The 69,338-nt window shown below is 49.0% G+C and overlaps 4 protein-coding genes across 6 annotated transcripts; 2 read left to right on the forward strand and 2 right to left on the reverse strand.

Annotated features, from left to right (window-relative positions):
* Nucleotides 1–8,887: 8,887 nt before the first annotated feature.
* LOC112675585 (cytochrome P450 1A1) lies at nucleotides 8,888–15,178 on the reverse strand. The gene is made up of 7 exons (XM_025472168.3): nucleotides 15,030–15,178; nucleotides 11,644–12,505; nucleotides 10,975–11,101; nucleotides 10,797–10,886; nucleotides 10,581–10,704; nucleotides 10,350–10,436; nucleotides 8,888–10,194 (listed from the first exon to the last, which is right to left on the reverse strand). The coding sequence occupies exons 2-7, from the start codon at nucleotides 12,478–12,480 to the stop codon at nucleotides 9,885–9,887; spliced, it is 1,575 nt and encodes a 524-aa protein (XP_025327953.1). The 5' UTR covers nucleotides 12,481–12,505; nucleotides 15,030–15,178; the 3' UTR covers nucleotides 8,888–9,884.
* Nucleotides 15,179–32,279: 17,101 nt separating this feature from the next.
* LOC112675511 (T-cell acute lymphocytic leukemia protein 1 homolog) lies at nucleotides 32,280–34,210 on the reverse strand. The gene is made up of 2 exons (XM_049104295.1): nucleotides 33,906–34,210; nucleotides 32,280–32,949 (listed from the first exon to the last, which is right to left on the reverse strand). The coding sequence occupies exons 1-2, from the start codon at nucleotides 34,208–34,210 to the stop codon at nucleotides 32,532–32,534; spliced, it is 723 nt and encodes a 240-aa protein (XP_048960252.1). The 3' UTR covers nucleotides 32,280–32,531.
* Nucleotides 34,211–34,263: 53 nt separating this feature from the next.
* On the forward strand, nucleotides 34,264–40,066 carry LOC112675584 (cytochrome P450 1A2). Of its 2 annotated transcripts, none has more exons than XM_025472167.2 (7): nucleotides 34,264–34,353; nucleotides 35,209–36,036; nucleotides 36,562–36,682; nucleotides 37,116–37,205; nucleotides 37,463–37,586; nucleotides 38,483–38,569; nucleotides 39,655–40,066. In XM_025472167.2, the coding sequence occupies exons 2-7, from the start codon at nucleotides 35,218–35,220 to the stop codon at nucleotides 39,950–39,952; spliced, it is 1,539 nt and encodes a 512-aa protein (XP_025327952.1). In that variant the 5' UTR covers nucleotides 34,264–34,353; nucleotides 35,209–35,217; the 3' UTR covers nucleotides 39,953–40,066. The 2 variants fall into 2 exon arrangements, with proteins under 2 accessions (XP_025327952.1, XP_035564880.1); XM_035708987.2 differs by having other exon boundaries at nucleotides 34,309–34,353; nucleotides 35,206–36,036.
* Nucleotides 34,310–60,210, forward strand: LOC112675583 (cytochrome P450 1A2-like). Of its 2 annotated transcripts, none has more exons than XM_049104320.1 (7): nucleotides 34,310–34,353; nucleotides 55,352–56,179; nucleotides 56,704–56,824; nucleotides 57,258–57,347; nucleotides 57,605–57,728; nucleotides 58,625–58,711; nucleotides 59,809–60,210. In XM_049104320.1, the coding sequence occupies exons 2-7, from the start codon at nucleotides 55,361–55,363 to the stop codon at nucleotides 60,104–60,106; spliced, it is 1,539 nt and encodes a 512-aa protein (XP_048960277.1). In that variant the 5' UTR covers nucleotides 34,310–34,353; nucleotides 55,352–55,360; the 3' UTR covers nucleotides 60,107–60,210. The 2 variants fall into 2 exon arrangements, with proteins under 2 accessions (XP_048960277.1, XP_025327950.1); XM_025472165.3 differs by lacking the exon at nucleotides 34,310–34,353 and adding an exon at nucleotides 54,464–54,508.
* Nucleotides 60,211–69,338: the final 9,128 nt, after the last annotated feature.

Genomic DNA, 69,338 nt, shown 5'->3' on the forward strand with positions numbered 1-69,338 from the left:
AGTGGTTGAATGGTTAAAAAAAATAAGACCTAGCTATACACTGCCTACAAACTACTCACTTCAAATTTCAGGACACACAAAGGCTAAAAAGTGAAGGGATGGAAAAAAGATATTCCATGCAAGTGGAAACCAAAAAACAGCATAGGTAGTTACACTTAGACAAAATAAGGCTTCAAGGAGGATCCCTGGGTGGCGCAGCGGTTTGGCGCCTGCCTTTGGCCCAGGGCGCGATCCTGGAGACCCGGGATTGAGTCCCACGTCGGGCTCCCGGTGCATGGAGCCTGCTTCTCCCTCTGCCTATGTCTCTACCTCTCTCTCTCTCTCTCTGTGACTATCATAAATAAATAAAAATTAAAAAAAAAAAAATAAGGCTTCAAGCCAAAAATGCTACCAAGAGATAAAGAAGGTCATTATATAATGTTAAAGAGGCCAATTCATCAACAACATATAATAATCATAAATATATATATGTGTGTGCGTTGCACCCAACGTCAGAGTACCTAATATATGTTTTTGTTTTTTTTATTTTTATTTTTGTTTTTAAAGATTTTATTTATTTATTCATGAGAGACAGAGAGAGAGGCAGAGACACAGGCAGAGGGAGAAGCTGGCTCCATGCAGGAAGCCCAATGTGGGACTCGATACCAGGTCTCCAGGATCAGGCCCTGGGCCGAAGGCAGGTGATAAACCGCTGAGCCACCCAGGGATCCCCAAGCACCTAATATATGTTAAGCAAATACTAACAGATCTGAAGGGAAAGGTAGACAGCCATACAATAATAATAGAGGATTTCAATATCCCACTGTCAACAATACCTAGATCATCTAGAGAGAAAATCAACAAAGAAACATTGGATTTGAACTATACTTTATACCAAATAGACCTGACACACATCTACAGAACATTCTGTCCAATAGCAGCAGAATACATATTTTAAGTACGAGGAACATTCTCCAGGATGGCTCATATGATAGGTCACAAAAGTCATGGCAATTTTTTTAAAAGATTTTATTTATTTATTCATGGGAAACACAGAGAGAGGCAGAGACACAGACCGAGGGAGAAGCAGGCTCCATGCAGGGAGCCTGACGTGGGACTTGATCCCAGGATCACGCCCTAAGCTGAAGGCAGATGCTCAACTGCTGAGCCACTAGGTGTCTGGAGTCATGGCAAATTTAAGTATATTGAAATAATACCGGGATCCTTGGGTGGCTCAGCGGTTTGGTCTCTCATGAATAAATAAATAAAATCTTAAGAAAAAAAGGAAATAGGGATCCCTGGGTGGCGCAGCGGTTTGGCGCCTGCCTTTGGCCCAGGGCGCGATCCTGGAGACCCGGGATCGAGTCCCACATCGGGCTCCCGGTGCATGGAGCCTGCTTCTCCCTCTGCCTGTGTCTCTGCCTCTCTCTCTCTCTCTCTCACTGTGTGCCTATCATTAATAAGTAAAATAAAATAAAAAAAAAAAGAAAAAGAAAAAAAGGAAATAATACCAATTATCTTTTTCAAACGTATTGGTATAAAACTAGAAATAATTGAAAGGAGGGAAAATGAAAAATGAACAAATACATAGAAATGAAGCAACACACTCCTGAGAAACCAATGGGTCAAGGAAGACATCCATAGAGAAACCAAAAAATACCTTGAAACAAATAAAAATGGAAACACAGGCATGCCTGGATGGCTCAGTGGTTGAGCATCTGCCTTCGGCTCAGGGTGTGATCCTGGAGTTCTGGGATCGATTCCCACATCAGGCTCCCTGCATGGAGCCTGCTTCTTCCTCTGCCTGTGTCTCTGCCTCTCTCTTTCTGTGTCTCTCACGAATAAATAAATACAATCTTTTTAAAAAAAATAAGAAACACAACACACCAAAACCCATGTGATGCTGCAAAAACAGTTCAAAGAAGGAAGCTCACACAAAATATGCTTATGTTAAGAAAAAAAGAAAGATCTCAAATAAACAACCTAATTTCATAACCCAAGGAACTAGAAAAAGAAGAAACTAAGGCCAAAGTTAGTAGAATTAAATAACAGAGATCAGACCAGAAATAAATGAAGCAAAGACCAGAAAAATAATAGAAAGATTAACCAAGTTAGCTTTTAGTTTGTTTTTTTTTTAAGATTTTATTTATTTATTCATGAGACACACACACACACACACACACAGAGACAGAGACAGAGACAGAGACAGAGACAGGCAGAGGGAGAAGCAGGCTCCATGCAGGGAGGCCGATGCGGGACTCGATCCCGGGACCCCAGGATCACGCCCTGGGCCGAAGGCAAAAGTTCAACCACTGAGCCACCCCAGCATCCAGCTTCAACGGTCTATAAGCCTGATATGATATATTCTGGTCTCCTAGCCCCTGATGTGATTTTTAAAAAATTGAAATAGAATACATATATCAAATATTCACTGTTCTAAAGTGTGTGATTTAATCATTTTTACTGTATTTACAAAATTGTGCAATGGTTACCACTAATTGCAGAGTATTTTCCTTACCCCCCCAAAACAAATCCTGTACCACTAGCGTCACTTCCCATTCCTGTCCTACTACAATTCAGCCCCTGGCAACCACGAATCTGCTGTCTCCATGGATTTGCCTATTTTGAACATATCACATAAGTTAAATCATATAATGTGACCTGCGTATAAAAAGTGGTCTGGCTTCTTTGACTTCACATAATGTTTTCAAGTCCCATCCATGTTACAGCATGTGTAAGTGTTTCCGACATGATTTTTTTACTGCAGAATAGTTTTCCATTATATGGATATACTGCATTTTATTTATCCATTCACCAGGTGATGCATATTTGAATTATTTCCACTTTTTTGGCTATTATAAATAACACTGCTGTGAACATCCATGCGCAAGTTTTTGTGTGGATATATATTTCAATTCTCTGGGGTATATACCTAACAATGGAATTACTGGATTATAGGGTTACTCTGGGTTCAATCTTTTAAGGAACTATTTTCCAAAGTGGTAAGATCATTTTGCATTTCACAGCAATGTATGAGTATTTCTTTTTTTTCTTTTTTCTTTTTTTTTCTTTTTTTTCTTTTGAAGTATAATTAACGTATAATATTCTATTAGTTTCATGTTTATAACACAGAGATCCAACATTTGTATATTTTACAAACTGGTCACATGATAAATCTAGTTAACTTCCACCATCATACAAAGTCACCACAATACTTTTGACTGTACCCCCTCTGCTGTACTTTACATCCCATGACTTATTTATTTTATAACTGGAAGTATGTACTTCTTGATCTTCTTCACCATTTTGCAACTCTGATCAGTCCTTTCCCACCTGTCGAACACAGCGATGTTCTCTCTATAAATTAGTCCGAATTTTATTTTGTTTGCTTTGATTTTTAGATCCTGCTTATAAGTGAAATCATGCGGTACTACTCTCTTTTACTAACTTATTTCACTGAGCATAATGCCCTCAAGGTCCATCCATGTCATCACAAATGATAAGATTTCATTCATTTTATGCATAAGTAGCATTCCATTGTGTACACACACGTGCACACACATCTTCTTTAAACTATTCATCTATCAATGGACACTAAGGTTGATTTTATAACTTGGCTATTTTTTAAAAAGAATTTATTTATTTATTCATGAGAGACACAGAGAGAGAGGCAGAGACACAGGCAGAGGGAGAAGCAGGCTCCATGCAGCGTGACTGATGTGAGACTCGATCCTGGGATTCCAGGACCACATCCTAAGCCAAAGGCTCAACTACTAAGCCACTCAGGTGTCCCCACTTCGCTATTTTTTTAAAAAAATATTTTATCTATTTATTTGAAAGAGAGAGTGCACGAGCATGAGTCGGGGGAGGAGCAGAGGGAGAGAGAGAAACAGACTCCCCACTGAACAGGAAGCTGGTCTTGGGGTTCCATCCCAGGACCCCAAGATCGTGACCTAAGGGAAAAGCAGATGCCTAACTAACTGAGCGACCCAGACGACTCCATATCTTGGCTACTGTGAAGTAATGCTGGGATGCCTGGGTGGCTCAGTGGCTGAGAGTCTGCCTTAGGCCCAAGGCGTGATCCTGGGGTCCCGGGATCGAGTCCCACGTCGGGTTCCCTGCATGGAGCCTGCTTCTCCCTCTGCCTGTGTCTCTGCCTCTCTCTGTGTCTCTCACGAATACATAGATAAAATCTAATAAATAAACAAATAAACAAACAAATAAATGCTGCTGTAACAAACACGGGAATGCATATATTGAGTTAGTGTTTTTGTTTTCTTCAAATAAATACCCTGCAGTGGATTTACTACATCCTGTGGTATCTTCTATTTTCAATTTTTTTTTTAATTTATTTTTTATTTTTTATTTTTTTTATTTATGATAGTCACACAGAGAGAGAGAGAGAGAGAGGCAGAGACACAGGCAGAGGGAGAAGCAGGCTCCATGCACTGGGAGCCTGATGTGGGATTCGATCCCGGGTCTCCAGGATCGCGCCCTGGGCCAAAGGCAGGCGCCAAACCGCTGCGCCACCCAGGGATCCCTATTTTCAATTTTTTGAGGAAACTTCATACTGTTTTCCATAGTAGTTGCATAGGTCATATTCCCACCAGCAGTCCATGAGAGTTCCTTTTTTCTTTTTTAAGATTTTATTTATTTATTAATGAGATACATACAGAGAGAGAGGCAGAGACACAGGCAGAGGGAGAAGCAGGCTCCATGCAGGGACCCCGACGTGGGACTCGATCCCGGTTCTCCAGGATCGGGTCCTGGGTTGAAGGTGGCGGCGAACCGCTGAGCCACCCGGGCCGCCCGAGGGTTCCTTTTTTCCCCAACATCCTTGCCAACACTTGTTATTTTTTGCCTTTTTGTAATAGCCATTGTGACAGGTGTGAGGCGATATCTCATTGTGGTTTTGAGTGGCATTTCCCTGATGAGTAATGTTGAGCATCTTTTCATGTGCTTATATTTTTATAGACACTAAAGTATATCATGCTTCCCTGAAAAGACTCAGAAGCCCCCAAATGAGACAAGCACAGATTATTCAGGGGACCTTTCATAACTGATTCCCTCTTCATGTGTGCTCTACCAGCTGCGATTCCCACGGTGGGACTAGTAAAAGTAGGAAAAGTTCAAAGTTTATCACTGACCTATCATAAGTCGTATACGACCACACTTTGCTCTAAACAAGCTAGTCTAAATTTATTAACTAGAGTTGTCAGAGATAATTGTATGGCCCATGATTTCCTCTTAGTCAATTAAGGGGAAATTTGGGTTATAGCAAACACTATTTGCTACATCTCTGTAAATGGTGTAAGACAAAAAGAAAATGCCACTTGACTCTAAAATAAGCCAATTTGGGGCACCTGGGTGGTTCAGTGGTTGAGTGTCTGTCTTTGGCTTGGGTCATGATCCTGGGGTCCTGGGATTGAGTCCTGTGAGAAGCCTGCTTCTCCCTTTGCCTACATCTCTGCCCTTCTCTGCGTCTCTCATGAATAAATAAATAAAATCTTTTAAAAATAAATGACTAAAATAAAATAAAATAGGCCAACTTGATTTGGGAACAATTTTTTTTAAAGATTTATTTGTTTATTTATGAGAGACACAGAGAGAGAGGCAGAGACACAGCAGAGGGAGAAGCAGGCTCCATGCAGGAGCCAGATATGGGACTCGATCCTGGAACTCCATCCCGGAACTCCAGGATCATACCCCGAGCCGAAGGCAAGATGTCCAACCACTGAGCCACACAGTCATCCCAATTTGGAACAATTTTTGATTGCCTGGATTTAATAATCTAGGTTTTTGGTTTCCAGACTATTAAAAGACTTAGTCATTTTGATTCTGATAATTGCCTATGTTACAATTGGCCTGTGTAGTCTGACTAGAATCTTAAGTACTACTAGGACATTATCGGTAGGACAGCCATTGTCACATCAGATGGACCAAGAACTCATGCTACAACAGAAGAGGGAAAGATGAATTCTAGGTCAATTATAGATGACATTCAGTGGATGTTCTTAATCAGCAAATTTATTTTAATCAGCAAAATCGTGGCAATGATGAAAATCTGGATATAATGGATGATATCCTAAGACCTGACTTTGTCTGCCCTCGATGAAAAAGGAGGACTGAGAAAGAAAGCCCCTGATAGCTGGAAATAATCTGATGCTCACAGCCAGACCTCACTTTTATCACAAGCCGCTCTAATGCTCGCAGGCTCCTTTGTTACCCTCTTTGGCTCTCTTCTCACGGAACACCAACCTCATAAAAAGTTATTCTGAGAATGTGATAAAATGAAACAAATAAGGTCACTTTTTGTAGAGGCAGAAGTAGAATTAAGTTAGGGACAAACAGGGCTGGGCAGGACTAGATAGGGGCCATAGAAGCAGGCTTACAAAAATCCCAAGAATGCTGAGGTGTAAGGAAACCAGATTTAAAGGAACAAGCCAGACCACCCTCCCGTATCAGAATGACCACAGGGAGGAGAAAATAGGGAGTTTTGGGGACACCTGGGTGGTTCAGTGGTTGAGCGTTTGCCTTGGGCTCAGGTAATGATCCTGGGGTCCTGGGCTCGAGTCCTCCATTGGACTCTGCAGGGAGCCTGCTTCTCCCTCTATGTCTCAGACACAGAGAGAGAGGCAGTGACATAAGCAGAGGGAGAAGCAGGCTCCCTGCGAGGAGCCCGATGTGGGACTCGATCCCAGGACCCCGGGATCATGACCTGAGCCAAAGACAGATACTCAACCACTGAGCCACCGAGGTGCCCTCAGGGGTAGAATTTAGTGACTTACCAGTTGCACATAACACCCAGTGCTCATTACATCAAGTGCCCTCCTTGTGTAATTCAGTGGACATTAGTATATTCACAAAGTTATACAATCATTTCTACTACCCACTTCCAGAATATTTCCATCACCCCTAAAAGAAACCCCTGCACCTTCCATTCTCCCCTCCCTCCATCCCTGGCAACCACTAATCTACTTTTTTCTCTATAGATTTACATTGTTCTAGACATTTCATACAAATGGAATCATATAATATGTGGCCTTTCGTGTCTGGCATACAAGTTCTTTTTTAAGCAAAAAATAAATCAATACAAGAATGAGCACCAAATTCCTCATTTCCCTATATAAACACGTTGCTCCAACTAACTTTAGCTCATTCCTGGCAGTAGCCTGAAACTCTTGTTGAGGGGGCTCTATCTCCCCTTGCCAGAAAACAGAGAGTATGAATGGATGTGTGATGGCCATTGCACGATGCTTGAGTTAGAAAGCTAGGCTGGGGCGCCTGGGTGGCTCAGTCAATTAAGCATCTCCTTTTGGCTCAGGTCATGATCAAAGGGTCCTAGGATTGAGCCCCACATAGGGCTCCTTGCTCCACGGGAAGTCTACTTCTCCCTTTCCCCTGCTTGTGTGCTCTCTCTGTCTCTCTCTCTCTCTCTGTCAAAATCTTAAAAAGCAAGCAAGCAAGCAAGCTAGGCTGGAGGTCACATCTCAAGATGTGTCGTCTCCCCGTTTCTCCACCAGAACCGCTCCTGGCTTCATGGGTCCAGCCTCTGTCCTTACTGGGCACCACTACTCTGACACCCTAGATGGACAGGGATTTTCAGTGTTGAAATCTGGGCCACAGTCTGCTTGTGGTGCCCAATGACCAGAGTCCTCCTTTCCCAACTGTGACCAGCCTTGGGTTCTAGAAAGGCAGCAGGGCCTGAAACGGGCATGAACAGTGAGGAGTAGACCACAGCTTCTGAGCTGAGAACCTCCCTCCTTCCCCCACACCGTGACCAGAGTCTAGCCTATTGGACTTGAGAATCTAACACTGTGAGACCCAAGTAAGACTGGCCTTTATTCTCTTTCTTTCTCTCCTCTTTTCTTTTCTTTTCTTTCTTTTCTTTTCTTTTCTTTTCTTTTCTTTTCTTTTCTCTTTTCTCTTTTCTTTTCTTTTTTTCTTTTCTTTTCTTTTCTTTTCTTTTCTTTTCTTTTCTTTTCTTTTCTTTTCTTTTCTTTTTTCTTTTTTCTTTCCTTCCTTCCTTCCTTCCTTCCTTCCTTCCTTCCTTCCTTCCTTCCTTCCTTCCTTCCTTCCTTCTTTCCTTCCTTCTCTTTTTTTAAGATTTTGTTTATTGACTCCAAGCTAAGCTCAGAGCCTGACTCAGGCTCCATCCAATGACCCTGAGATTATGACTTGAGCCAAAGTCAAGAGTCAGAGGCTCAACAGACTGAGCCACCCAGGGGCCCCCTCCCTCTCATTGTTTGAAGAGCGATCTGCCTAAATGTCCTTAAGTTCTTCAGGATCCCCACCCCCACCCCCACCCCCACCAAGCAGCCAGCCCCAGCTCTGGGCCTCACCCTCCTGTAATATATCTCTCTGGTAGAGCCCTACTCAGAATGAATTGGATGATGTGTTTATAAACTGGCTCCTCCAACCTGTTGGGGAGGCTTTTGAAGGCAGAGACCGTGTTTTATTTGGTTTATATCCCTCCATGCCTCGTCTAGAGGATGTGCTTCGTCAACGTGTGATCAATTTGGGAGGAAGGCAGTAAGAGCTAGTCTTTTGCCCCAACTGGATTGTGAGCTTCCCGAGAGTCACAGCTTCACCTCTTCACTGCCTCCTCCTCTTCTTCCTCCGACAGTAAAAACCAATATGAGACTGGGCTCAGACTGGGCATGTAGGGGAGTGATGGATTCATTCAAGATTCAACAAATTGGGATCCCTGGGTGGCGCAGCGGTTTAGCGCCTGCCTTTGGCCCAGGGCGTGATCCTGGAGACCCGGGATCGAGTCCCACGTCGGGCTCCTGGTGCATGGAGCCTGCTTCTCCCTCTGCCTATGTCTCTGCCTCTCTCTCTGTGTGACTATCATAAATAAATAAAAATTAAAAAAAAAAAAAGATTCAACAAATTTCCACAATAGGACTTCTGAATAATACTTTTATTTAGTTAGCTTAAGTAGATGTTTCTTACACATTTCTGGATACATGGATTAGAATTTTCTCTATTGCACTCAATAAATTGTTCTTAAGCTCTTATATACGATAAATGCAGACATACCAGTACAACGCAGGCTGGATAAAAGCTTCTTGTGTACAAACATTTTTTTATTTTATTTTATTTTATTTTATTTTATTTTATTTTATTTTATTTTATTTATTTATTTATTTATTTATTTATTTATTTATTTGTACAAACATTTTATTTTATTTTATTTTTTTGGTACAAACATTTTAAAAGGCATTTTTTACATAGAGCATAGAGACTTGGTCTCTGGTGCCTGAATCTGGGTACTGCCTCCACTCTCTACTCCTCTTGGATTCAAGTCCCCAACCCCTCCTGGACAGGAACAGGGGCCTTCCAAGGCTAGGAGGCAGCCCTGTTCCTGCCTGCAGGGAGAGCAGAAAAAGGTATCACTGTGTCCCAGAAAGATGTGGTCAGATTGCTCAGCCTTGTTCAAACTGGGAGACCACCTCTGCGCCTCTTCCCTTCACTCTTGCCAGCTCCCAATAGTCAAAGCGATTGGACAGGCTCTGGTGTAGCCTGCTCTGAATGTTTCTCAAACCAGTCAGTCACCACAGAAAGCCAGCCAGTCATTGGGCTCAGGGGCTTCTAGAGCATTCCCTCGAGGTTTCCAGGGGCTTGAGGACCTCCTAATCCTACCAAGCCTCCTGGCTCAAGCACAGCTCCAGAAGGTCCCATCTGCTCCTTCGTGGCCCTGCTGTGTCCACTGTCTGTGGTCAGTATGCAGAGGAGCAAGTCCAGAGTGGTGGGCAGGCATGAGCCTTCAGGCTTCCCGCAGCCCAGAAAGCAAAAACCAGCCAGACCAGTATCTGTGGGTTTCAGGCCATAGCTTAGAACACCCCCCTGACCCCGGGCCAGCCCCCTGGCCCGGCCACCCAGACAGGCCAGGTAGACAGAGTCTAGGCTGCAGGGCTCTCAGCCCCCTCAGTGCGCACCCTCACTTGGAAGTGTTCACAGCGGGCGTGCTTCATGGTCAGCCCATAAATGGGGGTCATATCTACCTTTGTGCCCTCTGGCACACTAAATTCCACCTGCTGCAGCAGGATGGCCAGAAAGAGAAAGACCTCCAAGCGAGCGATGGTCTCACCGATGCACTTCCGCTTGCCCAAACCAAAGAGAATCACCTTCTCACTCAGTGCCTTGTTGATGGTGCCATCGAGAGTGAGGAATCGTTCTGGTTGGAACTCAGACGGGTTACCCCATAGCTTCCTGTAATCAGAGAGAGGAGCTGAAGTGGTCAGAAGTGAAGCATCAAGTGGGTTGAACCCCAGCCCAAAAGAGTTGGGGTTGGGCAAGTGGCCCAGAGTCAGCGAGGTCTGAGGCTTGGCAGAGGGCAAAGTTTCCCTTGCCTCCTCTCGACTTACTGGTCATGGTTGATCTGCCACTGGTTCACAAAGACGCAACGTCCCTTGGGGATGTAAAAGCCACTCAGACTCGTGTCTCTTGTGGTGCTGGGGAGGAAGGAAGCCCAGTCAGGCTCAGGACCGCAGGACATCCCCTTGCCTCCCATACATGTCCCTCCCACCAGCCCTGATGGGGTAAATGGACCTGAGGAAGGCCCAGTATCAGACAGCAGGGGATCCATGGGGCTTTACCTATGAGGGATGGTGAAGGGGACGAAGGAAGCATGTCGGAAGGTCTCCAGGATGAATGCCTCCATGTAGGGCAGCTGGGGCCTGTCAGAGAGCCGGGGTTGCCGTGCCCTGCCAATCACTGTGTCTGCAGAACAGAAAGAACCATGTGGATGAAGGTGCTGCCCGGAACTTGGCCAGGCCCTCTGCCTTGAGCACTTAAAGGAAGCTACCACCTACCCAGCTCCTTCTGGATCTTTTTCTGTACATTGGGGTTTGTCACCAAGTACAGGAGGCTCCAGGAGATGGCAGTTGTGACTGTGTCAAATCCTGACCAGGGAAGAACAAAGGGACAAATCAGGCAGTTGGCAGGTTGGGGCAGTTGGGCCCAGGAAAGGCACAATGGGGTAGCTCTTACCAGCTCCAAAGAGGTCCAAGACAACATTAACAATCTTCTCATCAGACAGCTGGATATTGGCATTCTCATCCAGCCTCTTATCCTGACAGTGCTCGATCAGGCTGTCTGTGACATCCCGAATTTGGCCCTGGGCGGGGAAGGCCCACAGGTGAACAAGATGCCAAACCCAGACCTACCTTTCCATCCAGGCCTGGTTCTTCACCATCCATAGCACCTTGATTCAAGAGATGACCCTCTACCCGAAGGCTGCCATCCCAGCTTCTCATGCCTCTTTAAGGTGATCTCCTGCCTCAGAATACTGGCAGCCCCAGCTCAAGGGACACCCGAGACAGAGGTGTCACCCAGGCAGGCTCTTTACCCTTCTCTCTCCCATGAAGCCGGGAGACCAGCTTTGTAATCCTTTCTGTTCCCCCACATCAGCTGGCCTAGGGTCCCGCACAGACTGGGTGTTCAGTAAATACTGCTGTCTGATGGAAGGAGAGAAAGGCTAATCAAGGAAAAGTTCTATTTCCTTGCCAAGGATGGAGTCTACTCTACCGCCGGCCTCAAAATCCCAGGGTGAAGGCCCCTGAGAGCCCGCCAGACCCCTGAGCCCCCTACTTCTTCGATTATCTCTGACCTGCTGGCCTACACCCCACCACCCACCTATAATCTCCCCCCAGCCTGTACCTTCTCAAACGTTTTATAGTGTTCCTTGACCATCTTTTGCATGAAGCTGTAGAATCTCTTATTCAGGTCCTTGAAGAAATCCAGGGCAGGGTTGGGTAGGTATCGAAGGATGGGAAAGAAGTCCAAGGGGTTCGCAGAGGCAACCCCCTCTCCAAACTCATTACTCAGGTTGACTAAGCTAAGCAGCTCCTGGTCGTCATGGTCATAGCGCTTGCTAAAGCACATGGCACAGATGACGTTGGCCACCGACACCACTATGTATCTATAGGGATCAAAGCGCCCAACCTCTGCCATCTGCTCCTGCAGCCTGCTGAGAAGGACCTCGGCCTCCTTGCTCACATGCTCTTCCAGGTAGCAAGAGCACGAGGAAGCCGGGTCGGAGGCAATGGAGAAACTCTTCAGCGCGTTCTGGGCCAGGCGCCTGCGCGCAGCCCACACTGGTCCGGAGTCTGGGCTGAAGGTCAGGCTTTGGCCGTCGGTAACCAGAGAGAAGCTGTAGAGGTCGGGCCGGCCCTTGAAATCATCCCCCTGGCGCACCAGGGCCTGCCGGATGGTGTCCAGGCCACTGAGCACCAGCACGGGGGTGGAGCCGATGCGGATCTGCAGCACGTCCCCATAACGCTGGCTCAGCCTGGACAGCGCCAGGTGGGGGCTCTTGCCCAAGGTCAGCACGTTCCCGAGCAGGGGCAAGCCCCAGGGCCCCGGTGGACTCTTCAGGCCTTTGGGAAGCCGAGGCTGCCAGGCCTTGACCACCCAGAGTACCAAGCAGAAGACGGTGGAGGCCAGGAGAAGCTCTGAGGCCGAGATGGGGATGGAGAGTCTGAACATGGACATCATCACCAGCGTAGAGACCTCAGGACAGCTGCGGAGACATGGGGTGGGAAGAAAAGGTCAAGAGATCAGATGGGGAGAGATGAGGAACCAGTGTCCTCAAGGGTCAGCATGCTGGTCAAGGAAAGGAGAAAGCTTCCTATCCAGAACAGCTAACACACACGCAGGGGAGGAGGGGACGGGAGAAGCTGCTCGTCGATCTCCAGCTACGTGCCAAGAACTTCACAGCCGTTCATTCCGTCTTGGCCACAGCCTAAAAGGTAGACTACAGTGAGGTTCAGAGAAGGTAAGTGACTTGCACACGATCACACAGTCAGGAAGTGTTGGATCCACGCTCCCAACTCAAAGTGTCCAATTCCAGACCACAGCTGCACCAGTCTAAAACAGGGTTTTCCTTAGGGCGCATGGGTGGCTCAGTTGGTTAAGCATCTGACTCCTGATCTCAGCTCAGGTCTTGAGCTCAGGGTCTTAAGCTCAGGGTCGTGAGTTCAAGCCCAGCATGGAGCCCACTTAAAATGAATAAATAAAATAAAACAGGGTTTCCACACATCAGTCTGTGATTTCCCTATAGCACCTGCACTGTTATTTATTTTATGCTTTTCTAAAATCAACCTTAAATCTACCCACTTAGCATCATCCCAAACAAAAACACCTGCGTCAAAGTACAGGTTTGATTTCTTTCCTCCTAACGTATATTAAACACATAGTCGACATGTGTCACCTCCAATTGGCTTGAGCGCTACCCACCACACTTGGGGAATTACTGCCATCGGGGGAACTAGGGATCATGCTCTCCTTTTGCCTTATTTCATGCTTAGGGAAATTGACCTCCAGAGGGGCCACTGACTTGACCAGAGTCACTCAGCCAGGACTCAGACCTCATAGGGAAAGTTCCCTGGGAAGTTCTCAGCTCCTGTCACAGGTACCTCCCTTTGAAGAGTGGTCAGATCAATGAAAGGGAACTCTCCCAGAACTCTCAGTTTTGCACTGCTCCATCCCAGAGTCTAAGGAATCCTGCCAGACCAGACCCTAGGACACGGCAGGGAAGGGACAGGTGACTGGAAGGCCACAGCCTGAGCCACACTACTCAGCCTCAGCTCTCTGAGTTCAGCCACAGGGCTGAAAAGCAGCCAGAGACAAGCTACACTGAGGCTCCTGGTTGTAGAAATCCAGGCCAGGGTTTTTGTTGGGCTCGGTTCTCAATGAATGAACAGTAGTCAGCTTTTGCCAGTCACCAAAGAACAGAGATAAATGGAAGATTCCCACCAGAACAGGGTTGCAAGAAAATGCTAGACTGGAATAAGGGAAATGAGGAATCAATCCGAATTTAACAGAGGGGAGACAATATTTTCCTCTAGCTTGTTCTAGACAGGGTGTGCAAATTCATGGAGTAGTCTCCTCAAGACATTGGCCTCTAACTGGGGCATCGGCCAGGTGCCAGGGACTGGAGACAGGAGATCTGGCGTTCCATGGCATGGCCTTGGACTTGCATTTCGCCTTTCTGGCTCCAGTTATATCGCTTGAGGGAGTGGAGGGGGGGTATGATCTCTGATTCAAGGGGCTCAGCTAGATCTCAGAAAAGAGAAAACCTAGATCTGACCTGGGGAACCTCCCAGTGTGACCTGTGAGGTTCCCCCACAGGAGAACCATCCGAGATGGGGAGATTATCTAGTTCCTGCCTTGAGTCTATAGCCATCTGTCTAGGGAGGCTGCCTGGAGGAGCTGGATCCCAAAGCACACTCAAGCTCAGGCTCCCTGAGTGAACTAGGGACAAGCAAGCCTTGGGGTGCCATGGTGTTCCCTTCTGCACACAGGGCACCCCAGGGACCTCCAGCCTTAGCGAGATGGTAGGAGGCCAAGAGAGATGTGACTGGCGAATGTTCAGGGGCGGATAGGCCAGCTCTCGGCAGCCGGCAGTCTCGCACACAGCTTGCCCCCCAGTACAGGTCAGAGGAGGCGGTCGGTGAGGCAGCGAAGGGCCCTGGGCAGTGCCCAGGCCTCCCGTTCAGATCAGCAGCTCCTGTCCTGGCCAGCACATCGTGGCCCTGACAACCCAGGTCTGCGGAGGGGCGAGACAGCTGCGGTAGCTTTTATATAAGGCAAAGTGCAGCTGGTCAGAGCCCAACCTGCCCCCCTCCATCCATCCTGACCACCCAGGGAGAAGCCCCCCTCCTCACACAGCCTGAACAAGGGGCTGCACATCACCCTGGCTTCCCACAGCCCCGTCCTTACCCCAGTCTCCCAGGTGACCCTGATGGGGAGGCCCCAGGGCATTCAGAGAGTCGCTGGGAAGGAAACTGGAGCCTGATGGCTGGAGTCCTTGAAGCTCTAAAATCTAGAATTCTGGCACCAGCTGTGGGGCCTTGGGTAATTCCTTCCTGCCCTTCCCCTGGCCTCAGTCGTCCCACTACGGAGCTGGAGCGCCTGGCCACTAAGGACACTCTTAGTGACCTTTTTGAGTTGCTAGACCAGTGGCCACCTAGGAAAGCTCGGAGGCATCCCGACTTTCTTCCTGTTGGGAGGGAAGGGCCGAGCCAGAAGCCCCCCACACTCACCTGTGGCCGTGAGAAGGTACTGAGCCGGCACGAGCGGTCTCGTAAGCCAGGGACCCCAAGGAAGGAAGGCTCCTAGGAGCTGTCCCCTTCGGGATGAGGGTGAAAGCACTTGTACCTTTATAAGCGGCTCGCGCGCTGGGCCACGCCCCCTGGAGCTGGGACGGGAGGGGCGGCCCCTAGGCGGGAGGTGGGGTGCTGTAGGATGTAGGGGGAAGGAGGGAGGGAATAGGGGGTGAAGGGGTGGGAAGTGGGGGGGAGGACAGGGTGGGGGACCTCAGAGAGACAGGTAAGAGCCCACTAGGGGATTCCTCATCCAAGTGCCAGCGCGCCAAGGGGTGAGGGCAGGGGACACCTGGACCCCCAGGAGGGCGCAGACCCCAGCTAGGTGGGGATCTGAAGGAGGCGTCCCGGGACAGCCCCAAGACGGGCTCCAGGAAGCCCTGCATCCCCCGCTGCGAGGGCCGGTCGCCCTCTCCCTCCCGGTGCGTCCGCGGGGCGCGGGGCTCGCAGGGGCCTCGGCTCGGGGCTGCGGGCGGGAGGGGCGGGGCGGGGCGGGGCGGGCGGGCGGCGGCCTCTTCCCCCCGGGGGACCGGGCCCAGGCTCGCGTGAGAAGTGCGGCGACCCCAGCCCGAGGTCACCGGGCCGGAAGGCCAGCGGCGCCGAAGGGCTGGCTCGCTTCCCCGGGGCCCCCGCGGCCGGTCACCGGGCGAGGCCGGGGTCCCCGAGGCGCAGCCGCGCGGGGCGGGGACGCGCAGTCCGCTGAGCGCCCGCCGCCTCTGGGGAGCCCGGGAGCGCTGGGGGGCTGCGAACCAGGGGCGCCCCGGCCCGGCCCCCAGGCCTGAGGTTCCCTCCTGGCTGCTGGGGTGTGAGCGAGTCTGCGGGCCGGAGAAGTGGGGCGACGAGTGGGGCTGTGCGGCGGCGGGCGGCGGGCGGCGGAGGAGGGGGACCCCCGGGCTGGGGGGCGGGGGGGCGCCCCGGGGCGAGGCCTCCCCGCCGGTGCGCAGCCCGGGGCAGAGGTCACGCGGCCCATCCCCGCCGCACCTGGCCGGGGGCGCGGTGCCCGGGAGTTGCGTGAGAAGGGCCCGGGGCGGGCGCAGCCACCCGGACTCCCCACCTCGGTCCCGGCGCTGTCACGCGAAGTTGGGGGGGGCGGGGGCGGGGCTCCCATAGGGCCGGGCTCGGGGCGTGGGAGGAACCGCCCGGCTCCGCGGGGCGCAGCTGGAAGGGGGGGCGGTGCAAAGGGCCCAGCTTTGCGTGCGGAGCCAGGCTTTGGCCCGCCAGCGGGATCCCGCGCGTGTCGTGTGTGAGTCCCACGCGTGCGGCAGGACACGCAGCCCCAGGCCTGCCCGGCCCTCCCGGGAACGCGCCGCTTGCTCCAGCTGCGCCCCAGCCACCCGCACCACCGGGGCTCCCCGCCTGCTCCCCCGCTCGGCGAGGACACCCCAGGACACTTGCACCCGACCAAAAGCCGGGGCTCCGAATATCTTCCAATCGCCTGCTCCGCGCCGGGCGCTGTTCTGGATGCGGGCGATTGATCGAAAAGTGAACGAATCTGACGCGCGTCCTGCTCCCGTGGAGCTCCCGCTGGGGACGCGAGGGGGCGGCGGTGAGCGGATAAGGCGCGGGGAATGTCGGAGCCGGAGAGGCGCTTTGGAGAGAAATAAAGGAGAGAAAGGGTAGGAATCACCGTGGGGAAAATTGCAGCTCAACGCAGGGTGCTCAGGGGCGCCTGGCTGGCTCAGGTGGAGCAAGTGACTCTTGATTTCCAGGTCATGAGTTCAAGCCCCACCTTGGGTGTGGAACCTACTTTGAAAAACTTAGGGTAGTCAGAGAAGGCCTCGCTGAGGAAATGAGCGGACGCAGGAGTGTGGAACCAAGACTCAAGGCGAACAAACACCTGGAAGCGGAGGAAGCAGCAAGTTTAAAGCCCCCTAAAGGTGGTCCTTGGGTCGGACAAGGAAGGGAGAAGCACCCGGGGCCCTGGAAATGCGCAGTCTTCTTGTGACTGGGGGTTTCTCCTAGAATTGAGGGTCCCCTTCGCAGGGTGCAGAGAGCACCCCGCAGAGAAACATCTTCTCTGTGTGAGATCGCATTGTGGGGTCTGGGGCAAGGAAGATGACTCTGGCTCTAGTGCTGAGAGTACACCTTGCGGAGGAAGCCTTTCTCCACCCTGACATCTGTCCAGCCCTGCCGCCACATCCTCCGTTCAGGATCCCATCATTGCTCCCTAGGGTCAAAACAGCCTCCAAACCTGGTTCCCACTTGCCTGTCACTCCCTCCAACTCCTTCTCAAGCCTGTGGTATCCACAGTGGTCCTTTCCAAAATGGAAAATGTCACACACACACACACACACACACAAAGGAAAACGTCATTCTATCGCAACCATGCCCCTTCAATAGTTTGCATCTGAACAAAGCCCAGAATCTTCGACAGAATCTACCAGGCCTGATCACCTCTACCTATTACTGCTACTACTACTACTACTACTACTACTACTACTATTACTTCTTCTTCTTCTTTTTCTTCTTCTTCTTCTTCTTCTTCTTCTTCTTCTTCTTCTTCTTATCATACTTTTTATTTCTATTTTATTTTATTTATTTATTTGAGAAACAGAGCACACAAGCAGGGGAACGGACAGAGGGAGAGGAAAAAAACAGACTCCTCACTGAATAGGGAGCCTGGGATCCCGACCTGAGCTTAAGGCAGCCACTTAGCTTAACCAACTGAGCCACCCAAGAGTCCCACCACTTCTACTTCTTTTTTTTTTTTTTAATTTTTTATTTATTTATGATAGGCACACAGTGAGAGAGAGAGGGGCAGAAACACAGGCAGAGGGAGAAGCAGGCTCCATGCACCAGGAGTCCGACGTGGGATTCGATCCCAGGTCTCCAGGATCGCGCCCTGGGCCAAAGGTAGGCACTAAACCGCTGCGCCACCCAGGGATCCCACCACTTCTACTTCTAATCTCCCCTATTTTATTTTATTTTTTTAAAAGATTTATTTATTTATTTATGATAGAGAGAGGCAGAGACACAGGAGGAGGGAGAAGCAGGCTTCATGCCGGGAGCCTGACGTGGGACTCGATCCCGGGACTCCAGGATCACGCCCTGGGCCAAAGGCAGGCGCCAAACCGCTGAGCCACCCAGGGATCCCCTCTCCCCTATTTTAAACCTCAGCTAAGGGGCAGCTGGGTGGCTCAGTCAGTTAAACCATCCAACTCTTGATTTTGGCTCAGGTCATGATCTTAGGATGTTGAGATCAAGCCCTGTGTGGGGCTCCTGGCTCAGCAGGGAGTCTGTTTGAGAGTCTCTCTCTCCCGCTACCCTGTCCCCCAGGACACTTGCACTCACTTTCTTTCCCTTTCTCTCTTTCCTTAAAATAAATAAATACATCTTTAAAAAAAAAAAAACAATAAATAGGAGAGCCTGGGGGGCTCAGTCGGTGTCTGCCTTCTGCTCAGGTCTGAGATCCTGCTCAGTAGAGAGTCTGCTTCTCCCTCTGCCTCAGCTCTTCCCCCCTCCTTGACCTCTCTCTCAAATAAATAAATAAAATCTTGTAATCAATCAATCAATCTCAGCTAAAATGTCACTTCCTCTGGGAAGCCTCTACCCCCCAAATCCTCCCCACAGCTATTTCAGTATCTCCTGATCTATGTTTCCATAGTTACTCCTCCCTGGTAACTCTCAGGGCTCTTGACCCTTGTGATGACTTCAACCCTACCTGTCATTTTTCCTCGAAGCCCTAACACAGAAAAACACCAACCTGGGGGAAATAGATTGATAAGCAAAGCCTTTGCAAGATATTAATGATTGGTCAATGAGTTAAATCCCTCGGGGTGATGCTGAGCTGCCCCAAGTGCTGATACTATGATAGTGGAATTTAGGCAACAAAACAGGCAGGAGACAAGGGAGGTATCCACCTCTGCATCTCTGGTTTAGCCTGAAGAGCTTCGTGGTCCCCAAGAGAAGTCTGTCCAATCTCCATTGGAGCTAGAGCCGCAGAGAATAGAAAATACACATGGAAATTGTGGCAAAGAAGCCAGGAGCAAGGCCTCCCTCCCAGATCCCTCTCCTATTCTGCAGCCTAGTCCTTGGCTTCCCAGAGTCCCCATCCATGCCCTAGCTCTAGAGAACTGTGGCAGCCGGCTCCTCAGGGCTGGAAGGTCATCTGCTAGGGCTCCTGACCAGGGACCCAGCAAACTCCTCTTGGTAGAAGATGCTTTGATCACATACTCTAAGGGGCTCTTGATCCCCAAGAAATTCATTAGCTGATTAAGCCGATTTCTCTCCCACTTCTCAGGCAATTTGAGCTAAAGAGACAGATGCCAGAAAAGAGAAGGCCCAAGGACATGTGGCAAACCAGACTCTAGAACTCTGGCCCCTTACATCCCGGCCAGGGCTCTACCCACCATGATTTATCATCTCAGACTACCAGCGCTCCAAAGGTGGACAGGCTCAGCCCCTGGGTCAGGGCCCCCCATCTCCCCATACTCCTGGACGAGAGTCTGGTGCACTGGGGTTACGAGGGGCATTGCACTCCTCATCAATAAGCCCTGTCTCGGGGAACAGCCCCCAAGACAACGGGGCCTCCAAATCACCAGGCAGAGAAGGAGGGAGGCAGGCAGGAGGTTAGAGGGCCTTGGCGTGGAGCTGAACAGCCCATCCTGGGTCAAAGTTCTCATGCCTTTGCGTGAGAAGACTTTTGGCTAGGATTCCCTGGCCATCGATCAATCTGCTACCAGGAACATGGGGGCAGCGGGGCAGCAGGGCAGCAGGGAAGGGAGAGGGCTCGGGGCTGAGGGTCTTGGCCCAACCAAGAGTGTTTGGTCAGCACTTCGGAAGGCGGTGGGGGGGTGGGGAGGCATGGAGAGACAGCAAGAGCCACAGCAAACCCCTGTCCCATGGCGGAGATGGGACTCACACCCAAACATAGCCTGTGCCCAATTTGGAAATGCTCAGGAGCTGTGAGAAGGCTGAGACCCTGGGGTGGGCGCAGGTAAGGGGCTCAGCAGGATAGGCGGACTAAGAAGGGTATATGGGGGCATTCCTGGCCTGGGGAGAGGGCGCAGCACTGAAGGGCAAGGCAGCGGGAGGCCGGCTGAGGCTGGGGGGCAAGACAGGGGTGTGAGCAGATGTGGAGAAGTGGGACTTGCTTCCCAGGGTGTCTTCAGCCTCCACCACCCCCGAGCTCTGAACCCTGAGCACTTCCCCTTCCTACCTGCGCCCAGACAGCCAGGGAGATCCAGTTTGCTGGAGCCAGGGCTCCTCTGGGGGAGCGCCTCTGGCTCTCTGGCACGCGGCTGCTAGAGTTAGGGTTGACAACACTTTGTCAAGATAGTCTTTGTCTAAGCCTGTTGAACTGGTATAATTATTAAAAGCGCCTTCTTTCCCTCTTGAGGGAGTCCCGGCTTAGACAATACATCATATAGTTGCCCAGTGCTAGTGGCTGTCTGAGGGGCTTTGCGTGCCCAGCATCCATTCTCTCTTCCTCTGGCAACACCACTTGGAATGTCCTTTGGGGACCCCCTCACTCCTACTGTCAGCCAGGCGGTTTGCAGGAACTGGCCCCGCCCCAGGGTATTAGGCTAGCTGACCCAGGCCGGGCCAATGAGAACCTCCAGAGATTTTTATGAAATTGTTGGAAAAGAGTTCTCTTTTTGCCAGGGGTGGCTAAGCTGGTTAGAAAATAAGTCTGGGGCTACCAGTGGCCATTTTTAAAGAAGGCCTACGTTCAAATGACGCCCATTCAGGGGAAAGCAGAGCTGGGAGATGAGGGCAGGGGAACAGAGAAAGAATTGATGACCTTGGGCACCTAGATCCCGTTATTCCAGAAGCCAGGAAACGCACCCATAGAACATCTCTGGTGTATGACTCCACATCACTACCACCTCCTTTTTTCCTTCTTCTTCACCTCTTCCTCTTTCCCTTCTTCCTCCACTGCCTCTTTTTCTTCTATTAGGATTTGGGGTTGAGGACTTAAAGCTGAAGAATCGTAACCGAAACCTGCCTGCCAGAGAGCTCTCTGAGTGATTACACCTCAGGCCTTGGGGCACTGGGGTGGCTCCGTCGGTTAGGCGTCTGTCTTTGGCTCAGGTCATGATCTTGGGGTCCTGGGATTGAGTCCCCACATTGGGCTCCCTGCTCAGCGGGGAGTCTGCTTCTCTCTGTCCTTGATCTCTCTCTCTCTCTCTCTCTCTCATATGCTCTCCCTAATAGATTCATAAAATCTCTAAAAAAAGAAAAACCGCAGCCCTTGAGGCTGACCCTAAGATATCCTGAACAGTGGGGTGGAATCCTAAGAAGTTATTCCTAATCACTTCCATTGGCCTGTCCCTGTGCCAAAAATGCCACCATCGACATCACTGGGGGAGGCTAATTCTTCTCCAGAAGCCCCTGTGACAGTGTTGAGGAGCTCTTGGCTGGTGAGTGTCTGGAGAGAACCCACATATGAAGCAGAGGCCATCAGACGAATGTGTGCCCCTCAATGTACTGGGAGCAGAGCTCAGTGCCCCATTGGCTGGGGGATGCCCTGGGAGGGAAGTGGCCGTCTCCAAGTTCCTCATGCCCCAATTTGCTCCCACAGCTCCTAGCTGAGGAAAAGATACCATTCTCTTGCCAAGTTCAGGATGGAACAAGTTGAAGTTTTCAGAAGGAAGCTTTTGAGGAATCTTGGGGGAAGCAGTCCTTATGATGGCCTGCCAGGCCCTTCCAGATGTGGCTCCTATTAGCTCTCGGACCTTATCTGGCTCACTCCTCTCTAGGCGCAATAGCCTCCTTGGTGTTCCTAAGACGCTCCAGGCAAGTCCCTGCTTATATTTGTCAGGGTCAGTCCTTTCAGGAAACAGGGGGCTCCCCTCGAATTGGGTCATTTAAGAGAGTTTAATAAAGGGACCATTTGCAAAGGTATGAGCAAGATTTAGAGAAGCCAGCAAGGACAATGCAGCACCGCACGGTTAGCAACAACAAGGCCGGATTTGATAAGGGAAAGGAGCAGAAGACAGACCACAGGGAAGGAGGCTACGGAGAGGCTACACAGAGGGAGCTGGGGCCTTCAGTAGAGAATTGCAGCTAACATGCAAAGACCCTGCAAGGAGAGAGCCTAAGCACTCTGACCTCACTCTAGTCATGCCCTCTGATGTCCTGCTGGTAACTTCCATGAACCCAACTGAAAGCCAGAGAGCAAGGAACCAGTTCTTGTAGCCCACGAAATTCAGCCTCCGGGACCAAGGGTAGAGAACAGTGAAGAGTAGGTCTGGAAGGGTAAGTGGGAGATATCCAGCACTCTGCCTCAGGACCTTTGCACTTGCTGTTCCCCCTCCCCCTGGAAGCTTTCTCCCCAAATCTTCATGTCTTACTTCCTCATACATGGTTTTTGTTTGTATACTTACAAACTTCAAATATACTATATATTTTATTATGTAGTGTATAGTCTATTTCCCTCGACTAGAATGTAAGCTCCAGCAGAGGGTGGACTCTTTTCTCTCTTCTCTCTCTCTCTCTCTTTTAAAGATTTTATTTATCTATTTGAGAGAGAACACAAGCCAGAGTAGGAGCAGAGGCAGAGGGACAAGCAGACTCTACTCTAAGCACAGAGCCCAATGAAAGGCTCGATCCCATAACCCTGAGATCATGACTGGAACCCCAAGTCAAGAGTCAGATGTTAGCCAACTGAGCCACCCAGGTGTCCCCTCTTGTCCGTTTTGATCAATGCTTCATCAATAGCAAACTGGCACATTGTGGATGCTAAATGCATATCTGTTAAATACATGGAATGGAAACATGCTAAATCCCCAAATAGAAAAATACATTTTAAAAAAATCTTTATTTATTTATGATAGTCACACACACACACACAGAGAGAGAGAGAGGCAGAGACATAGGCAGAGGGAGAAGCAGGCTCCATGCATCAGGAGCCCGACGTGGGATTCGATCCCGGGTCTCCAGGATCGCGCCCTGGGCCAAAGGCAGGCGCCAAACCACTGCGCCACCCAGGGATCCCATAAAAATACATTTTTAAAAAAGATTTTGTTTATTCATGAGAGACACAGAGAGAGAGAGAGAGGCAGAGACACAGACAGAGGGAGAAGCAGGCTCCGTGCAGGGAGCCCAATGCGGGACTTGATCCCAGGACCCCAGGATCATGACCTGAACCAAAGGCAGATGCTCAACCGCTGAGCCCCCCAGACGTCCCCCCACATCTATTTTTAAATAACAGAGGCCCAGTGAGATTCTGGGTCTCTATAGGCAGGGCAACAGGTCCCAGATGGCCACCCGAAGGATTCCCCACGCAGGCCAGATCCTTTCTTCAGCACCTGCTCGGTCAGTCATGTCGCTCCCAGAAGACAGGCCATGGGCACAGCCATCCTTGAGAAGCTCCTCCCAGCCTGGCCCAGAGCAGGGGTCCCAGCCTACCCAGCCTTCCCTCCTGTCCAGGGCCAGCAGCTGGCAAGGCGCGAGGCTGACCACATGGCCCTGATCACCGGAAGTCCTCGGTCTCTTTCGGTGTCAAGGCCTCCCGGCTCCTCTCGACGGGCTGCAGTCGAGCCCCCCCAGTGATCCGCAGGGGGCAGGCTCTGGGGCGGCCCTCAGCAGACGCGCTCTGCGGGATTGGGATGAGACCCCCATGTTTTGACAGGTGGGGACCAGCTGGGAAGGTGCAGACCCTGGGACGCTGCACAGAGAGGGCTGGTGGGGGGGAAGGGGCACGGGGTGCACACGGCTCTGGGCTAACTCTAGAGCACGTGCAGAGGAAGGCAGCCCTTCTTTTTCCTTTTGCTCTTCTTCCTTCAATAGCAACAGATATGATTAATTTAGGCCCATATTATAGGTCGGAATTTGGCTAATTCTACTCAGGTTGGCAGGTGGCTTTACTGCTGGGGAACATTTGCCAAGCCAGTGAATTGTAAAAACAGTCGTGCAGGGAGATGTTTGACTTGCTGGAGGGCATGTTTGGCAGGCTCCGGGGCATGCTCCGCCCAGCTGGAGATGCCCTTTTATGCATAAACACAGAGATTAGCTGAGAGCGAAAGCTGCATCCTCTCATCAAAGCAAGGCCTCTGCTTTGTCAGCCAAATGCTCCTGGATGACCTCCCACTGTCTCTGCCCAGGAGGTCGTCTCTTTCAGCCCTAGGGGGGCACAGCCTGGTGCCCCACCAGCCGATGCCAGACTACTCCACCAACTTAGGAACCGAACCCTTTCTCAACTGCCCCACCCCTGGTAGACACCCCATGGCTGTTCCCCCCACGTTGGGGCTCTCTTCTTCCTCACACCCTCCCCACCCCTAGTTTTGTGCAAGGATCCTCCATGTTCCCTCCCCAGCCCCCAGCCTGACCTAATGTGTCCTGGCTGCTCTGAACCAGTCATGGCAGCCCCAGTTGCCTTGCTGGTGATTAGATTAAACTCAAATGTGTGATGGGATTCTGGCCAATGACCTGTAGAAGAAATCTAGTTGGTGATAGGAATGTGGTTAAGAAAGACAGGTTAGGGCGGCCCGAGTGGCTCAGTGGTTGAGCGTCTGCCTTTGGCTCAGGGCGTGACCCCGGGGTCCTGAGATCGAGTCCCACGTCGGGCTCCCTGCATTGAGCCTGCTTGTGTCCTGCCTCTCTCTCTGTCCTCAAGAATAAATAAATCTTTTTTTTTTTAAGACAATTTTAAAAAAGAAAGAAAGACTGGTTAAGGATAGCAGAGTATCACAAAACCTTCAGAAAGAGAGGAGAACGTTTTGTGGACCATTTTTATGTGTGATACTAGGTCCAATCGAGCTGGCTGCCAAGGGGGCCACTGCTCTTCCTATGGGTGCTGGGTCCGGGACAGTGGCTGCACTATTGGCGGGAAGACAGAGGCTCCCAAGAGCCTGAGAAGGTCCACCGCACCCCCCCACCCCCCTCACCCCCCGCCCCAAGCCTCATGGCCTGCAGGAGACAGAAGCCAAGAGCTAGAGGTGTGGTGGAGAGAGACGGAGATTCTGCTTGAGTTTTTATTGCCTAGAGTAAAAAATAAGGAATGGCTATCTGCGTCTGCCAGGGTGGGGCAGCTGAGCAAGGGTTCCCGAGTGGGTTGAGCGGCCCGTCGCTGGGGGGGCAGCCAGGCTGCGACGATAGGTCTGAATGGAACCACCTCCCTGAAAGAGACTGCGGGAGCCCACTCAGGAGCTTTTGGCTGACAATATTTTTTGTTTGTTTGTTTACTAAGAGCAATTTTACTACAGCTGGGACCAAATGCTTTCTGGAACACATTCGTGATTGTTTACTGAAAACCACAGGACGGACAGGGCAATTCCCTTAATGAAAAAATACTTCAGAGCAAGCTATTCTGAAAACTGAGGTCACCTGGGACAACTTTCAGGAAAAGCGGCTTCACTCTTAAAAGGGATACATGGCAAGAGGTGCAGTCTTGTCCCTCTGGCTCTTGTCATGTCTGAATGTGATGGCTGGAGCTGCAGCAGCCATATTGTGACCAGAGGGAGACAGCTGGGGCAAACAGCCGATGTTCCCAGGATGGTGGACCACAGATTTGCAGAGAACCAATGTGTTATTAGGGTCCTCACAGGAAATAAGATCCATTCAGACTGAGTCATTGGGGAGAGTTTAATAAGGAGACTATTTACAAAGGTGTGGGCAGGTGTAGAGACACCAACACAGGATAGTGCAGTGCCATACAGTTAGGAACAGAGAGGACCCCTTGCTATCTTGGGCCTGAAGGGACAGAAGAAGGAGGTGTTTCCAGGACCAGAGAGAGACTAAGGAGAGGAGGACGGCCTGGCCGGAGCTATGACCTACCAGAGTGACTGGGACGTGTGGAGAAAAGATACCCCGGGCTCATTCTCTGGACCCGTGCATCTCATGCTAGTGCCTCCCGTTGACTAAACCAACAAGAAGGGGGATCCCTGGGTAGCGCAGCGGTTTGGCGCCTGCCTTTGGCCCAGGGCGCGATCCTGGAGACCCGGGATCGAGTCCCACATCGGGCTCCCGGTGCATGGAGCCTGCTTCTCCCTCTGCCTGTACCTCTCCCTCTCCCTCTCTCTCTCTCTCTCTCTATCATAAAGAAATAAAAATTAAAAAAAAAAATAAACCAACAAGAAGCCAGAGGAGGGGGTTGCCCACCGATACAGTCTGCAGGGATCAGCCTCTCAGTGCCCAGAGAGGGGGGTCGGGTGGACCTGGAAGACAAAGAGGAGGTGCAGAGCGCCTGCGATGATCTCATTCATCTGACTGCCTGCTTGTGTGTCAGTCTCCTCCATGAGGGCGGGGCCTGTCTTGTCCACGGCTCTAAGTCTTCTCCTAGAACAGGGACTGGCAGCTTAAGTTATGCTCAAAGAATATGGCCAAACATCTGCTGGCGACAGGCACTGCCCTAAAAACTGAGCAAACGAGAACACTGTTTGCCTCAAGTTGTCCAGTCTAGAGAGCGAGAAGGAAACCAAGCAATATGACACGAGAGCGAGTCATGTCCCAAAGAGGAGGATCTGAGCCAGAGGAAGGGGTCAGGAAGGCCCAGAGGAGGTGGGCTGGGAGCTGAGGTTTGGAGGATTTGCTCCACAGGAGAGATGGGAATCCTTCGTCATTGATGCATCCCCTTGCCACAGTATAAGTAAGCATTTCGAACCTGGACGCAATCCTGGAGGGTGTTTGTTGGCAGGGGAAGGTCGGGAGGAGGGTAGGGTGCTCCAGGCAGAGGGAACAGCATATGTGAAAGCCCAGAGGCAGAAATCTGGAGGAATAAGAAGCTGCTCGCTTCAAATGTTGGGAAAGCTGGCGGGAAATGAGGAGACGAGGGAGCAGGAACTGGCTCATGCGCTGGGCTGAGTTTGAATTTTGTTTCCATTGCTTTAAGAAACTCCTGAAGGATTTGAAGGAGGGATAGGACCCGCTCAGTTTGCAGTTCTGCAAGTGCGAGTGGGTGACGGCTTGGAAGGATGAGCTGAGGAGGGAGCCAAGAACAGCTCCAGCCAATGTGGCAGCCGCGAATCACATGCAGCTACTACAATTTAAAATTTCGGATCTAGAGATCCCTGGGTGGCTCAGCGGTTTGGTGCCCGCCTTTGGCCCAGGGCATGATCCTGGAGTCCCAGGATCGAGTCCCACATCGGGCTCCCTGCGTGGAGCCTGCTTCTCCCTGTGCCTATGTCTCTGCCTCTCTCTGTGTCTCTCATAAATAAATAAAATCTTTAAAATAAAATAAAATTTCGGATCTCAGTTGCACTTACCCCGACAAGAGCTCCATAGCTCTATGTGGCTCAGGGCTACCCTATCGGATGGCACAGAGAACATTCCCATCACAGCAGAAGGCTCTATCGGACAACACCGGCCTACACGTGGTGAGATCCAGCAGGAGGTTCCTGCAAAAGCCCCAGCGGGAAGCGGTGTTGACAACGTTGTGCAGACAGTGCCCCAGTAATGGAGAGAAGGAGTGAGACCCAAGAGGTATTTACGCCGTAGAATCCTGAGAACCCGGCTGGTGGGGAATGACAGAGAGAGACCCTCCAGGATTCCCGGCTTCTGGCTGGGGTGAGATCAGAGGGGCAGCGTGTGCACAGGGAATGACAGGCCTCATTTGGGCATATGCGGGTGCTGTGGGAGGGGGCCTCTGGGTGCACACTCACAGCGGGTGACTGGGCGTCCAGGATGGAAGCTCCGGGTCCATATCTCATAGATTCCAGTCCACCTGCATTTATGACTCACCTGTGTCCACCAGGGTTCTCCTTCTCTGCCAGGTCTGGAAACAGAGACAAATGGGGCTCAGCCCCTGCCTTCAGAGGCCCACAGTTGGCTGGAATTTGGCTTAGACCATGGACCAGCCAGAAGCCACGGCTTCCTGTGGCCAGAGCCATGGCATAGTGAGAATGGAAGTAAGAGGCAAAAACAACGAGCAAGACAGGAGCTGTCAATTCCTGAGTCCTGACCCCCAGCCATCCTGATGAATGCACAGAATAAATTTGTCGAGTGACCCAGGGGTGCTCTTAACCTTCCCCTCACCTTAACCTTAGCCACGTCCTGTGTTTCCCTGAGATCCTCTCCTCAGGATAGGATTGCTATGAAGCTAAAACAGAGACGGCCGACCTCAACATGCAGCACAGAGGTTAAGGCATAGCAGGTGCTCCATAAATTTTAACCGTAAGGATTATTACTTGGAAGTTCCATAAAACCAATGCAGGAAAGGCCCAAAGCAGAGTCTTCACAAAGCTCTCATGCCGGTTAGCATTCTTACTTGTGAACACTAACTGATTCAGCAAATCTTGTTCTGAATACATGCGTGCCCGTCCCCGTGCTAGGAACTAGAGATAAGAAGAGAAGCAGAGGCTACCTCGACCTTGAAGCTCACAGTCCAAAGGGGAGGCAGCATGAAGGGTGCCTTAGAGGAGGGCAGTATGGGGCCTGTGGGAACTCAGAGCCGAGCAGTGTGGTGACAGCTGAGCAGGGTATAGAATGATGAGCAGGAGCTGGCCAGAGAATGCAGGGTGAGGCATGAGTTTCAAGAAAAGGGATAAACCTAAGGAGAAAGACGATGGTGGTGGGGCTGGAGGGGTCATGGGGGCAAACAGATCCAGAGAGGTGAGCAAGAGCTCCTGCTGAAGCCTTTGGGTACTAAGCGAAGGAGTTTGGTTTTTAGCTTGAAATCTCTGGGAAGCACTGAGGGATTTTAAAAAGCGAAGCAGTCAATATGCACTCCAGAATGGATAAAATGAAAAATATTAAAAATATTCCATGGTAGGGGATCCCTGGGTGGCGCAGCGGTTTGGCGCCTGCCTTTGGCCCAGGGCGCGATCCTGGAGACCTGGGATCGAATCCCACGTCGGGCTCCCGGTGCATGGAGCCTGCTTCTCCCTCGGCCTATGTCTCTGCCTCTCTCTCTCTCTCTATGACTATCATAAATAAATAAAAATTGAAAAAAAATATTAAAAAAAAATATTCCATGGTAGTGAGCAAGCTGGTGGGCATGCCTATTGGTTCAAGTACTCTGAAAAATTGTTCTGTAGAATCTACTAGCATCGGACATATGTCTAGTCTATGACCTAGCATGTCTACTCATGGGTCTATACACGACAGAAATACATACAAAAACATGTGCAAGGGGGGCCTGGGTGGTTTAGCCGGTTAAGCACCTGACTTTAGCTCAAGTTGTGACCTCAGGGTCCAGGAATGGAGCTCCAAGATGGGCTCCCTGCTCAGCGGGGAATCTACTTCTCCCTCTGCCCCTCCCCTCTCTTGTGTGTGTTCTCTTTCTCTCTCTCAAATAAATGAAATCTTAAAAAAAAAAAAAAAAGAAAAAAGAAAAGCTTTCTCTTAAAGAAAACAAAACAAGGGCAGCCCTGGTGGCCCAGCGGTTTAGCACCGCCTTCAGCCCAGGGCGTGATTCCTGGGATCGAGTCCCACGTCAGGCTCCCTGCATGGAGCCTACTTCTTCCTCTGCTTGTGTCTCTGCCTCTCTCTCTCTCTCATGAATAAATAAATAAAATCTTTAAAAAATCAAATCAAATCTGGGGGTCCCTTGGTGGCTCAGTCGGTTAGGCATCTGCCTTCAGCTCAGGTCATGATCCCAGGGTCCTAGATGCAGCCAGGCTCTGGACTCTCTGCTCAGCGGGGAGCCTGCTTCTTCCTCCCCTCTACCTCTCCCCCTGCTGGTCTGCTCTTCCTCTCTCCTTCTGTCTCAAATAAATAAATAAAATATTTTAAATAATAAATAAAAAATAAAATCTGTTAATTAACAAAATATTCCATGACCAAAAAAAGAGTACACACAGCATGATTTCATTTATAGAAAGAACAAAAACAGACCCAAGTAATGTACACTTTTAGAAGTTGGGGTTGTAGTTACCCTTGGGGAGGGAGCTCAAAGGGGGTTCTAGGGTGCTGGTCATGTTCTTTCTTTTGATCTGAGGGCTGGTTATGTGGCTTTGTTAAATCTGTAAAAATTCAAGTTGTACATGACAGCTGTGCTTTTCTGCATGGTCCTTAGCATTGAATAAACGTTTTAAGATTTTTATTAAAAATAAAAAGATAAGTAGAAGTTCAAATACTTTATGTAGATACTCCATCCTCAAGGAGGGGGAGAAGAAGTCCCCTCTCCATAGGTGTGGGCTATTCACACACAGTGACTTCTTCCAAGGAGCACAGTATGGTAAGGAGTGGAAAGAATGACTCACCACGAAGAAACTTGACAAACACTACTTCAACAGGTTGATTAAGGCCAACATCAACCATCCTGAGTCAGGCTGACAATATCTAGCCTTGACATGATGTGAGTAAGATGGCACTTTACTTCTATGGTCCTCCTGCCAATAACCCATAACCCCAGCCTCAACGTGAGAGAAGCAGACAGTTTCCAGTACTGGGCCTCCTGTGGAATACCAGGCCAGTATTCCTGAAAACTGTCAAGGTCATCAAAAACAAAGATAGTGGGGATCCCTGGGTGGCTCAGCAGTTTAGTGCCTGCTTTTGGCCCAGGCTGAGTCCCACATTGGGCTCCCAGCATGGAGCCTTGCTTCTCCCTCCTCCTGTGTCTCTGCCTCTCTCTCATTCTCTCTCTCTCATAAATAAATAAATAAATAAATAAATAAATAAATAAATAAATAAAATAAACCAGGACGCCTGGGTGGCTCAGTGGTTGAGCCTCTGCCTTCGGCCCAGGGCATGATCCCAGAGTCCCAGGATTGAGTCCCACATCAGGCTCCCTGCATGGATCCTGCTTCTCCTCCCTCTACCTATGTCTCTCTGCCTCTCTCTCTGTGTATCTTGTGAATATATAAATAAAATCAATAAAAAAAAACCTTAAAAAAAACAAAAACAAAGATAGTCTGAGAAATGTCACAGCCAAGGGGAGCTTAATGGCACATGGTCACTCAGTATAATGTGGTGTCTTCCTCGATGGGATCCTGGAACAGGAGAGGACATCAGGCTAAAACTAAGAAGATTGAATAAAGCACGACTTTAGTTCATTAAGGAGTGAGCGCCAGAGAGGGGGAGAGGGAGAGGGAGACGGGGTGAGGGAGGGAGGGAGGCAGGGAGGGAGGTGGGGAGGGAGACGCAGGCAGACCGAGAGCGGTGTTCCCTAAAACTCAGCCTCGGCTCAGACCCTGATCTTTTTATTGCGTGAGCGGAACCTAGTAGAGACACAGACTGAAGACTGTCGTCCTTTCTCTCAGCCACGGTCCTCACACCTGCTCGGCGGCTCCTCCAGACTCCCCAGCCGTGGCCCTGACTGCGGCCCAGATTGAGCACACAGCTTTCTCCTTTTCAGGAATGAGAGAGCCCAGTCCCGTCTAAATCTAAATTTGCTCCTCACATCCAGTCTGGGGCGTGTTCTCAGCCTTCTGCGGTCAACCAGACCCCACGGGGCGGGGAGAAGTCTGCTCTGTTTCTGTGCTCCTTCCTCCCCCGGCCCCCCACCTTGCAGGCCTCTCCACCTGGATGGGTGCAGGGGGAGGGTGCTGGAGGAGACACCAATCTCTATCCGGCTGGTGCTGTGTATCTTCTCCCTGGGTGAAGGGTGCCCTTATGGAGCAGGTGTTCCCCTGCGGGCTTTTCATCAAGTGCCTTAGGGTCCCCGCTGTCCTGCACATCACAGAGTTCCTAAGTGGCTCCTGGACTCTGGCTGACCTCCTGCCCCCCCAGCTCACCCCCACCCTGTGGCTTCTAGGGTCTCCTCTGCAGTGAGCCCCCATGCATGCAGCTTGAGTCCAGCGCCTTCAGGATGCCTACCTGGCTCTCGGGAGACTCATATCCTCGTATTGCACCCCACTGTGTCACGCAGGCTGCCCTCTGCTGCCCCCACCATCACAGTTGCTCCCCCGACAATCCAGGGATACATTTCAAGCAGGTACACAGCGTGCTGGTCCAGGGGACAGCCTTCTTCTTCTTTTAAAGATCTTATTTATTTATTATGAGAGACACACAGAGAGAAAAGCAGAGACACAGGCCGAGGGAGAAGCAGGCTCCATGCAGGGAGCCCGATGTGGGACTGAGCCTAAAGCAGGTGCTCTCCCGCCAAGCCACCCAAGCGTCCCTCTAATTCCATCACTAAACAGAATCATTTAGCAGTAAGTTGCAGAAATCGTTGGCACCTCACCCCTGAATGCCCAGCATTAGTCTCCTAGGATTTCCTACAATATCCTCCCACATAACTGTGGTGCTATGTTCACGCCTAAGAAAATTCACATTAGGGTCACCCTGGGTGGCCTAGTTGGCCTTCTGCACCGCCCCCCCCACAGTCAGCAGGGAGTCTGCTTCTCCCTCTCCCTCCGCCCCTCCCCCCACTTATGAACTTGCGAGCTTGTTCTCAAATAAATAAAATCTTAAAAAAAAGAAAATTCGCATTAATTCCATAATATTTTCTAATCTCCTGTCCATGCTCATGTACCTCCAATTGTCCCAAAAATGTCTTCTGTAACTTTAAAAAGTTTTTAAGTCCAGGGTGCCATGAAATTTTACATATAGTATTTGGTTGTTTTGTCTCTGAGCTCTTCACTCTAGAAAAGGACTTTTTTTTTTTTTTAAAGATTTTATTTATTTATTCACGAGAGACGCAGAGAGAGAGGCAGAGACACAGGAGGAGGGAGAAGCAGGGGCCTGCGACAAGGACCGCAGCGGGAGCCCTGGTGTGGGGCTCGGTGCACCCGCCGTTTTCGGCCCGGGCTGCGCACCAGGAAGCCAATGTATTTCATGGCCAAGCGGAGAGCCTCGTTCCTGCTCAGCTGGGTCGGGGTTGGGGTCGGGCAGGTGTGTTGGCAGCAGCTTCCTGAGCTCTGCGAAGGCCCCATTCACGTTCTGCTGCCGCCGGCGCTCCCCGCTGTCGGTGAACACACGCGGGGCCACCTTCTGGGGCTGGTGCCCCACGGCCAGCTCCAGCTCACAGTGGCTCGGCCTCCGCTTCAGCCGGCTGCTAGGGAAGATGCCAAAAGGTCCTGCTGGCCCAATGTAGAGGCTGTAATGGGTTGTGGGTCACTAACGCCCTGTGGGCAAGGACCCCGGCCCCGTATTCCCCCCAGGCCCCAGCTCCCCACTGACGTTGAGGAAAGGGTGAGGGTGGTAATGCAGGGCCAGGGGCCTGGGGCGGTTCCCAGGGTAGAGAGCTGCAGCAGCGGGGCCGCAGGGCACTCAGCTCTGTGGTGGCCACGGCTGCCCCTGGGGGCCTGGTGTGGCCCAGGCTGATCACTGGCACGCCAGGGTGCAGCCTGGGAGGTGAGGAGCTTTGGTGGCCAATCTCCTTCACTTTCGGGGGCCCAGGAGAGGCGGGCGTGGGGGGCAGACCAGGCACTGGGCTGGGGGCACACACCGTTTCGGCCTTCTCAGTCATGGTGGGGCCCATCTCTGCCTGGGCCTGGGGCAGGCACATGGACCCCAAGGGGGTGCTCACCCCGGTGCTGGTCCTGCTGTCTGGTGAGTGCCCTGGCTCTGTCCTTCACGGCTCCAGGCCAGGCTCCGTGGCCCCAGTCGGATGCAGCCTGGGCAGCGGTCAGGGCCGCACCTCTCCCAGGCTCCCAAAGGCCGCAGAGGGCCGCGTGGATCCCTCGAGGGAAAGTGAGCTGCTCCTGGCTGGCCTGCCCTCTCCCTGGCCCTGGCAGCCCAGTTTCCTCCCTCTCACCCCCGGCCGCGCTGGAGGATGCTGGACTGGCACAGATAAGGGCTATTTTTAAAAAAGATTTTATGTATTTATTCATGAGAGACACACAGAGAGAGAGTGGCAGAGACACAGGCAGAAGAAGAAGCAGGCTCCCCACAGGCAGCCCAACGCGGAACTCGATCTCAGGACCATGGATTCACGCCCTGAGCCTGAGGCAGACGCTCAACTGCTGAGCCACCCAGGAGTCCCTGTCTCTTGTTTTAGATTAAGGACTTGGACTGAAATTCAGAGATGGCCAGAACATGCCCATTCCCTACCTGGTTGTGCAGGGTGTTGCAGGGGTGCTACAGAGCACGCTTCCCAAGAGGAGCACATCCGCCTGGACAGAGGAGGGTCCCTCCTCATGGGTGCAGTGAGAAAGGAACCTGGAACAACCCAGGAGACTTGTTTTCAGCACCTTGTCCTGCCCTTGAGAGAAATAAGTAGGCTGATCCTGGATCCTGAGAAGAGCTGGATGTTCCTCCCTAGCGACATGGCATCTCTCCCTGAAGACCTGCCCTGGGTAGTAGATGGAGCCAAGAGAACATGGCCCAAGGCCAAGGGCTGAGCCTTCCAGCTTCATTTGGTAACTTTGATATCAGGTGGCCAGGACGGCTGGGCCAATCTGAGAGAGGGTGGTATTTATAAAAGGCCTCCTCCCCCAGGGGCCAGAAGCTCTGTACCAGCCTCCACAATCCTACTGATCTCAAGCTCCTGCCTCTACAGGTACATTTCTTGAGCTCATTTTCCAGTCCCTGGAAACTCTACCATATATCCTGGGAACAGTGGAGATGGAGGAATGAAAGGACCTGAGGTTAGGTGTAGGAGGCCTGAGTTCAAGGCCTCCCTGCCCAGCTCCAAACCTCAGTTTCTCCATTTTGAAATTAGCAGCTTGGACTGGGCCATCTCTAAGGGCCCTTGGTGTGATTCAAATGGAGAAATGAGGAGGGATCCCCACCTGGACGAGGGCAGCCAAGGCTCTGGCTGCAGCCCAACCTCAGGCTCTGAGATTATGAGGGGATGGGGACTCATCCTCAGAGGAGGTGTCTCCTGGGGTGTGGTAAAGAATGCCTCGGGCAAGGGGCATCACCATTCATTTGCATCAGCCTGGATCTTGGCCCCCTCCGTGTTGCTGGGGGGGGAGCAGCTCCCTGTACCCTGGGTAGAAGGAGGTATTAGCAGGAAGCCAGTATGGACAGGGACTGCTTGACATGATGTCCAGCATGACCTTGAGCTGGGGCCTGGTAAGGGGGCTTCCTTTTTTCAAGTGTCAGTTGCCTCCACTCCAGCCTCAGAATTGGAAAATGAGGTGAGGCACAGGGGAGGCACGGGGGAGGCACAGGGGAGGTGATTCCCTCAGGTTGGGAATTTTGAGGCTCCTTTCCAGGCCTGAGATTCTGTGATGCTCTAACGATGAGCTCCGGGCACACAGGACCCAGGGCGGATGTATCTTAGTCTTTCTGGTGTCCAGCGGGGAGCCAAGCACTGAACAGGTGCCAGTGTGGATTGACTGAGTGAGTGAATGAATGATTGGCTGCAACTTGACACTTGGCTTGGCTCCTCCTTCTTCTTCCCCAGTAGTTGATACAGATGGCATTGTCCCAGATGGCCACAGAGCTTCTCCTGGCCTCCACCATCTTCTGCTTGATACTCTGGGTGGTCAAGGCCTGGCAGCCTCGGCTTCCCAAAGGCCTGAAGAGTCCACCGGGGCCCTGGGGCTGGCCCCTGCTCGGGAACGTGCTGACCTTGGGCAAGAGCCCCCACCTGGCGCTGTCCAGGCTGAGCCAGCGTTATGGGGACGTGCTGCAGATCCGCATCGGCTCCACCCCCGTGCTGGTGCTCAGTGGCCTGGACACCATCCGGCAGGCCCTGGTGCGCCAGGGGGATGATTTCAAGGGCCGGCCCGACCTCTACAGCTTCTCTCTGGTGACCGACGGCCAAAGCCTGACCTTCAGCCCAGACTCCGGACCAGTGTGGGCTGCGCGCAGGCGCCTGGCTCAGAACGCGCTCAACACCTTCTCCATTGCCTCCGACCCGGCTTCCTCGTGCTCTTGCTACCTGGAAGAGCATGTGAGCAAGGAGGCCGAGGCCCTTCTCAGCAGGCTGCAGGAGCAGATGGCAGAGGTTGGGCGCTTTGATCCCTACAACCAAGTGCTGATGTCAGTGGCCAATGTCATTGGTGCAATGTGCTTTGGGCACCACTTCTCTCAGAGAAGTGAGGAAATGCTCCCCCTCCTAATGAGCTCCAGTGATTTTGTGGAGACCGTCTCCAACGGGAACCCGGTGGACTTTTTCCCCATTCTCCAATATATGCCCAACTCAGCCCTGCAGAGATTCAAGAACTTCAACCAGACGTTCGTGCAGTCCCTGCAGAAAATTGTCCAGGAACACTATCAAGACTTTGATGAGGTGAGCCCAGGGTGCTGGTGGTGAGGGGGTACCCTGCAGAGCATGGGTGTGGCCCCTCTCACCCAGCTTTGAGGTACACACACGGCTGATGTGCTGCCAAGGCCTAGGAAGCCTCTGGAACATCTGGGACAGATCCTTCTCCCTCTTGGGGCTCAGATTCCTCATCCAATTGCCTCCGTCTTGGGGTTGCTCAAAGTCCCAGAGATATTTGGCTGTGAATGGGGCCCTGGCAAAGTCTCACAATGTGGGGGGCTGTTACCATGAGAAGGCTTTTGTTCTTCAGGAACCCGAACCCTGACAGGGGCTAATCCACAGCTCAGGTGGCACTTGGCTGCCAGTACTCTCCACAAGCTCTTCCTTTGAAATTGGACCCCTGGGGTTGTTGGGAGGGAAGGTATCCAGGCTGCTACCAGCTCCTCCTGTAAGCCCAACCTACTGCCTGGAATCCAGGTGGCAGTGCCATATAGGGTACGGCAAGGTCCAACCTGGAAGCGCCATGGTGCCCCTAAGCTTGTGTCCCCACAGCGCAGTGTCCAGGACATCACAGGCGCCCTCTTGAAGCACAATGAGAAGAGCTCCAGGGCTAGTGATGGCCACATCCCCCAAGAGAAGATTGTCAACCTTATCAACGACATTTTTGGGGCCGGTAGGTACCAGACCCACGTCCCTTCCATCCATCCATGCCTGTTGTTCAACCACAGACTTGTCCAGCCCCTGAGTCCATCAGATAATTTGCCAACTATACACCAGATAGTGCAGGACATAGACATCTGGCCCATGTTCAGGGTTCTGAGTCCAGGTCATGCCAACAATTCCCAGTGGAAATTCAACTAAGTCCCTGTCTGTTTCTGGGCCTCAGTTTCCCCACGTGAACAATAAGGGGTTCTCATGTAATTCTAGCAGCTAATTATAAAACTAGGAGACCCAGTCTCTACTCTCCGGAAAATCATGGGTGGTGGAGGATGTACTTGGAAGGAGACAGAGAAAGCAATGCTTGGTACGTAAGTGCTGGATCCTTAGTAAATGTTGGTTTCTTGTTCTTGTCTTCCCCCTTCCTCACCTTGCATCATGCTGCCTAGGATTTGACACTGTCACAACGGCCATTTCCTGGAGTCTTATGTACCTTGTGGCAAACCCTGAGATACAGAGAAAGATCCAGAAGGAGTTGGGTATGCGGTAGAGATGCACAAGCTAAGAGAAGCTTGAGATCCCCAGGTTCTTTGTTCAATGACATATAGCTGTTGTGTGCCTACCATGTGTAAGCCCTGGGCATACACTGGTGCCCACCCTTGCCTAGAACATGCTGGGGGTAGGGTGGTTACTGGGCCTTAGATATATAACAGACAGTACTATGTAATAGGGGACTTAGATACCATGAAGCAGTCGGGGCAGCCCTAAGCCCGGTTTGGTCTTCTGTGTTCTGCAGACACGGTGATTGGCAGGGCACGGCAGCCTCGCCTCTCTGACAGGCCCCAGCTGCCCTTAATGGAGGCCTTCATCCTGGAGATCTTCCGACACACCTCCTTTGTCCCCTTCACCATCCCCCACAGGTAAGGCCTGCTTCTTCTGCCTTGCCACCTTTGTAGCCTTCACCATGTTTCTTCCTCCCATCTTCTCAGCCCTGGATCTGGCTCAGACCTCGGCCTCTCACTTCTGGCCACATCACCAACTTCACCTCAGCCTCTTGGCTGCCGACAACCAATCCAACCATGATCAAACTACCCAGCTTTCAGGAGAAAGTCACACTGCTGATCTCAGCTCTCATTCACCTCTGCTCACATTCCTTTCCTGCAAGTACTCTCAATCCACCCGGGCTGGCCTCGCTGTACCTCCCCAGCATGATGCGGTCAACCTCCAATTTTGCTTATGCTGGACCTTCTGCCTGGAATGCCTTTTAACCTCTTCTCCCACCACCTGAATCTTACCCTTGCCCAAGGTCAATCCTGACACAAACTTCCCCTTCACTATCAGGCTTTCTTGACTCATCCAGCTGGCACAGCTTCATTCTCTGATGTATTGTAGGACTTTCAGCCATTTGTCCTTGATCATGTCCTGGGATTTTAACAACATCAAGAGACTTAGTGAACATTTACTCTTACCCATATGTTGGTCTATTTATTCCCAGAGTAGAAGGTCTGACTCCTCAGTCAGGCTGGGAACTACCCAGGGATACTCCAGACTGCCAGTTTCTTGGCTTCAGAGGATGGCGAAGTGCACAGCTGGACACAAACAAAGGTTTAGTGAACACTTGCTGAAGTTGAAGAACAGAAGCTGAGGAAGAGGAAGGATAGTTTCACCCCTTCCGTGCTCCTGATAGTCCCTCCCAGTGTAGGACATAGAGACTGTGGGGGACAAGCTATTGGGGTGGAAGAAGGAGCAAGTAGATCCCAGAGACACACCCCAGTGTTCCTGCCCTGAGCCTGACAGAGCCCTCTTCCCTCCTCAGCACAACAAAGGACACAACCTTAAAGGGCTTCTACATCCCCAAGGAATGCTGTGTCTTCATAAACCAGTGGCAGGTCAATCATGACCAGTGAGTATACCTCCCCCATTGAAAAATATATGAGGCTCAGCAGTCAGGAAGGCTATTTGTCCCCCTGGGAACTGGGTATAATTCAGGAATGGGGCCTCAATGGTTATATATATAGTATGTTCTTTTAAAAAAAAAAGATTTTGTTTATTTATTTGAGACAAAGCATGAGAGAGAGAGAGATCACAAGCAAGGAGAGGTAGAGAGAGAAGCAGACTCCTCGCTGATGCGGGCTCAATCTCAGGACCCTGGGATCATGACCTGAGCTGCAGGCAGGTGCCCTATGTAATGTGTTCTAAGTAACAAAATTGAGGTCCATATTTCTCAAACTTTAGTGTACATAGGAAATGACCAGAGGTTGGTTAGGTTAGGGTGCCTATCCCCTAAGATTCCACTTCGGTAAGTAAAGTGGAACATCTCAGGTGATTGTGATGTCAATGGTCTACTGACCTCTCTTTGGAAAATCCCACTCTAGCCTACAGGTAGGGGGACCATATAATTTACCATCCAAATTGAGGTACTTCTGAGGAAAAGGGATGCTGTCAACAGTTATTCCAAAACAATAAAGCATAAACCAGGAGGTACAGCTGATACTCCTTGTGTTCAGTAGGATGGAGATAATGTTTTCCTTCTTTTTTTTTTAAGATTTATTTATTTATTTATTTATTTATTTATTTATTAGAGACACACAGAAGGGGCAGAGACATAAGCAGAGGGAGAAGCAGGCTCCCCACAGGGAGCCTGATGTGGGACTCGATCCCAGATCCTGTGATCATGCCCCGAGCCAAAGGCAGACACCCAACCGCTGAGCCACCAGGCATCCCATGTTTTCCTTCTCTTAATTTCTTATAGTTGAACCATTATTTCTTTAAAATAACACTATGATAAAGCACCATTAACAGGGTCATTTTAGAGACAGCTTTGTAAAAGAAATAAGTTTGAAAGTATATCTCGGTTCCTCTCTCCACTCTCTTCTCATTACTCTTGATCTATTCTAAACCTTGTGCTATCAACAAAAGTCTTGCTTAGGCTTTTCTTCCTAGGGTCTCCCTAGCCCAGAAATCCCGACTCCTCTGTTCCTCTTGCAGACAGGTGTGGGGGGATCCATTTGCATTCCGGCCAGAGCGATTCCTCACTGCAGATGGCACCGCCATCAACAAGACCTTGAGTGAGAAGGTGATGCTCTTTGGCATGGGCAAGCGCCGGTGCATAGGAGAGGTCCTGGCCAAGTGGGAGATCTTCCTCTTCCTAGCCATCTTGCTGCAGCGGCTGGAGTTCAGCGTGCCAGCAGGTGTGAGAGTAGACCTAACCCCCATCTATGGGCTGACCATGAAGCACACCCGCTGTGAGCATGTCCAGGCACGGCCACGCTTCTCCATCAAGTGAAGGCACCAGCATGCCAAGGCAGAGGGAGGGGAAGGATCACCCATGGGGCCTCAACCCTTGTTTTTTTTCCTTCTTCTTAAATAAAAGTTTCATTGAGGTATAATACACACACCATACACCTCGTCTTCTTAATGTATACAATCCAATGGGTTTTAGTCTGTTCACAGATCTTTGGGGGTTCCTGGCCCCAGTTTCAACATGGGGGTCCCTCTTCCCCACAACACCAAACAGTTCTCAGGCACCAACAGGGTGTCCAAGAATTCAACTCGATTCTGACACTATCTACCCAGAGATAGCAAGCTTACACTTCACAGGTTAAGGGCTCAAACCTACAAGACTACCCCCACCCCTGACTTCAGTTGCCAGTCACAAGCCCCAGGCTGTTATCAGCTGCGCTTCTGACCAATCAACTTCAGATTGGAGGTTCCAACGACCTCCTTCTTACGTTCTTTAATTTGCTAGAGTGGCTCACAGAACTCAAGGAAACACTTTTGTTTACCAGTTTATTAAAGGATATGACAAATGATATGAGTCAACAGCCAGATAAAGAGATACACAGGGCGAGACGTGGGGAAGAAGGCACAGAGCTTCCGTGCCCTCTCCAAGCACATCACTCTTGCCATTCTCCGTGTGTTCACCAACCTGGAAGCTCTCAACCCCAACCCTTTTGGGATTTTATGGAGGCTTCATTGCATACTCAGGACTGTCTTTGGCCATTGGCTGATTGATCCTCCAGACCTTTACCCCTCCTTGGAAGTCAGGGAGTAGGACTGATCTAACATTCTAATCACATGGTTGGATCTCCTGGCAACCAGTTCCCACCCTTGAGTGCAGTTCAAAAGTTATCTATGTGAATATAACAAAAGACACCTTCATTAATCTCAACACTTAGGGAATTCCAAGGGTTTGGGGAGCTCTGAGCCAGAATCTGTGGACAAAGACCAAATATATATAAGAAATATATTTTGGTCATCTGAGTGACCAACCCTACATTTCTTATAAATCACAATATCACAATAGAGTTGTACTACCACACCGTAATCAATTTTAGAACCTTCTCATAAAAAAAGAAGAACCTTCTCATCAACTGGAAAAGCAATCCATTCCTGTTAGCAGTCCCTCCCCATTTCCCCTAACTCACCTCCATGTCCCACCGGTTCTAGGCAACTACTAATCTACTTTTTGTCTCTATAGATTTGCCTACTGTTGACATTTCAAACAAATGCAATTGTATAACTAGTGGTCTTTTGTTACCAGCTTCTTCACTTAGTGTAATGTTTTCAAGCTTCATCTATGTTGCAGTGTACATCAGTAAACCCGGGTTTCTTGAGTTGTAAGAGTAGGTCCAGGTTTGTTTCCTCAATCATTGATGGGCACATTATTCACTGCTCTCTTTTCTCTCCTTTCTTGTTTGACCCAAGTCTTTGAACACTTGAGGGGAACATGAAGGAAGGGACCAACCCTTGTGGGCCAAATCCCAATGGCTAGAGAATCCGTCATGTCCCATCCTCAAAACATATGACTTCTCACAAGGCCTTGATTTCTTCATGCACAGTGAAGAGAGGATAAGCTCCCCAGAAGCACTTGGGTTACCTGCAAAAGGCCCAGGTCTCACCAAAGGGCATTATCAAAAGAATGAAAACATAAGCCACAGAATAGGAGAAAATATTTGCAAATCATATATCTGATAAGAGATTAATATCCAGAATATACAAAGAAATTCCACAAATTGACAATAAGAAAACAACTCAATTAAAAAATGGGTCAAAGACTTGAATAGACTTCTCTAAAGAAGATATGCAAGAGGACAACAAGTAGATGAAAAGTTGCCAAACATCATTAGTTATTAGGGAAATGCAAGTCAAAACCACAGTGAGATACCACTTCATACATGCTAGAATGGTTATAATAAAATTTAAAATCTAGATGGCTATAAATATAACTTGTTATATATATACATATATATATAATTTAAAGATTTTATTTATTTACTCATGAGAGACACAGAGAGAGAGAGGCAGAGACACAGGCAGAGGGAGAAGCAGACTCCATGCCGGGAGCCCAACGTGGGACTCGATCCTGTGTCTCTCGGATCGCGCCCTGGGCTGAAGGCGGTGCTAAACCACAGAGCCACCCGGGCTGCCCAATACTCCACTTTCATTAAGGACAGATCATCCAGATAGAAAATCAATACGGAAGCATTGGATTTTAATGACATGTTAGACTAGATGGAGTTAACAGATATATAAAGAACATTCCATCTAAAAGCAAGAGAATGTACATTCTTCTCAACTATACATAGAATATATATTTTAAAAGATTTTATTTTTTAAAAAATATTTTATTTATTTACCCATGAGACACACACACAAAGAGGCAAAGACACAGGCAGAGGGAGAAGTAGGCTCCATGCAGGGAGCCTGACATGGGACTCGATCCCATGTCTCCAGGATCACGCCCTGAGATGAAGGCAGCGCTAAACAGCTGAGCCACCTGGGCTGCCCAGAATATTCTTTTTTAAAAAAGATTTTATTTATTTAAGAGAGAGAGAGAGCATGAGTAGGGGGAAGGGTAGAGGGAGAGGGACATGCAGAGTCCCTACTGAGCAAGGAGCCTGACTTGGGGCTCACTCAAGAACCGCAAGATCATAACCTGAGCTGAAGTCATATGCTTAACCATCTGAACCACCCAGGTACCCCAGAGCACTCTATGATAGACCACATGGTTGGCACAAATGAGTCTTAATAAACTTGAAAAGACTGAACTCCTATGAAGCGTGTTTTCACAATGGTACGAATCTAGAAATCAACAAACACACGGAGGTTCAACAGCATGCTACCGAACAACCAATGAGTCAAAGAAGAAATCAACAGAGAAAGAAAAAATTGCTTTGAAGGGTTTCTGAGTGACACAGTTGGTTAAGCATCTGACTCTTGGTTTTGGCTCAGATTGTGATCTCAGGGTCATGATCCAGCCCTGCGTGGGGTTCCATGCTTAGCACAGTGTCTGCTTGGATTTCTCTCTCCCTCTCCCTCTCCCTCCGCCCTCCCCCCATGTATTTTTTTCTCTCTCTCAAATAAATAAATCCTTTTTAAAAATACCTTGAGAGAAATAAAAATGGAAACATAATATACCAAAACTGTAGCAGAAACAGTTCTAAGAGGGAAGTTCATAGCAATAAAGGCATACCTCAAGAAACAAGAAAATATCAAATAAACAATCTAACTTTACACCACAAGGAACTAGAAAAATAAGAACAAATGGAGCCCTATGTTAGTAGAAGAAAGGAAATAATGAAGGTAAGAGTGGAAATAAATGAAATAGGGAGTAAAAAGACAATGGAAAAGATCAATGTAAAGATGAACAAAACTGACATGCCTTTAGCTAGACTCACGAAAAAACTCACGAGAAAATAAGAGACTCATATCAATAGAATCATAAATGAAAGAGGAGGGCAGCCCATGTGGTTCAGCAGTTTAGTGCCACCTTTGGCCCAGGGCCTGATCCTGGAGACCCGGGATCGAGTCCCGAGTCATGCTCCCTGCATGGAGCCTGCTCCTCCCTCTGCCTGTGTCTTTGCCTCTCTCTCCCTCTCTCTCTCTCTGTCTGTCTCATGAGTAAATAAATAAAATCTTTAAAAAAAATGAAAGAGGAGACTTACAACTGATACCACAGAAATACAAAGGATCATGAGATGACTATGGACAAAAATATGCCAACAAATCAGACAACCTGGAAGAAATGAATAGGTTCCTAGAAACATGTAACTTACTAAAACTGAATCATGAAGAAATAAAAAAGTCTGAAGATGCTGATTACAGATTAAATCAGTAATCAAAAACTTCTCCGTAGGGACACCCGGGTGGTTCAGTGGTTGAGCATCTGCCTTTGGCTCAGGGCGTGATCCCGGAGTCCCGAGATCGAGTCCCACATCGGGCTCCCTGCATGGAGCCTGCTTCTCCCTCTGCCTGTGTCTCTGCCTCTCTTTCTGTGTCTCTCATGAATAAAGAAATAAAATCTTAAAAAAGAAGGAAAGAAAAGGGCATAGTAATACTGTCACTATTTGCAGATGATGTGATATTAAATACATAAAACCCTAAAGACTCCACCAAAAAACAAAAACTTATTAAAACTGATCAATAATTTGATAAAGTTGCAGAATATAAAATTAATATACAGAAATCTGTTGCATTTCTATATACTAATAATGAAGTAGGAGAAAGAGAAATTAAGGGGTGCCTGGGTGGCTCAGTTGGTTAAGCATCTGGCTCTTGATTTCAGTTCAGATCATGATCATGGGGTTGTGAGGTGAAGCCCTATTGGGCTCCACACTAGACATGGAGCCTGCTTAAGATTCTCTCTCTCCCTTTCCCTCTGCCCCTCTCCCACCCACCCACATGCATGTGCTATCTTTCTCTCTCTCAAAAAAAAGAGAGGGCGGCCCAGGTGGCTAAGTGGTTTAGCACCACCTTCAGCCCAGGGCCTGATCCTGGAGACCTGGGATCAAGTTCTATATCCGGCTCCCTGCATGGGGCCTGCTTCTCCCTCTGCCTGTGTCTCTGCCCCTTCTCTCTCTCTCTCTCTGTCTCATTAATAAATAAATAAAATCTTAAAAAAATTTTAAAAAGAGTGAGAAATTAAGAACTCAATCTCATTTACCATTGCTTCAAAAACAATAATGGGAGTGTTCTTGGCTGGCTCAGTTTGTAGAGCAAGTGACCTTTGATCTCGGGGTTGTTGAGTTTGAGCACCATGTTGGGTGTAGAGCTTACGTAAATAAACAAAAACAATAAAATACTTAGGAATAAATTTAATCAAGAAGATGAAAGACACATCCACTGGAAACTGTAAGACATTGATAAAAAAAAAAAAAATTGAAAAAGACCTGAGGCACCTAGGTGTCTCAGTCAGTTAAGCATCTGTCTTCAGCTCAGATCATGATCCTTGGGTCCTGGGATCGAGCTCCATATCAGGCTCCCTGCTCAGTGGGGCGCCTGCTTCTCCCTCAGCCCCTCCTCCTTTTTTCCAAAGAAGACATACAAATGGCCAAAAAGCACATGAAAAGGTGCTGAGCAACATGATCATCAGGGAAATGCAAATCAAACCACAATGAGCCACCTTGCACCTGTCAGAATGGCTATTGTCAAAAGGACAGGAAATAACAAATGTCGATGAGGATGTGGAGAAAAGGGAACTCTTGTGTCCAGTTGGTGCATATGTAACGTGGTAAGGCCACTATGGAAAACAGTAAGGGGTTCCTCAAAAACTCAAAAATAGAACTACTATATAATCCAGCAATTCCACTTCCAGGTATTTTTCCAACAAAGACACTAAAACAAAACAAAAGAACAACAACAACAACAACCCACTAACCTGAAAAGAGGTATGTACTCTCATATTCATTGCAACATTATTTACAGCATCCAAGATATGTAGCAACTTAAGTGTCTGTCAACAAAGGATGGATAAAGAAAATATGATTCAGGGACTCCTGGTGAGCTCAGGAGTTGAGCGTCTGCCTTTGGCTCAGGTCGTGATCCTGGGGTCCAGGGATTGAGTCCTGCATCAGACTCCTCGCAGGGACCCTACTTCTCTCTCTATGTCTTGGCCTCTCTCTCTCATGAATAAATCAATAAAATATTTTAAAAATGTACAAAAAAAAAAGAAAAAAAAAGAAAATGTGGTACATACACACACAGGAATATCATTCAGCCATGAAAAAGAAGGAAATCTTGCCATTTGTGACAATATGGATGAATCTTGAGGTCATATGCTAAGTAAAATAAGTCAGATCGCTTCTATATGTGAAATCTAAAAAACAAACAACAAACAAACTGAGCTCATAGATACGGAGACCAGATTGATGGTTTCCAGAGGGAGAGGGTAGAGGGAGAATAAAATGGAAGAAGAGGGTTAAAAGCTCAAACTTCTGGGGCATCTGGATGACTCAGTCAATGAAGTATCCGACTCTTGACTTCACCTCAGGTCATGATCTCGGGGTCACGGGCTCTGGGCTCAGCGAGAAGTCTGCTGGAGATTCTCTCTCTCTCTCTCTCTCTCTCTCTGTCTCTCTCTCTCTCTTTCTCTCTCCCCTGTTACATCTGCTCCTCCCCCCACTCACTCTCATGCTCTCTCTCTCTCTCAAATAAATAAAACTCTTTTTTTTAAAAGTACAAAGTTCCATCTATTAGAATAGATAAATTACTGGGATATAATGTACAGCATGGTGACCATAATTATATACTGTATCATATATTTGAAAGTTGCTAAAAGAGGAAACCTAAAAGTTCTCATCACAAGAAAAAATGTGACTGTGTTTGGTGATGGGTGTTAACTAGACATATTGTGGTGACCATTTTGCAACATATACAAACATTGAATCGCGTTGTGCACTGAAACTAATATATGTCAGTTATATGCAAGTTTTTAAAAAGCCAGTAAACAGCACGTGTTGGTGAGGAAGTGGATAAATGATAGCAGTGTGCATTTCTGGGAGGGATGTAAAATTGTGTCGTCATCGTAGACGGCAGTTCGGCAGTTCCTCCAAGGGTGAAACATAGAATCCCCGGACGACCCACCAGTTCTGCTCTTAGGTATACACCCAAAAGAACTGAAAACAGATGTTCAAACAAAAATTTGTACAAGAATGTTTGTCGCAACATTATTTTCCATGGTTCAAGGAGGAAACAGCCCAAGTGCACAACAGATGAACAGATAAAGTATCACATAGAAATACAGTGGAATATTATTTGGCCATAAAAAGGAATGACATCCTTGCCCATGCTGTGACATGGATGGAGTTGGAAAACATTATCCTAAGTGAACTTTTGCACCTAAGCCAGGTGCAAAAGGACAAATAGTGCATGATTCCACTTGTGTGAAGCACCTAGAATAGTCACACTCAAAGAGACAGAAATTAGAACAACGGTTAGTTACCAAGAGAAGGAGACGGAAAAATACGGAGTTAGTGTTCAACGGGTACAATTTCAGTTTGGGATGATGACAAAGTTCTGGAGATGGGCAGAACGGATAGTTTCACAACACTGTGGATATATTTAGTGTCACCGAATTACGTGCTTAACAATGGTTAAAATGGTAAGGTTTTTTTTTTTTTAAGATTTATTTATTTATTCATGAGAGACACACAGAGAGAGGCAGAGACATAAGCAGAGGGAGAAGCAGGCTCCCCACGGGCATCCCATGTTTTCCTTCTTTTAATTTCTTTTAGTTGAACCATTATTTCTTTAAAATAACAAAATGAGGGATCCCTGGGTGGCTCAGCGGTTTAGCTTCTGCCTTCAGCCCAGGGCATGATCCTGGGGACTTGCGATCAAGTCCCCCATCAGGCTCCCTGTGTGGAGCCTGCTTCTCCAGCTGCCTGTGTCTCTGCCTCTCTCTGTGTCTCTCATAAATAAATAAAATCTTTAAAATAAAATAAAATTTCGGATCTCAGTTGCACTTACCCCGACAAGAGCCCCATAGCTCTATGTGGCTCAGGGCTACCCTATCGGATGGCACAGACAGAGAACATTCCCATCATAGCAGAAGGCTCTATCGGACAACACCGGCCTACATGTGGTGAGATCCAGTAGGAGGTTCCTGCAAAAGCCCCGGCGGGAAGCGGTGTTGACAACGTTGTGCAGACAGTGCCCCAGTAATGGAGAGAAGGAGTGAGACCCAAGAGGTATTTATGCCGTAGAATCCTGAGAACCCGGCTGGTGGGGAATGACAGAGAGAGACCCTCCAGGATTCCCGGCTTCTGGCTGGGGTGAGATCAGAGGGGCAGCGAGTGCACAGGGAATGACAGGCCTCATTTGGGCATATGCGGGAGCTGTGGGAGGGGGCCTCTGGGTGGACACTCACAGCGGGTGACTGGGCGTCCAGGATGGAAGCTCCGGGTCCATATCTCATAGATTCCAGTCCATCTGCATTTATGACTCACCTGTGTCCACCAGGGTTCTCCTTCATTGCCAGGTCTGGAAACAGAGACAAATGGGGCTCAGCCCCTGCCTTCAGAGGCCCACAGTTGGCTGGAATTTGGCTTAGACCATGGACCAGCCAGAAGCCACGGCTTCCTGTGGCCAGAGCCGTGGCATAGTGAGAATGGAAGTAAGAGGCAAAAACAACGAGCAAGACAGGAGCTGTCAATTCCTGAGTCCTGACCCCCAGCCATCCTGATGAATGCACAGAATAAATTTGTCGAGTGACCCAGGGGTGCTCTTAACCTTCCCCTCACCTTAACCTTAGCCACGTCCTGTGTTTCCCTGAGATCCTCTCCTCAGGATAGGATTGCTATGAAGCTAAAACAGAGACGGCCGACCTCAACATGCAGCACAGAGGTTAAGGCATAGCAGGTGCTCCATAAATTTTAACCGTAAGGATTATTACTTGCAAGTTCCATAAAACCAATGCAGGAAAGGCCCAAAGCAGAGTCTTCACAAAGCTCTCATGCCGGTTAGCATTCTTACTTGTGAACACTAACTGATTCAGCAAATCTTGTTCTGAATACATGCGTGCCCGTCCCCGTGCTAGGAACTAGAGATAAGAAGAGAAGCAGAGGCTACCTCGACCTTGAAGCTCACAGTCCAAAGGGGAGGCAGCATGAAGGGTGCCTTAGAGGAGGGCAGTATGGGGCCTGTGGGAACTCAGAGCGGAGCAGTGTGGTGACAGCTGAGCAGGGTATAGAATGATGAGCAGGAGCTGGCCAGAGAATGCAGGGTGAGGCATGAGTTTCAAGAAAAGGGATAAACCTAAGGAGAAAGACGATGGTGGTGGGGCTGGAGGGGTCATGGGGGCAAACAGATCCAGAGAGGTGAGCAAGAGCTCCTGCTGAAGCCTTTGGGTACTAAGCGAAGGAGTTTGGTTTTTAGCTTGAAATCTCTGGGAAGCACTGAGGGATTTTTTTTTTTTTAATTTATTTATGATAGTCACAGAGAGAGAGAGAGAGAGGCAGAGACACAGGCAGAGGGAGAAGCAGGCTCCATGCACCGGGAGCCTGATGTGGGACTTGATCCCGGGTCTCCAGGATCGTGCCCTGGGCCAAAGGCAGGCGCCAAACCGCTGTGCCACCCAGGGATCCCACACTGAGGGATTTTAAAAAGCGAAGCGGTCAATATGCACTCCAGAACGGATAAAATGAAAAATATTAAAAATATTCCATGGTAGTGAGCAAGCTGGTGGGCATGCCTATTGGTTCAAGTACTCTGAAAAATTGTTCTGTTTCTGTAGAATCTACTAGCATCGGACATATGTCTAGTCTATGACCTAGCATGTCTACTCATGGGTCTATACATGACAGAAATACATACAAAAACATGTGCAAGGGGCGCCTGGGTGGTTTAGCCGGTTAAGCACCTGACTTTAGCTCAAGTTGTGACCTCAGGGTCCAGGAATGGAGCTCCAAGATGGGCTCCCTGCTCAGCGGGGAATCTACTTCTCCCTCTGCCCCTCCCCTCTCTTGTGTGTGTTCTCTTTCTCTCTCTCAAATAAATGAAATCTTTAAAACAAAACAAAAACAAAACAAAAAAAAAAAAAAAAAAAAGGAGAGAAAAGCTTTCTCTTAAAGAAACCAAAACAAGGGCAGCCCTGGTGGCCCAGCGGTTTAGCACGGCCTTCGCCTTCAGTCCCAGGCGTGACCCAGATTCCTGGGATGGAGTCCCACATCCGGCTCCTTGCATGGAGCCTGCTTCTCTGCATCTCTCTCTCTCTCTCTCTCTCTCTGTCTCCCTCTGTGTTTCATGAATAAATAAAATCTTTTTAAAAGTGGCTGAAATGGGGGATCCCTGGGTGGCGCAGCGGTTTAGCGCCTGCCTTTGGCCCAGGGCACGATCCTGGAGACGCGGGATTGAATCCCACGTCGGGCTCCTGGTGCATGGAGCCTGCTTCTCCCTCTGCCTGTGTCTCTGCCTCTCTCTCTCTCACTGTGTGCCAATCATAAATAAATTTAAAAAAAATTTTTTTAAAAAGTGGCTGAAATGTTAAATTTATCTTTTATAGTTGACCCATAAGAAAGTGAAAACAAATTATAGAGCCTGGGATCGCCTCGGTGACTTGGCGGTTAAGTGCCTGCCTTTGGCCCAGGGTGTGATCCTGTGGTCCCGGGATGGAGTCCCACATCGGGCTCCCTGCGCGGAGCCTGCTTTTCCCTCTGCCAATGTTTCTGCCTGTCTCAGTGTGTCTCTCATGAAAAAATAAATAAAATTTAAAAAAATTCAGAGAGCCCTACAATATAGGGTGTACTTTGATTTAGTGTGTACTTTAATGTAAACTGCAGACTTTAGTTATTACTAATGTTTCAATATTCATACACCAGTTGCATCAAGTGATACAAATGTGAGTATCAACCCCATGAAAGTGTGCATGGGTGTAGGGAATATGTCGCAGTTTTCTGTACTTTCCACTCGATTTTTCTTTTTCTTTTTCTTTTTTCCACTTGATTTTTCTATAAAGCTAAGACTATTGTTAAAAATAAAATCTGGGGCAGCCCTGGTGGTGCAGCGGTTTGGCTCCGCCTTCAGCCCAGGGCGTGATCTGGAGACTAGGGATCGAGTCCCACATCGGGCTCCCTGCGTGGAGCCTGCTTCTCCTTCCACCTGTGTCTCTGCCTCTCTCTCTCTCTCTCTCATGAATAAATAAATAAAATATTTTTTAAAAATCAAATCAAAAAAATAAAAAATAAAAAAAAATAAAAATCAAATCAAATCAAATCTTGGGGTCCCTTGGTGGCTCAGTCGGTTAGGCATCTGCCTTCAGCTCAGGTCATGATCCCAGGGTTCTAGATGCAGCCAGGCTCTGGACTCTCTGCTCAGCGGGGAGTCTGCTTCTCCCTCCCCTCTGCCTCTCCCCCTGCTGGTCTGCTCTTCCTCTCTCTTTCTATCTCAAATAAATACAATCTTTTAAGTAATAAATAAAAAATAAAATCTGTTAATTAACAAAATATTCCGTGACCAAAAAAAGAGTACACACAGCATGATTTCATTTATAGAAAGAACAAAAACAGACCCAAGTAATGTACACTATTAGAACTTGGGGTTGTAGTTACCCTTGGGTAACGAGGGGTTACCCAAGGGGGTTCTGGGGTGCTGGTCATGTTCTTTCTCTTGATCTGAGGGCTGGTTATGTGGCTTTGTTAAATCTGTAAAAATTCAAGTTGTACATGACAGCTGTGCTTTTCTGCATGGTTCTTATCATTGAATAAACGTTTTAAGATTTTTATTAAAAATAAAAAGATAAGTAGAAGTTCAAATACTTTACGTAGATACTCCGTCCTCAAGGAAGAGGAGCAGGAGTCCCCTCTCCATAGGTGTGGGCCATTCACAGTGACTTCTTCCAAGGAGCACAGTATGGTAAGGAGTGGAAAGAATGACTCACCACGAAGAAACTTGACAAACACTACTTCAACAGGTTGATTAAGGCCAACATCAACCATCCTGAGTCAGGCTGACAATATCTAGCCTTGACATGATGTGAGTAAGATGGCACTTTACTTCTATGGTCCTCCTGCCAATAACCCATAACCCCAGCCTCAACGTGAGAGAAGCAGACAGTTTCCAGTACTGGGCCTCCTGTGGAATACCACAGTATTCCAGTATTTCCAGTATTTTCAGGCCAGTATTCCTGAAAACTGTCAAGGTCATCAAAAACAAAGATAGTCAGAAACGTCACAGCCAAGGGGAGCTTAACGACACATGGTCACTCAGTATAATGTGGTGTCTTCCTCGATGGGATCCTGGAACAGGAGAGGACATCAGGCTAAAACTAAGGAGATTGAATAAAGCACGACTTTAGTTCATTAAGGAGTGAGCGCCAGAGAGGGGGAGAGGGAGAGGGAGACGGGGTGAGGGAGGGAGGGAGGCAGGGAGGGAGGTGGGGAGGGAGACGCAGGCAGACCGAGAGCGGTGTTCCCTAAAACTCAGCCTCGGCTCAGACCCTGATCTTTTTATTGCGTGAGCGGAACCTAGTAGAGACACAGACTGAAGACTGTCGTCCTTTCTCTCAGCCGCGGTCCTCACACCTGCTCGGCGGCTCCTCCAGACTCCCCAGCCGTGGCCCTGACTGCGGCCCAGATTGAGCACACAGCTTTCTCCTTTTCAGGAATGAGAGAGCCCAGTCCCGTCTAAATCTAAATTTGCTCCTCACATCCAGTCTGGGGCGTGTTCTCAGCCTTCTGCGGACCCGACGAGACCCCACGGGGAGGGGAGAAGTCTGCTCTGTTTCTGTGCTCCTTCCTCCCCCGACCCCCCACCTTGCAGGCCTCTCCACCTGGATGGGTGCAGGGGGAGGGTGCTGGAGGAGACACCAATCTCTATCCGGCTGGTGCTGTGTATCTTTCCCTGGGTGAAGGGTGCCCTTATGGAGCAGGTGTTCCCCTGCGGGCTTTTCATCAAGTGCCTTAGGGTCCCCGCTGTCCTGCACATCACAGAGTTCCTAAGTGGCTCCTGGACTCTGGCTGACCTCCTGCCCCCCCAGCTCACCCCCACCCTGTGGCTTCTAGGGTCTCCTCTGCAGTGAGCCCCCATGCATGCAGCTTGAGTCCAGCGCCTTCAGGATGCCTACCTGGCTCTCGGGAGACTCATATCCTCGTATTGCACCCCACTGTGTCACGCAGGCTGCCCTCTGCTGCCCCCACCATCACAGCTGCTCCCCCCACAATCCAGGGATACATTTCAAGCAGGTACACAGTGTGCTGGTCCAGGGGACAGCCTTCTTCTTCTTCTTCTTCTTCTTCTTCTTCTTCTTCTTCTTCTTCTTCCTCTTCTTCTTCTTCTTCTTCTTCTTCTTTTTCTTCTTCTTCTTCTTCTTCTTCTTCAAGATCTTATTTATTTATTCATGACAGACACACAAAGAGAGAGGCAGAGACTCAGGCCAAGGGAGAAGCAGGCTCCATGCAGGGAGCCCGACATGGAACTTGAACCTGGGGCTCCAGGATCATGCCCTGAGCTGAAAGCAGGTGCTCACCTGCCAAGCCACCCAAGCGTCCCTCTAATTCCATCACTAAACAGAATCATTTAGCAGTAAGTTGCAGAAATCGTGGCACCTCACCCCTGAATGCTCAACCTTAGTCGCCTAGGATTTCCTACGATATCCTCCCACATAATTGCAGTGCTATGTTCATGACTAAGAAAATTCACATTAGGGGCACCTGGAGGCCCAGTCTGCCTTCCACCCCCACTTGCCCCCCACAGTCAGCAGGAGTCTGCTTCTCCCTCTCCCTCCGCCCCTCCCCCCACTTATGACCTTGCGAGCTTGCTCTCAAATAAATAAAATCTTTAAAAAAAAGAAACCTCACATTAATTCCATAATATTTTCTAATCTCCTGTCCATGCTTATGTACCCCCAATTGTCCCAAAAATGTCTTTTGTAACTTTAAACAGTTTTTAGGTCCAGGGTCCCATGAAATTGTACATATAGCATTTGGTTGTTTTGTTTCTTCACTCTTCACCTAGAAAAAGACCTTTTTTTAAATTTTTTATTTTATTTTTTTAAAGATTTTATTTATTTATTCATAGACACAGAGAGAGAGACAGAGACACAGACAGAGGGAGAGGGAGAAGTAGGCTCCATGCAGGGAGCCCGATGTGGGACTCGATCCCAGGTCTCCAGGATCACACCCAAGGCTAAAGGCGGCACCAAACTGCTGCGCCATCAGGGCTGCCGTTGAAAAGGACCTTTTAAAAAAAAATTATATTGACTGTTTTGAAGAATTTAAGCCCGTTTCCATGAGGAACAGCCCATAGCATGGATATTCTTCACTTGATTTTAAGTTTTTTATCATCTCTTATAAGGATAGAGGAGGGCAAAGGAGTTGCCCTTTAGAATGCAGGGTCTTTATTGTCTCTTGTTTTTATTTATTTTTTTAAAAAGATTGTATGTATTTATTCATGAGAGACACACACACACACACACACACAGAGGCAGAGACACAGGGAGAGGTAGAAGCAGGCTCCCCGCAAGAGGCCAGATGTGGGGCTCAATCTAGGGACCCCAGGATGAGGCCCCGAGCCGGAGGCAGACGCTCAACCGCTGAGCTACCCAGGAGTCCCTGTCTCTTGTTTTAGATTAAGGACTTGGACTGAAATTCAGAGATGGCCAGAACATGCCCATTCCCTACCTGGTTGTGCAGGGTGTTGCAGGGGTGCTACAGAGCACGCTTCCCAAGAGGAGCACATCCGCCTGGACAGAGGAGGGTCCCTCCTCATGGGTGCAGTGAGAAAGGAACCTGGAACAACCCAGGAGACTTGTTTTCAGCACCTTGTCCTGCCCTTGAGAGAAATAAGTAGGCTGATCCTGGATCCTGAGAAGAGCTGGATGTTCCTCCCTAGCGACATGGCATCTCTCCCTGAAGACCTGCCCTGGGTAGTAGATGGAGCCAAGAGAACATGGCCCAAGGCCAAGGGCTGAGCCTTCCAGCTTCATTTGGTAACTGATATCAGGTGGCCAGGATGGCTGGGCCAATCTGAGAGAGGGTGGTATTTATAAAAGGCCTCCTCCCCCAGGGGCCAGAAGCTCTGTACCAGCCTCCACAATCCTACTGATCTCAAGCTCCTGCCTCTACAGGTACGTTTCTTGAGCTCATTTTCCAGTCCCTGAAACTCTACCATATATCCTGGGAACAGTGGAGTTGGAGGAATGAAAGGACCTGAGGTTAGGTGTAGGAGGCCTGAATTCAAGGCCTCCCTGCCCAGCTCCAAACCTCAGTTTCTCCATTTTGAAATTAGCGGCTTGGACTGGACCATCTTAAGGGCCCTTGGAGTGATTCAAATGGAGAAATGGGGAGGGATCCCCACCTGGACGAGGGCAGCCGAGGCTCTGGCTGCAGCCCAACCTCAGGCTCTGAGATTATGAGGGGATGGGGACTCATCCTCAGAGGAGGTGTCTCCTGGGGTGTGGTAAAGAATGCCTCGGGCAAGGGGCATCACCAGTCATTTGCATCAGCCTGGGATGTTGGCCCCCTCCGTGTTGCTGCGGGGGAGCAGCTCCCTGTACCCTGGGTAGAAGGAGGTATTGGCAGGAAGCCAGTATGGACAGGGACTGCTTGGCATGATGTCCAGCATGACCTTGAGCTGGGGCCTGGTAAGGGGGCTTCCTGTTTTCAAGTGTCAGTTGCCTCCACTCCAGCCTCAGAATTGGAAACTAAGGTGATGGCACAGGGGAGGCACAGGGGAGGTGATTCCCTCAGGTTGGGAATTTTGAGGCTCCTTTCCAGGCCTGAGATTCTGTGATGCTCTAACGATGAGCTCCGGGCACACAGGACCCAGGGCGGATGTATCTTAGTCTTTCTGGTGTCCAGCGGGGAGCCAAGCACTGAACAGGTGCCAGTGTGGATTGACTGAGTGAGTGAATGAATGATTGGCTGCAACTTGACACTTGGCTTGGCTCCTCCTTCTTCTTCCCCAGTAGTTGATACAGATGGCATTGTCCCAGATGGCCACAGAGCTTCTCCTGGCCTCCACCATCTTCTGCTTGATACTCTGGGTGGTCAAGGTCTGGCAACCTCGGCTTCCCAAAGGCCTGAAGAGTCCACCGGGGCCCTGGGGCTGGCCCCTGCTTGGGAACGTGCTGACCTTGGGCAAGAGCCCCCACCTGGCGCTGTCCAGGCTGAGCCAGCGTTATGGGGACGTGCTGCAGATCCGCATCGGCTCCACCCCCGTGCTGGTGCTCAGCAGCCTGGACACCATCCGGCAGGCCCTGGTGCGCCAGGGGGATGATTTCAAGGGCCGGCCCGACCTCTACAGCTTCTCTCTGGTGACCGAAGGTCAAAGCATGTCCTTCAGCCCAGACTCCGGACCAGTGTGGGCTGCGCGCAGGCGCCTGGCTCAGAACGCACTCAACACCTTCTCCATTGCCTCCGACCCGGCTTCCTCGTGCTCTTGCTACCTGGAAGAGCATGTGAGCAAGGAGGCCGAGGCCCTTCTCAGCAGGCTGCAGGAGCAGATGGCAGAGGTTGGGCGCTTTGATCCCTACAACCATGTGCTGCTGTCAGTGGCCAATGTCATTGGTGCAATGTGCTTTGGGCACCACTTCTCTCAGAGAAGTGAGGAAATGCTCCCCCTCCTAATGAGCTCCAATGATTTTGTGGAGACCGCCTCCTCCGGGAACCCGTTGGACTTTCTCCCCATTCTCCAATATATGCCCAACTCAGCCCTGCAGAGATTCAAGAACTTCAACCAGACGTTCGTGCAGTCCCTGCAGAAAATTGTCCAGGAACACTATCAAGACTTTGATGAGGTGAGCCCAGGGTGCTGGTGGTGAGAGGGTACCCTGCAGAGCATGGGTGTGGCCCCTCTCACCCAGCTTTGAGGTACACACACGGCTGATGTGCTGCCAAGGCCTAGGAAGCCTCTGGAACATCTGGGACCAATCTTTCTCCCTCTTGGGGCTCAGATTCCTCATCCAATTGCCTCCGTCTTGGGGTTGCTCAAAGTCCCAGAGATATTTGGCTGTGAATGGGGCCCTGGCAAAGTTCCACAATGTGGGGGGCTGTTACCATGAGAAGGCTTTTGTTCTTCAGGAACCCGAACCCTGACGGGGGCTTATCCACACCTAGGTAGCACTTGGCTGCCAGTACTCTCCACAAGCTCTTCCTTTGAAATTGGACCCCTGGGGTTGTTGGGAGGGAAGGTATCCAGGCTGCTACCAGTTACTCCTGTAAGCCCAACCTACTGCCTGGAATCCAGGTGGCAGTGCCATATAGGGTACGGCAAGGTCCAACCTGGAAGTGCTATGGTGCCCCTAAGCTTGTGTCCCCACAGCACAGTGTCCAGGACATCACAGGCGCCCTCTTGAAGCACAGTGAGAAGAGCTCCAGGACTAGTGATGGCCACATCTCCCATGAGAAGATAGTCAACATTATCAACGACATTTTTGGGGCCGGTAGGAACCAGACCCACGTCCCTTCCATCCATCCATGCCTGTTGTTCGACCACAGACTTGTCCAGCCCTTGAGTCCATCAGATAATTTGCCAACTATACCCCAGATAGTGCAGGACACAGACATCTGGCCCATGTTCAGGGTTCTGAGTCCAGGTCATGCCAACAATTCCCAGTGGAAATTCAACTAAGTCCCTGTCTGTTTCTGGGCCTCAGTTTCCCCACGTGAACAATAAGGGGTGCTCATGTAATTCTAGCAGCTAATTATAAAACTAGGAGACCCAGTCTCTACTCTCCGGAAAATCATGGGTGGTGGAGGATGTACTTGGAAGGAGACAGAGAAAGCAATGCTTGGTACGTAAGTGCTGGATCCTTAGTAAATGTTGGTTTCTTGTTCTTGTCTTCCCCCTTCCTCACCTTGCATCATGCTGCCTAGGATTTGACACTGTCACAACGGCCATTTCCTGGAGTCTTATGTACCTTGTGGCAAACCCTGAGATACAGAGAAAGATCCAGAAGGAGTTGGGTATGCGGTAGAGATGCACAAGCTAAGAGAAGCTTGAGATCCCCAGGTTCTTTGTTCAATGACATATAGCTGTTGTGTGCCTACCATGTGTAAGCCCTGGGCATACACTGGTGCCCACCCTTGCCTAGAACATGCTGGGGGTAGGGTGGTTACTGGGCCTTAGATATATAACAGACAGTACTATGTAATAGGGGACTTAGATACCATGAAGCAGTCGGGGCAGCCCTAAGCCCGGTTTGGTCTTCTGTGTTCTGCAGACACGGTGATTGGCAGGGCACGGCAGCCTCGCCTCTCTGACAGGCCCCAGCTGCCCTTAATGGAGGCCTTCATCCTGGAGATCTTCCGACACACCTCCTTTATCCCCTTCACCATCCCCCACAGGTAAGGCCTGCTTCTTCTGCCTTGCCACCTTTGTAGCCTTCACCATGTTTCTTCCTCCCATCTTCTCAGCCCTGGATCTGGCTCAGACCTCGGCCTCTCACTTCTGGCCACGTCACCAAGTTCCCCTCAGCCTCTTGGCTGCCGACAACCAATCCAACCATGATCAAACTACCCAGCTTTCAGGAGAAAGTCACACTGCTGATCTCAGCTCTCATTCACCTCTGCTCACATTCCTTTCCTGCAAGTACTCTCAATCCACCCGGGCTGGCCTCGCTGTACCTCCCCAGCATGATGCGGTCAACCTCCAATTTTGCTTATGCTGGACCTTCTGCCTGGAATGCCTTTTAACCTCTTCTCCCACCACCTGAATCTTACCCTTGCCCAAGGTCAATCCTGACACAAACTTCCCCTTCACTATCAGGCTTTCTTGACTCATCCAGCTGGCACAGCTTCATTCTCTGATATATTGTAGGACTTTCAGCCATTTGTCCTTGATTATGTCCTGGGATTTTAACAACATCAAGAGACTTAGTGAACATTTACTCTTACCCATATGTTGGTCTATTTATTCCCAGAGTAGAAGGTCTGACTCCTCAGTCAGGCTGGGAACTACCCAGGGATACTCCAGACTGCCAGTTTCTTGGCTTCAGAGGATGGCCAAGTGCACAGCTGGACACAAACAAAGGTTTAGTGAACACTTGCTGAAGTTGAAGAACAGAAGCTGAGGAAGAGGAAGGATAGTTTCACCCCTTCCGTGCTCCTGATAGTCCCTCCCAGTGTAGGACATAGAGACTGTGGGGGACAAGCTATTGGGGTGGAAGAAGGAGCAAGTAGATCCCAGAGACACACCCCAGTGTTCCTGCCCTGAGCCTGACAGAGCCCTCTTCCCTCCTCAGCACAACAAAGGACACAACGTTAAAGGGCTTCTACATCCCCAAGGAATGCTGTGTCTTCATAAACCAGTGGCAGGTCAATCATGACCAGTGAGTATACCTCCCCCATTGAAAAATATATGAGGCTCAGCAGTCAGGAAGGCTATTTGTCCCCCTGGGAACTGGGTATAATACAGGAATGGGGTCTCAATGGCTATATATATAGTATGTTCTTTTAAAAAAAAAAAAGATTTTGTTTATTTATTTGAGACAAAGCATGAGAGAGAGAGATCACAAGCAAGGAGAGGTAGAGAGAGAAACAGACTCCTCGCTGATGCGGGCTCAATCTCAGGACCCTGGGATCATGACCTGAGCTGCAGGCAGGTGCCCTATGTAATGTGTTCTAAGTAACAAAATTGAGGTCTATATTTCTCAAACATTAGTGTACATAGGAAATGACCAGAGGTTGGTTAGGTTAGGGTGCCTATCCCCTAAGATTCCACTTCGGTAAGTAAAGTGGAACATCTCAGGTGATTGTGATGTCAATGGTCTACCGACCTCTCTTTGGAAAATCCCACTCTAGCCTACAGGTAGGGGGACCATATAATTTACCATCCAAATTGAGGTACTTCTGAGGAAAAGGGATGCTGTCAACAGTTATTCCAAAACAATAAAGCATAAACCAGGAGGTACAGCTGATACTCCTTGTGTTCAGTAGGATGGAGATAATGTTTTCCTTCTTTTTTTTTTAAGATTTATTTATTTATTTATTTATTTATTTACTTATTTATTTATTCATGAGAGACACACAGAAGGGGCAGAGACATAAGCAGAGGGAGAAGCAGGCTCCCCACAGGGAGCCTGATGTGGGACTCGATCCCAGATCCTGTGATCATGCCCCGAGCCAAAGGCAGACACCCAACCGCTGAGCCACCAGGCATCCCATGTTTTCCTTCTTTTAATTTCTTATAGTTGAACCATTATTTCTTTAAAATAACACTATGATAAAGCACCATTAACAGGGTCGTTTTAGAGACAGCTTTGTAAAAGAAATAAGTTTGAAAGTATATCTCGGTTCCTCTCTCCACTCTCTTCTCATTACTCTTGATCTATTCTAACCCTTGTGCTATCAACAGAAGTCTTGCTCAGGCTTTTCCTCCTAGGGTCTCCCTAGCCCAGAAATCCCGACTCCTCTGTTCCTCTTGCAGAGAGGTGTGGGGGGATCCATTTGCATTCCGGCCAGAGCGATTCCTCACTGCAGATGGCACCACCATCAACAAGACCTTGAGTGAGAAGGTGATGCTCTTTGGCATGGGCAAGCGCCGGTGCATAGGAGAGGTCCTGGCCAAGTGGGAGATCTTCCTCTTCCTAGCCATCTTGCTGCAGCGGCTGGAGTTCAGCGTGCCAGCAGGTGTGAAAGTAGACCTAACCCCCATCTATGGGCTGACCATGAAGCACACCCGCTGTGAGCATGTCCAGGCACGGCCACGCTTCTCCATCAAGTGAAGGCACCAGCATGCCAAGGCAGAGGGAGGGGAAGGATCACCCATGGGGCCTCAACCCTTGTTTTTTTTTCCTTCTTCTTAAATAAAAGTTTCATTGAGGTATAATACACACACCATACACCTCGTCTTCTTAATGTATACAGTCCAATGGCTTTTAGTCTGTTCACAGATCTTTGGGGGTTCCTGGCCCCAGTTTCAACATGGGGGTCCCTCTTCCCCACAACACCAAACACTTCTCAGACACCAACAGGGTGTCCAAGAATTCAACTCGATTCTGACACTATCTACCCAGAGATAGCAAGCTTACACTTCACAGGTTAAGGGCTCAAACCTACAAGACTACCCCCCACCCCTGACTTCAGTTGCCAGTCACAAGCCCCAGGCTGTTATCAGCTGCGCTTCTGACCAATCAACTTCAGATTGGAGGCTCCAACGGCCTCCTTCTTACGTTCTTTAATTTGCTAGAGTGGCTCACAGAACTCAAGGAAACACTTTTGTTTACCAGTTTATTAAAGGATATGACAAATGATATGAGTCAACAGCCAGATAAAGAGATACACAGGGCGAGACATGGGGAAGAAGGCACAGAGCTTCCGAGCCCTCTCCAAGCACATCACTCTTGCCATTCTCCGTGTGTTCACCAACCTGGAAGCTCTCAACCCCAATCCTTTTGGGATTTTATGGAGGCTTCATTGCATACTCAGGACTGTCTTTGGCCATTGGCTGATTGATCCTCCAGACCTTTACCCCTCCTTGGAAGTCAGGGAGTAGGACTGATCTAACGTTCTAATCACATGGTTGGATCTCCTGGCAACCAGTTCCCACCCTTGAGTGCAGTTCAAAAGTTATCTATGTGAATATAACAAAAGACACCTTCATTAATCTCAACACTTAGGGAATTCCAAGGGTTTGGGGAGCTCTGAGCCAGGATCTGTGGACAAAGACCAAATATATATGAGAAATATATTTTGGTCATCTGAGTGACCAACCCTACATTTCTTATAAATCACAATATCACAATAGAGTTGTACTACCACACCGTAATCAATTTTAGAACCTTCTCATAAAAAAAGAAGAACCTTCTCATCAACTGGAAAAGCAATCCCATTCCTGTTACCAGTCCCTCCCCATTTCCCCAAACTCACCTCCATGTCCCACGGGTTCTAGGCAACTACTAATCTACTTTTTGTCTCTATAGATTTGCCTACTGTGGACATTTCAAACAAATGCAATTATATAACTAGTGGTCTTTTGTTACCAGCTTCTTCACTTAGTGTAATGTTTTCAAGCTTCATCTATGTTGCAGTGTACATCAGGAAGCCCTGGTTTCTTGAGTTGTAAGAGTAGGTCCAGGTTTGTTTCCTCAATCATTGGTGGGCACATTATTCACTGCTCTCTTTTCTCTCCTTTCCTGTTTGACCCAAGTCTTTGAACACTTGAGGGGAACATGAAGGAAGGGACCAACCCTTGTGGGCCAAACCCCGATGGCTAAATAGAGAGTCCGTCATGTCCCATCTTCAAAACATCTGACTTCTCACAAGGCCTTGATTTCTTCATGCACAGTGAAGGGAGGATAAGCTCCCAGAAGCACTTGGGTTACCTGAAAAAGGCCCAGGTCTCACCAAAAGGCATTATCAAAAGAATGAAAACATAAGCCACAGAATAGGAGAAAATATTTGCAAATCATATATCTGATAAGGGATTAATATCCAGAATATACAAAGAAATCCTACAAAGTGACAATAAGAAAACAAACAACTCAATTAAAAAATGGGTCAAAGAGGCGGATCCCTGGGTGGCGCAGCGGTTTGGCGCCTGCCTTTGGCCTAGGGCGCGATCCTGGAGACCCGGGATCGAGTCCCACGTCGGGCTCCCGGTGCATGGAGCCTGCTTCTCCCTCTGCCTCTCTCTCTCTCTGTGTTACTATCTAAATTAAAAAAAAAAAAAATGAGTCAAAGACTTGAATAGACTTCTCTAAAGAAGATATGCAAGAGGACAACAAGTACATGAAAAGTTGCCAAACATCATTAGTTATTAGGGAAATGCAAGTCAAAACCACAGTGAGATACCACTTCATACATGCTAGAATGGTTATAATAAAATTTAAAATCTAGATGGCTATAAATATAACTTGTTATATATATACATATATATATAATTTAAAGATTTTATTTATTTACTCATGAGAGACACAGAGAGAGAGAGGCAGAGACACAGGCAGAGGGAGAAGCAGACTCCATGCCGGGAGCCCAACGTGGGACTCGATCCTGGGTCTCTCGGATCGCGCCCTGGGCTGAAGGCAGTGCTAAACCTCTGAGCCACCCGGGCTGCCCAATACCCCACTTTCATTAAGGACAGATCATCCAGATAGAAAATCAATAAGGAAGCATTGGCTTTTAATGACATGTTAGACTAGATGGAGTTAACAGATATATAAAGAACATTCCATCTAAAAGCAAGAGAATGTACATTCTTCTCAACTATACATAGAATATATATTTTAAAAGATTTTATTTATTTTTTTAAAATATTTTATTTATTTACTCATGAGACACACACACAAAGAGGCAATGACACAGGCAGAGGGAGAAGTAGGCTCCATGCAGGGAGCCCGACGTGGGACTCGATCCCATGTCTCCAGGATCACGCCCTGAGATGAAGGCAGCGCTAAACAGCTGAGCCACCTGGGCTGCCCAGAATATTCTTTTTTAAAAAGATTTTATTTATTTAAGAGAGAGAGAGAGCATGAGTAGGGGGAAGGGTAGAGGGAGAGGGACATGCAGAGTCCCTACTGAGCAAGGAGGCTGACTTGGGGCGCACTCCCAGAACCCTAAGATCATAACCTGAGCTGAAGTCATATGCTTAACCATCTGAACCACCCAGGTACCCCAGAGCACTCTATGATAGACCACATGGTTGGCACAAACGAGTCTTAATAAACTTGAAAAGACTGAACTCCTATGAAGCGTGTTTTCACAATGGTATGAATCTAGAAATCAACAAACACACGGAGGTTCAACAGCATGCTACCGAACAACCAATGAGTCAAAGAAGAAATCAACAGAGAAAGAAAAAATTACTTTGAAGGGTTTCTGAGTGACACAGTTGGTTAAGCATCTGACTCTTGGTTTTGGCTCAGATTGTGATCTCAGGGTCATGATCCAGCCCTGCGTGGGGCTCCATGCTTAGCACAGTGTCTGCTTGGATTTCTCTCTCCCTCTCCCTCTCCCTCCGCCCTCCCCCCATGTATCTTTTCTCTCTCTCAAATAAATAAATCCTTTTTAAAAATACCTTGAGAGAAATAAAAATGGAAACATAATATACCAAAACTGTAGCAGAAACAGTTCTAAGAGGGAAGTTCATAGCAATAAAGGCATACCTCAAGAAACAAGAAAATATCAAATAAACAATCTAACTTTACACCACAAGGAACTAGAAAAATAAGAACAAATGGAGCCCTATGTTAGTAGAAGAAAGGAAATAATGAAGGTAAGAGTGGAAATAAATGAAATAGGGAGTAAAAAGACAATGGAAAAGATCAATGTAAAGATGAACAAAACTGACATGCCTTTAGCTAGACTCACGAAAAAACTCACGAGAAAATAAGAGACTCAAATCAATAGAATCATAAATGAAAGAGGAGGGCAGCCCATGTGGTTCAGCAGTTTAGTGCCACCTTTGGCCCAGGGCCTGATCCTGGAGACCCGGGATCGAGTCCCGAATTGTGCTCCCTGCATGGATCCTGCTCCTCCCTCTGCCTGTGTCTCTGCCTCTCTCTCCCTCTCTCTCTCTCTGTCTGTCTCATGAGTAAATAAATAAAATCTTTAAAAAAAATGAAAGAGGAGACTTACAACTGATACCACAGAAATACAAAGGATCATGAGATGACTATGGACAAAAATATGCCAACAAATCAGACAACCTGGAAGAAATGAATAGGTTCCTAGAAACATGTAACCTACTAAGACTGAATCATGAAGAAATAAAAAAGTCTGAAGAGGCTGATTACAGATTAAATCAGTAATCAAAAACTTCTCCGTAGGGACACCCGGGTGGCTCAGTGGTTGAGCATCTGCCTTTGGCTCAGGGCGTGATCCCGGAGTCCCGAGATTGAGTCCTACATCGGGCTCCCTGCATGGAGCCTGCTTCTCCCTCTGCCTGTGTCTCTGCCTCTCTTTCTGTGTCTCTCATGAATAAAGAAATAAAATCTTAAAAAAGAAGGAAAGAAAAGGGCATAGTAATACTGTCACTATTTGCAGATGATGTGATATTAAATACATAAAACCCTAAAGACTCCACCAAAAAACAAAAACTTATTAAAACTGATCAATAATTTGATAAAGTTGCAGAATATAAAATTAATATACAGAAATCTGTTGCATTTCTATATACTAATAATGAAGTAGGAGAAAGAGAAATTAAGGGGTGCCTGGGTGGCTCAGTTGGTTAAGCATCTGGCTCTTGATTTCAGTTCAGATCATGATCATGGGGTTGTGAGGTGAAGCCCTATTGGGCTCCACACTAGACATGGAGCCTGCTTAAGATTCTCTCTCTCCCTTTCCCTCTGCCCCTCTCCCACCCACCCACATGCATGTGCTCTCTTTCTCTCTCTCTCAAAAAAAGAGAGGGCGGCCCAGGTGGCTAAGTGGTTTAGCACCACCTTCAGCCCAGGGCCTGATCCTGGAGACCTGGGATCAAGTTCTATATCCGGCTCCCTGCATGGGGCCTGCTTCTCCCTCTGCCTGTGTCTCTGCCCCTTCTCTCTCTCTCTGTCTCATTAATAAATAAATAAAATCTTAAAAAAATTTTAAAAAGAGTGAGAAATTAAGAACTCAATCTCATTTACCATTGCTTCAAAAACAATAATGGGAGTGTTCTTGGCTGGCTCAGTTTGTAGAGCAAGTGACCTTTGATCTCGGGGTTGTTGAGTTTGAGCACCGTGTTGGGTGTAGAGCTTACGTAAATAAACAAAAACAATAAAATACCTAGGAATAAATTTAATCAAGAAGATGAAAGACACATCCACTGGAAACTGTAAGACATTGATAAAAAAAAAAATTGAAAAAGACCTGAGGCACCTAGATGTCTCAGTCAGTTAAGCATCTGTCTTCAGCTCAGATCATGATCCTTGGGTCCTGGGATCGAGCTCCATATCAGGCTCCCTGCTCAGTGGGGCGCCTGCTTCTCCCTCAGCCCCTCCTCCTTTTTTCCAAAGAAGACATACAAATGGCCAAAAAGCACATGAAAAGGTGCTCAGCAACATGATCATCAGGGAAATGCAAATCAAAACACAATGAGCCACCTTGCACCTGTCAGAATGGCTATTGTCAAAAGGACAGGAAATAACAAATGTTGATGAGGATGTGGAGAAAAGGGAACTCTTGTGTCCAGTTGGTGCATATGTAACGTGGTAAGGCCACTATGGAAAACAGTAAGGGGTTCCTCAAAAACTCAAAAATAGAACTACTATATAATCCAGCAATTCCACTTCCAGGTATTTTTCCTACAAAGACACTAAAACAAAACAAAACAACAACAACAACAACAACCCACTAACCTGAAAAGAGGTATGTACTCTCATATTCATTGCAACATTATTTACAGCATCCAAGATATGTAGCAACTTAAGTGTCTGTCAACAAAGGATGGATAAAGAAAATATGATTCAGGGACGCCTGGTGAGCTCAGGAGTTGAGCGTCTGCCTTTGGCTCAGGTCATGATCCTGGGGTCCAGGGATTGAGTCCTGCGTCAGACTCCTCGCAGGGACCCTACTTCTCCCTCTGTCTATGTCTTGGCCTCTCTCTCTCATGAATAAATCAATAAAATATTTTAAAGGGGATCCCTGGGTGGTGCATTGGTTTGGCGCCTGCCTTTGGCCCAGGGCGCGATCCTGGGGACCCGGGATCGAGTCCCACGTCGGGCTCCCTGCATGGGGCCTGCTTCTCCCTCTGCCTGTGTCTCTGCCTCTCTCTCTCTCTCTCTCTCTCTGTGACTATCATGAATAAATAAATAAAATCTTTTAAAAAAAATGTGCAAAAAAAAGAAAATGTGGTACATACACACACAGGAATATCATTCAGCCATGAAAAAGAAGGAAATCTTGCCATTTGTGACAATATGGATGAATCTTGAGGTCATATGCTAAGTAAAATAAGTCAGATCGCTTCTATATGTGAAATCTAAAAAACAAACAACAAACAAACTGAGCTCATAGATACGGAGACCAGATTGATGGTTTCCAGAGGGAGAGGGTAGAGGGAGAATAAAATGGAAGAAGAGGGTTAAAAGCTCAAACTTCTGGGGCATCTGGATGACTCAGTCAATGAAGTATCCGACTCTTGACTTCACCTCAGGTCATGATCTCGGGGTCACGGGCTCTGGGCTCAGCGAGAAGTCTGCTGGAGATTCTCTCTCTCTCTCTCTCTCTCTCTCCCCTGTTACATCTGCTCCTCCTCCCACTCACTCTCATGCTCTCTCTCTCTCTCAAATAAATAAAACTCTTTTTTTTAAAAGTACAAAGTTCCGGGGATCCCTGGGTGGCTCAGCGGTTTAGCGCCTGTCTTTGGCCCAGGGCGCGATCCTGGAGTCCCGGGATCGAGTCCCACGTCGGGCTCCCAGCATGGAGCCTGCTTCTCCCTCCTCCTGTGTCTCTGCCTCTCTCTCTATGTCTATCATAAATAAATAAATAAATATTAAAAAATTAAAAAAAAATAAAAATAAAAGTACAAAGTTCCATCTATTAGAATAGATAAATTACTGGGATATAATGTACAGCATGGTGACCATAATTATATACTATCATATATTTGAAAGTTGCTAAAAGAGGAAACCTAAAAGTTCTCATCACAAGAAAAAATGTGACTGTGTTTGGTGATGGGTGTTAACTAGACTTATTGTGGTGACCATTTTGCAACATATACAAACATTGAATCACGTTGTGCACTGAAACTAATATATGTCAGTTATATGCAAGTTTTTAAAAAGCCAGTAAACAGCACGTGTTGGTGAGGAAGTGGATAAATGATAGCAGTGTGCATTTCTGGGAGGGATGTAAAATTGTGTCGTCATCGCAGACGGCAGTTCGGCAGTTCCTCCAAGGGTGAAACATAGAATCCCCGGACGACCCACCAGTTCTGCTCTTAGGTATACACCCTAAAGAACTGAAAACAGATGTTCAAACAAAAACTTGTACAAGAATGTTTGTCACAACATTATTTTCCATGGTTCAAGGAGGAAACAGCCCAAGTGCACAACAGATGAACAGATAAAGTATCACATAGAAATACAGTGGAATATTATTTGGCCATAAAAAGGAATGACATCCTTGCCCATGCTGTGACATGGATGGAGTTGGAAAACATTATCCTAAGTGAACTTTTGCACCTAAGCCAGGTGCAAAAGGACAAATAGTGTATGATTCCACTTGTGTGAAGCACCTAGAATAGTCACACTCAAAGAGACAGAAATTAGAACAACGGTTAGTTACCAAGAGCTGGAGACGGAAAAATACGGAGTTAGTGTTCAACGGGTACAATTTCAGTTTGGGATGATGACAAAGTTCTGGAGATGGGCAGAACGGATAGTTTCACAACACTGTGGATATATTTAGTGTCACCGAATTACGTGCTTAACAATGGTTAAAATGTAAGGTTTTTTTTTTTTTTAAGATTTTATTTATTTATTTATTTATTTATGAGAGACACACAGAGAGAGGCAGAGACACAGGAAGAGGGAAAAGCAGTCTCCATGTGGGGAGCCCGATATGGGACTGAACCCCGAATCCCAGGGTCATGCCCTGAGCTGAAGGCAGGTGCCCAACCGCTGAGCCATCCAGGTGACCCACCACCTGACTCCTTAATGCCCTTCTGGCTCCAGGTTCTTTCCAGGGACACATCTTTATGCTTAAAGTTGCTAGAGTGTGACTCCAGAGTACCCACCTGGGTGTGAATAAAATGATCATGATAGAAGAATCTTTGGGGAGGGTCCTCGAAAAATGGCTGTGCCCCTCCAGCTATCATGACCCCCTGCTTTCTAGGACAGAATCATCCAGCAACACAGGCAGTAGACTGAGTCTCTGCAAAATGTATCCTATTTTCCTATTGCCCTTATCAATGTATTAGAGACACATTCTGTAGAAAAATAGCTCTGAGGGCCCCAGTCCAGAGCGGGATGCAGCCCAGCCCTGGGAATCTCAGGAAACATGGCCTTGCTGGAGGAAAGACACATGGCCTTGTTTTGGGAGCTGTAGTCTGAGGGGGACATGGTCAAAACCTCCATCTGGTGAAGACTCACTGATGCACCCTCATGGCATGTGGAGACCTGGCCAGTCATACTTTGTCAGTCCAGGATTTGGCCAAATCCCAGTTGAGTTTTGGGTCCAGTGGCCACTCAATGGTCATCACTCCGTCCAGCTCCCTGCGGTCAGGAGTTGGCTCGAGCTTCTCACGCACACCTGGCCAATCTTTAACTCACCCAGGCTGGCCCAGGGCTGCCCTCTGGCCAGAGTCAAAGTAGGAGGAATTAGACATAGAGATTTTGCAACCTCCCACCACTGCCACCCATTCCTGCCTCCCCCGCCTCCCCCCCCCCCCCCCACCGCAGGCTGGAGGCTGGCTGGAACAATCCTGTCCTGCTGCTTCCTGGACGCACGTCATCCCAGGCTGTTCCCACAGCCCCAGGAGGCAGGTGCCATTACACCCTCTTTGGAGGTAAGGAGCCCAGATCTCAGAAAGCATGCCCTCCGATTGGTGGGGAACTCGGGCTGTGTCACTTGTACCACGTGCAGAGCCTCCCGCACCCCCCCCCCCGCCCCACCCTTTGTTTTCCCCGGTAGCCAGGACTGTCTGGATAGAACAGGGCAGCTTGGAAAGGCAGCTGGAGCAGGAGCTGGAGCCGGAGCCAGGAGGCACGTGGAGAGTTGGAAAGGGTGCTCAGTGGGAGGGCTGGAGCCCTGAGCTCAGGCTCTGGGTGAGGGTGACCTTGGGCAAGGCCACCCCATCTCTGGGCCTCAGACCCCTGTCTTCAGCCCCCTCTGAGGTCTTCTCCGGCACCGTGAACTGGAAGCCCAGGCTAAGAACAATGACCCCCACTCTGCCAGCCTCACTTTAGGCTCTGGCACACTTGGAAGTGCCGTGCACCGGCAGGTGGTCATTCTGGTGGAGATGAAACAGTGGGAACCCCGCCTTGGCCTCAGGGGGAAAATTCAATGACTCCTCTGTCCCCCAGCTGTTCA

This window comes from Canis lupus, chromosome 30 (assembly GCF_003254725.2).
Source record: "Canis lupus dingo isolate Sandy chromosome 30, ASM325472v2, whole genome shotgun sequence".
In the NCBI taxonomy this organism is placed as follows: domain Eukaryota; kingdom Metazoa; phylum Chordata; class Mammalia; order Carnivora; family Canidae; genus Canis; species Canis lupus.

Bases quoted from the DNA above. Each gene is read 5' to 3' on its own strand.
- LOC112675585 (XM_025472168.3), bottom strand. From the start codon at position 12,480: ATGATGTCCATGTTCAGACTCTCCATCCCCATCTCGGCCTCAGAGCTT. The intron at 11,102-11,643 runs GTACAGGCTGGG...TTCCCCGCCCAG, and splicing joins ACTATAAAACGTTTGAGAAG to GGCCAAATTCGGGATGTCAC. The intron at 10,437-10,580 runs GTAAAGCCCCAT...CTTCCTCCCCAG, and splicing joins CCCTTCACCATCCCTCATAG to CACCACAAGAGACACGAGTC.
- LOC112675511 (XM_049104295.1), bottom strand. From the start codon at position 34,210: ATGAAGCTGGAAGGCTCAGCCCTTGGCCTTGGGCCATGTTCTCTTGGC. The intron at 32,950-33,905 runs GTAGGGAATGGG...AACCCATTACAG, and splicing joins GCAACACCCTGCACAACCAG to CCTCTACATTGGGCCAGCAG.
- LOC112675584 (XM_025472167.2), top strand. From the start codon at position 35,218: ATGGCATTGTCCCAGATGGCCACAGAGCTTCTCCTGGCCTCCACCATC. The intron at 36,683-37,115 runs GTAGGTACCAGA...CATGCTGCCTAG, and splicing joins CAACGACATTTTTGGGGCCG to GATTTGACACTGTCACAACG. The intron at 37,587-38,482 runs GTAAGGCCTGCT...TTCCCTCCTCAG, and splicing joins CCCTTCACCATCCCCCACAG to CACAACAAAGGACACAACCT.
- LOC112675583 (XM_049104320.1), top strand. From the start codon at position 55,361: ATGGCATTGTCCCAGATGGCCACAGAGCTTCTCCTGGCCTCCACCATC. The intron at 56,180-56,703 runs GTGAGCCCAGGG...GTGTCCCCACAG, and splicing joins ACTATCAAGACTTTGATGAG to CACAGTGTCCAGGACATCAC. The intron at 56,825-57,257 runs GTAGGAACCAGA...CATGCTGCCTAG, and splicing joins CAACGACATTTTTGGGGCCG to GATTTGACACTGTCACAACG.